General features: G+C 38.4%; 1 protein-coding gene and 2 pseudogenes across 1 annotated transcript; 1 reads left to right on the top strand and 2 right to left on the bottom strand.

Moving 5' to 3' along the window:
- Positions 1 to 23,713: 23,713 nt before the first annotated feature.
- On the top strand, positions 23,714 to 26,043 carry LOC147523315 (4-alpha-glucanotransferase, chloroplastic/amyloplastic-like; annotated as a pseudogene).
- Positions 26,044 to 42,252: 16,209 nt separating this feature from the next.
- On the bottom strand, positions 42,253 to 43,598 carry LOC147523314 (uncharacterized; annotated as a pseudogene).
- Positions 43,599 to 66,642: 23,044 nt separating this feature from the next.
- On the bottom strand, positions 66,643 to 69,255 carry RSZ21 (RS-containing zinc finger protein 21). Its single transcript, XM_086598101.1, has 5 exons — positions 68,779 to 69,255; positions 68,615 to 68,703; positions 68,306 to 68,525; positions 67,522 to 67,647; positions 66,643 to 67,030 (listed from the first exon to the last, which is right to left on the bottom strand). Exons 1-5 carry the CDS (start codon positions 68,865 to 68,867, stop codon positions 67,006 to 67,008), a joined length of 549 nt encoding a protein of 182 aa, XP_086454227.1. The 5' UTR covers positions 68,868 to 69,255; the 3' UTR covers positions 66,643 to 67,005.
- Between the last annotated feature and the right edge of the window lie 2,834 nt (positions 69,256 to 72,089).

Genomic DNA, 72,089 nt, shown 5'->3' with positions numbered 1-72,089 from the left:
AAGGACCTTGGTCGTCCTACTGTACAATACACCTTAGGGGATACTCACACGACCACTGCTTTATTAGACCTCGGGGTGAGTGTTAACTTGCTCCCTTATTATTTATATAAACAAATAGGTCTACAGGAAATGCAACCTACAACAATGATGTTGCAACTAGCTGATAGGTCTATCAAGTATCCTAAGGGTGTAGTGGAAAATGTGCTGGTTAAGGTTCAGGATTTCTACTATCATGTGGATTTTGTTATCCTCTATACAGAAGTCGCTAACGATTCTGTTCCGATCATTTTAGGATGCCCTTTTTTGGCAACTGCCAACGCGCTTATAAACTGCCGCGATAGTTCGATGTCCTTGTATTTTGGCCATCTTTCCGTTGCGGTTAACGTTTTGAAGACGATCAAACAGTTACCTTATACAAATATCGATGGGGAGGTTAGTATGATCGAGAGCTTAGCTCATGATTATTTCAAAACCACGTTTCCGAATGACCAGATGCACAAATTCCTTTCCTTTGGAAGTTCCAACTTCGACAAATACTCCTTGGACGTAGAGGAAATTGAGGAAGATTTCCTTCAACTCTTTTGCAACTCTTCCTTGCCACCTCGCGAATCCCACCCTGCCAACATCCATTTATCCCTTGACGCTATGACGGATGATGAATTTTTCACCCTCTATCCCAATGATTCTTTTGACCCAACTATTGAGGAATGTCTGACATATCTCAAGGCTTCTAATGATCTAGACCTGAGAGCTCTAGCTGACACTCATTCATCTTCCCTCACCAATATTCCCCACCTTCCACCCTTTCAAAGGAACCTGGAGTTTGCGCTTGACCCTTTTGTTTCTTTTGTACTTAATAATTTTCTAAATCCTCTTAATATAGAAATAATTCTCAAGGGAAATGCACTTGACACCTTCATTTTTAGAATTGAGACAGTTACCACCTACACCATGAATGAGTTTTGTGCCAAACCTACATTTTCATTTCTTCCATTCCTTACGTCTAAAATTCATCCATATCCACCATATCTTCCACAAACATCCATTTTCTCACGATCTTTCACTTGGACACCCTCTTGTTCAACGGCGAAAAAGAAGGTGCATGCGCGGTTACATTCTAGATCCATCAGATTTCGCTTTCATTTCAATAAGTCGCGTCGTAGAGAATCTTGGTGCTTGATTCTGTTTAGGGGTGCATTCCATATTATTTATTTATAGAAAGACCCCCAACTCTTTAGACCCCCTATATATATATATATATCCAGTTATTTGTTAAAGTCTCGAGTATCTGACTATAAAAGGCTCATTTTGTTGTTTGGTGTACTTCCTTTCATTTCCATATATTGGTAAGTACACCATTCAGGTAACCGGGCCCTCCTTATGGAGTGTGTGGCTGTAAGTACCGGATCCTAAGTCCACGTTTAACATAATTCACATTTTCCACTATTGCATGTTTTCTCGGATTTTGAGTCATGTTTTTCTATGGTATGAATTATTCATTTATTGTTTTATTGTTTTTCTTATATTAAACATTATTCATAAAAAAATAAAATTGTTAAAATCATACAAAATAGTAATTTAGGAAGTCTCGGGAATCTGACTTTAAAAGACCCGTTTTAAAAACAAATTTTCTAACTTTGTTGCCAAAAATTTGTTTGGGGGTGGAGTGTTCATTTTTATACTAGATTGTTCAACTTTCCATTTGTGCTATTTAGGCCGTTAGAATTCATTCGTTCGCATAACTTACGTCACGCACGCACTTCAAGGCATTTTCCATTTTCGTATATGTCATCTATGGTCAGAATAGAGTGTTTTATGGATCATTAGATTGGAAATTCTCTCCTGATCATTTCCATAGCTCATTCGCAAAAATCAGACCGGTAAGGAAGCGGCAAATTTAGTTTAAAGTTGCCCGAAAAAACGAAAAATTTGAAAAATCAAATTGGGCTTGGGCCCAATCTCTTGCACACGTGCAACGCACGTGCGTCTCCATCCTCAACACAACAGTCGCGTTCCTCTTCCAAAACCGCCATTACCAAATTCAAAACCATAACCTAAAATAAAAAAAAAAATGGAAACCTAAATGCAACCACACCCAAATTCAAAACTTTAACCAAAACAATCCCACCACCATCCCCAACACCGGAAAATATAGAAAAACCGAAAAGTGTTTGAACTGCCGCACCAAAGCTGTCCTACCACCATCGTTCTCTTTTTATTATTAAGTAGGATTGTTTCACATCGTTTCCTACACCACATACAAACCCCCAAATCAGTTCAAAACTTTTAATGGCACTAAGACGAAGAATTCTGCCGGAACAAGCTTTTACGGCATACCGCTTCGCGCCATTTTTTCGTGACGAGATGATTAGGAGGAATTGGAATAGGTTGTGGTACTCGACAAATAATTTCTACCACTTCGATTTGCTCGAACAATTCTATAAGAAGAGAGAGTTGGATGGTCGAAAAGTTTTCATGAAGATTGCTGGGGTTAGGAGAGAATTATCGAGAGAGAAGTTGGCTGAAATTCTAGGCATTATGCCTGAAAGCCACCTCGACGCCACAGTGCAGGAATCCCAGTATACTGGAGTTCCTGCATTGATGAACGACACTCTCATAGAAGGTCAATACAATACGAATTCTCATTGTGCTCGACAGTCATCTCTGCGAACCAACCAACTGCTGTAGCTCAGTGGAATGGTAAGAACGTCATTGGGAAAGAGAAAGTGAGCAACATCGGTTTGACATGTTTGCACGTTATCTGGATATTGCAAGAGAAGAGGTATGGATTATGTATCCTCGAGTTCTTGATAAATATGATTAGAAGAGTTGGGAAGAGTATTGCACCATTCCCTGCTTTAATTACGAAGATAATGTTATCTTGGGGAGGGAAACCAAGAACTGAGAGGACTATGTTGAAATTGCATTCAAACGAAATTATTTATATGGAGTGTATCCAAAAGACTTGGATGTTGCCGGAGGACAGGATGGTTGATTCGGATGAGGAACGGGAGGACATGACATGTTTGGATGAAGATGCCTTGGAGAGGTGTACGTCTGATTCAGAACGCATGTTAGTGTTGCATACTGGCGTGCGTTGCATTTATGCTATTTGTGAAGATATACGAGATAGGCAGATTAAAATTCGAACGAAGCAAAATACCATTCAGACGAATTTTGAAATGCTCGACAAAAGCCAGTCGGATCTCCATTATAACATGGAGACAGTCCTACAATGCCAGGTTGCGCATTATACAGAGATGAAGGCAGAAATGGAAGCACAACGCCTGTTCCGCGTAGAGATTCTACGACGCATGCCACCCCTAGAGGTTTCTATTTCAGATGAGTCTGATAGGCATGAGCGTCGTCGTCAAAGGACGAATGGCTCGGGCCCTTCTTCATCCCAGGCCCAATCTCTATCTCAAGGTCCATCTTCATCACGTGGCTAGGTTTTCTAAAAATATGTGGTTTTGATGTTATTTAGTTGTTTTTATTATTTTTCTTAGTTCGGATATTAAGTTGTTTAAATTCAGTAATTAAATTTAAATTCGACAGTTAATTGTATTTGAATTTCAATTTTAATATAACTTGGTTCTTTTCAAATTGTGCATTATTTTATTGTTAATCCCACCTTCCCGAATTGTTTGGGGGTGGTATTAGTTAGTCTAACATGATTTTTATATGATCCACAAATTTATTATATAATTTTGCGATGATTGTTGGGAATATTGCCTATATGGGCATGGCTATGAATAGATATTGTGATAGGATGAAATTTCGATGAATTAGGCAGTTTCTATCCTAAATTCAACCTAAAAGATATTCGTTTTGTTTTGGAATAGAGAATATGGGTTGTTTCCGTTTTCAGTTTTGGAAAATTTTTTTTTCTGGCAATTGCCTTAAAACTTTTTGGTAACTTCCCGATTAGTTTTAGCAACTTAAAACCTATAAAAACTTCATTCATTCTACACTCACAACCCACACTACACCTCACTTTCATCTCTCACCTTTCACTCCCACGATTCCCATCTTCTTATCCATTTTAGCACTATCGCCACTGAGCGCCTAGCGCTAGGCACTTTTCTCATTGAATTTCATCAAAGCCGAATTCGCCTCTACCAAGCTCCCTCGATCTAAGCGCGACCTGCGCCCACAACACTGGAATCCCAGTTTTCCATCCCGAGCGACCAAGGCGCCCATCCCCCAGCACAAAGTGAGCATGACCTGCGCCCAAGTGCCTGGAACTCAAAAATCACCAAGGCAACCCGCCCCTATCCATCCATAGGGGAGCGCACTTCGCGCCTTAACCCCAGAGGTAAGAAAAACTCCAATTGTTTGTGGGTTGTTCCAGGATCCTTCGCAGGTATTCCAGCGAGTTATTGGGGATGACATTCCCTCGTATCATACCAGAACAGTCTTTCAAAGAGTTGTTCCAAAGTGACACCTATGGTGCGTGGTTTCCCGAAGTGATCATTCTAGCAGGATGGGAGCCACTATTGGTAAGTCCTGATGAACTTTATTCTCCCGCACTTACATCTTATTTTTATGATAATTGTAAGTTCTTTGATAGACCAGATGGAGAACAAGTGTTCTCCATCACCATCGGTAATGAACCAATGGAAATTACCAGGTTCTTGTTAGCCTTTGCTCTCGGACTTGCTATGCCCGTTGAAATACAAGACTCATGGACCTATTTGGTAGATAATATGTACCTCTATAACTATGAGGATTTGCATGAGCATTATGGGGCACGAATCTTTAGGATAGAGGACTAAGGGGAATATAACGTCGCCCTTTGGTAGCCCGGTCCATGAACGTAAGCACACGTTGATGTTTTTATAATGCTAAACATATTAGGGGAGTGACATTTTTCTTCTGTGAATGACGCCACTTGTGACGTTTTCCTTGCTCTAGCTGAGGGACGTCTGCTATATGACCTTCCCAAGACATTAATGTCTAGTTTAGCACGAGCCCTGAACATGAGGCATAAGTATCTTCTTATGCCTATTTTAGTTTGCCGTATTATGCTATGTTTTTTCCCTGTTTTTTATGCCCGTTACACGGATCGGGTAGGGGTCGACATTGTGAGACCCACCAATTCTATTATTCAATCTTTTCGTGCAATGACTTGGCCGGGATGGCAGGTGCAACATCATTTAGTTGCCCCCTACACCCCATCCGACCAAGTGGCGCTTGACAGGTTAGCTATAGTAGACGATAAGTGGCGTGAAGCCTGACAGATTACCATGGCGTGTCAAGATGCGAAGGAACCTCATTTCTTCATTAAGGATGAGGAGGAAAATGTTTAAACGGGAGTTAAGATTAGTTTTTATTTCAGTTAGTGTCTGCTTATGTCCCAAGCAATTTGTTTCTCATTAACCCCTTACGGGTGGAACTTTTATAGAGTTGCGTCAGTTTTTCTTTTCTATATTAGTATGTTTAACCTTATTTTGCAGATATTTCAGAATTTCACGCGTTTCAATGGTATTTCTCTACCCTATTTATTTAAATACTTTGAGGACAAAGCATGCTTCTTGTTTTGGGGGGCATAGAAACACGTGTAATTAAGGCATCTGTTAGGATATAGATATGTATAATATGCACTTGTTTTCTAGTTAAAAAATTCAAAAATTTTAAAAATATAAATTAAAAGTATGCTATACACTTAGGAATATTGGTATTGTTTTCTTTTTCTATGCTTTCAATAATTTAGAAGTCTCACGTAGCTTTTGCATTAGAATAGTTTTTAGAAACTTAGGCTAATATGTAGGTAATAATCCTTTCATCTATCTATAAATATGTTACATGAGTATCTATGATTGTTGGATGTAAGTTTCTGAAATCTAGGCTAGAGTACTTATTCTACAAATCCTGTGAGAATATAGCCTAAAGCCTTATATGAGTGAACATTTGAGAAATGACACAAGGGAGAAGTAAAATCCGGATAGAGAAATCACACGCCCACTTGCTTGATTACTATACCATATCTTAAGCGAGAATTTAGGCCCTCTTTGGATCGATATAGCCAGAAATTCAAACCTATGAATTATTTTCCGCTAGTCACCCCTCTGAGCCTTTCTTGAGCCTTTCACAAACCACAAATCCTTTACCCTATTACAAAATAAAACAAAATCAACCTACCCAATTCTTTGAATAAGTCTGAGAATAGAGATGAATAATAGAAAAGAGAAGAACCTTTGAAATCAAGAATTCGTTAGTCGCTTCAGAAGAGAAAAGTAAGTTTCCATCCAAAAAAAAAAAAAAAAGGAAATAAAGAGTTAGAACTCCAAAAATAGAATCAAGGAGTCAAAAGCCAAAGAAAAAGAAAAAAAATATGGCTAAGGATGGAAACAAAGCGTAGAAGCAAAAGTAAAGAATAAGGTTTTCTCTAGTTACATAATATGAAGACTCTATTATCTCAGACTTGTCCTCTTTGAATATCCATTTTCTTCCTTCTTAAACCATCTCCTAATCCCTGCAACACCTAATAAAGACCTCTAGCTCAATTAGGAATATGTTAGTGTGATAGTAAGTGGCAGATGTGTTTGATCGACTCCGGTTTCCTTGTGTGTCATTGAGATTGTAAGGTAAAGTGTGCAATCGCACCTTTCGGAGTAGCTTAAACTTTAGTGGAAAAATCAGAGTGGTTTTTGTCTTGACATTTATGTGAGGACCTACTTAAGGATGCTATTCTGAGTTTTCAAAAATGGACCCGCTAGTTCATCTCATAGTATTACTCATTGTATATATGTTTATTCGTAGATGATAGATTATTATGCATATATTAACTTAGGTTTCGACTTGATTATTCTGTATTCATTGCTAGTGAGATGTATAGATAATTGAGGCATAGATAAGGAAACAATAGTTTATTTCTGAGTCATTATAGTATAGATGAAGTTTGTGAGTACCTTCACTGGAAAACTCTCACGAGGCTATAACTCGTCCACTAAGGAATTCCTAGTGGTTTAAGGCCTTGTTGCATATAGTCAATGCAATCGCACTCGGCGAAACGAGATTAGTTAGAACTCCATTTTTGGTCACTTATGCTAATTTCTCATATTTGCTTGAGGACAAGCAAAATGTTGTTTGGGGGTGGTTTGATAAAAGCCCAAAACTGTAGTTTTAACCCCTTAATAATAATACTTTTAGACCAATTATGTGAGTAATAAATAAGAGTTAATGTTAATTACGTGCTTTTATGTATTTCAGACATGGAACTCAATTATGTGTAGAAATGTGCCACTTTGGCGATATAAACGAGCAAAGGGTTGGTTGCTAAGAAATTCTGGGATTAAAGGCCAAAACGGGCAGAAATAGTATACAAAAGTCAGCAGAACTTCTGAAGATTGTATCTTTAGACTCAGACCTCGGAATTGGGCGTACATTATGTTAAAACGACCGTCTCGGAAAGAGTTTTCCAATGGTACAAACCTTAACCCAATTGGAGGAGCAGAAGTGGACAAAAAGCCTATTGAAGTCAAAGCCAACTGAAAAGGGGCCTGTGGACTGAAGAAATTGGGCTTTGGGCTCGATTTTCCGGCCCAAAACATGGACCCTCAGCCCATGCACGAAAATGTGGATCCGGTCTCCTCCATTTCCACACACAAGACTTAGCTCTTATGTATGAATTAGTCTAGGTTAGAAGGTAGCCATTAGAGTAGCCATTAAATCTTAGTTCTAGATCTAGTTTTGAGAATTTTAATTAGTTTATGAATTAGTTTTCATTCCTTGTTTTAGATTAAGTATTTGAATCATTGTTTATCATTGATTAGATAAATAAAATAGTTAGTTCTTGTTAAATTCGATTTTGGTATTTAAAATTGTTTAGATCTAAATTCAGTTATTAGTTGTTATTCATTTCTTAGTTGTTTAATTTAGTTTTGAATTATTGATTAGAATCTTTATATTCATAAAGTTAGAATCTTTATATTATGTCGTATTCAATTTCAATTGGAAATGATAGTTTGATGAATCAAGGCTAAACCTTTATTAGAGGGATTTGATGAAGCCTTGATGAAAACTTGATTATGTAGCGTAGAAACGTTGTAAGAGTCTATTCCACTCTAGAAGGGAGTTGATTCGCCATGAGAATGGGTGGACTTCCTCACATGCTAGTTATGAATTGGTAGATATGCCATGTATAATTAAGGATTAGAACGACCAATTCTTACCGTAAGAACGTAAGAATTGGATTACAATAACCTATACTAGTTCTTAAGTTAGATTCAAGGTGGATTCAATTCCCCCCTAATTCTTATTCTAGATTCAAACCTTAGTATTCCGTAGCATTTCGTAGTATAATTCGTAATTCTCTCATTGACTTTGGTAGGATTGATAGTCGTAGGAAACTTGAATGCTAAAGAACTAGGAGTGGAACGAATCTTCTATTCCAACTCTACTTCAATAGATTCGAGAGTAGAAATCTTTGATAAGTTTAGTATAAGTTCAGTTTTAGTTTTACTTGCATTTAGAGTTTTATCGCTTTATTCATTAGTAAAACTATTCATTTTACGATTATCAAGTATCTATGTTGTATTGGCAGTAAGTTTCTGAAATCAAGGCTAGAGTACTTATTCTACAAATCCAATGAGAATATAGCCTAAAACCTTATATGAGTGAAATATTTGAAAAATGACACAAGGGAGAAGTAAATTCCGAATAGAGAAATCACACGTCCACTTGCTTGATCACTATACTATATCCTAAGCGAGAATTTAGGCCTTTTTTGGATCGATATAGCTAAAAATTCAAACCTGTGAATTATTTTCCGCTAGTCGCCCCTCTGAGCCTTTCTTTAGCCTTTCATGAACCGCAAATCCTTTAACCTTTTACAAAACAAAATAAAAATAAAAATCAGCCTACCCATTCTTTGAATGAGTCTGAGAATATAAATGAAGAATAGAAAAGAGAAAGACCTTCGAAATCAAGAATTTGTTAGTCGCTTCAAATAAGAAAAGAAAGTTTACATCCAAATAAATATAAATAAATAAATAAATAAAAGAAAATAAAGAGTTATAACTCCAAAAAAAAAAATAGAATCAAATGAGTCAAAAGCCAAAGAAAAAGAAAAAGAAAAAGAAAAAATGGCTAAGGATGGAAACAAAGTGTAGAAGCAAAAGTAAAAAACAAGGGTTTCTCTAGTTACATAATATGAAGACTCTATTATCTCAGACTTGTCCTTTTTGAATATCCATTTCATTCATTCTTAAACCATCACCTAATCCCCGCAACACCTAAATAAGACATCTAGCTCAATTAGGAATAGGTTAGTGTGATAGTAAATGGCAGATGTGTTTGATCGACTCCGGCTTCCTTGTGTGTCATTAAGATTGTAAGGTAAAGTGTGCCCACTGCACACTAGAGTAGCGAAACTTGAGCGGAAAAATCAGAGTGTTTTTTTCTTGACATTTATGTGAGGACCTACTTAAGGACGTTATTCCAAAGTTTCAGAAACGGACCTGTTAGTGCATTTCATAGTATTACACATTGTATATATGTTTATATGTTTATTTGTAGATGATTGATTATTATATATATATATTAGCTTAGGTTTCGACTTGATTATTCTATATTCATTGCTAGTGAGATGTATAGATAATTGAGACAATAAATAAGGAAACAATAGTTTTATTTCTTAGTCGTTGTAGTATAGATGAAGTTTGTGAGTACCTTTACTGGAAAACTCTCACGAGGCTATAACTCGTCCACTAGGGAATTCCTAGTGGTTTAAGGCCTTGTTGCATATGGTCAATGCAATTGCATTTGGCGAAACGAGATTAGTTAGAACTCCATTTTAGGTCACTTATTCTAATTTCTCATATTTGCTTGAGGACAAGCAAAATGCTGTTTGGGGGTGGTTTGATAAGAGCCCAAAACTGTAGTTTTAACCCCTTTAACAATATCGTTTTTGACCAATTATGTGATTAATAAGTAAGAGTTAGTATTGTTATCGTGTTCTTGTGTATTTCAGGCATTGGAGTCGAATATGTGCAGAAATACGTCCCTTTTGCAAGATAAAGAAGCAAAGGTTGGTTGTTAAGAAGTTCTATGTTAAAAGGCCAAGATTCAAGGAGAAAAAGCCTTTTTAAAGCCCGATCAAAGCTAAAAAGTCAAAGTCAACGCGGGCAGAAATAGCGCACAAAAGTCAGCTGAACTTTCAAAGGCCATATCTTTGGACTCAGACCTCGGAATTGGGCCTACCTTATGTTAAAACGACCGTCTCGGAAAAAGATTTCTAATGGTCCAAGCCTTGAATTAATCAAAGGAGTAGAAGTGGAAGAAAAGACTATTGAAGTCATTTCCAACTGAAAAGCCCCCTGTGGACTGAAGAAATTGGGTTTTGGGCTCGATTTTTCGGCCCAAAACATGGCTCCTCAGCCTATGCATGAAAAGGTGGATCTGGTCTCCTCCATTTAAAGACACAAGACTTAGCTCTTAAGCATCTAGTTTTTTTTTACTTAAAAAATTATCCAATAACTTGTTTTTATATCTAGTTTTTACTATATATAATTAGTTTTCCATTCCAATAGATTAGTTAGAACAAAGAATGAATATTATTTAGAATCAGATTTAGTTTTATCATAAATTATTAGTTTTTCATTTCAATTTAGTTTATTGATTCAATCCTTATTTAGTTTTAGTTGTTTTAAATTCATAATTAGGTTGTCTTAATTTGATAATTAGTTAATCATCATCTTAGTTCTAAATTAGTATAAAATCTTATTTTAATTCGTTTGGAATCATTATTATTATTGTTCAATTAGATTTATAAGTTAATCATTTAATCAATAATGGGTTGTTCTATTTGTTCTTGTTTTAGAAATGATAGTATAATGATTCAAGGCTAAACCTCCATTAAAGGGGTTTGAGGAAGCCTTGATGAAACTTGATTTCGATTAACATAGAAAGATCGTAATATTCTATTCTATTCTAGAAAGTAATTAGTTCACCATGAGAATGAGTTTGACCGCTTCACATGCTAGTTGTTAGTTGGTAGAGATTACCATGAACAATTAGGGATTAAAAAGATCTAATTGTTCTGCGAAAGTATTTCAATTCGAATTACGACAATTCTTCGTTAGTAAATTAAGTCGAGTTAAGGTGGAATCAAATTCCCCTAATTCTTTATGTATATTCGAACCTTAGTAATTTAGTTGCCATCTCATTATTTAAAACATTTCGATTACGTTATTTCCCATCGTTGTTAGCATAATTATATAATCCATACTCTTATTGACTTTGATAGAAGTGATAATCTTAGTTAATGTGAATTCTAAAGAACTAGGAGTGGAACGAACTTTCTATTTCAACTATATTGCAATAGCATCGAGAGTAGAAAACTTTGATATTATAAGCCAGAAAATAGTTTTAGTTTTACTTACGTTGAGTTTCGTTGCTTATTCGTAGGTAAAACTATTGTTTTACTTTTATCAAGCACCATCACCCAATGAGCCAGGGAGTATGATATCTGAAGGAGCAATATGAGGAGGCCTCCTTGATGCCATAGGTTTAACAAATACTTCATTTCCCTTTTCTGAAGCTCCAGCAGTGTCGGGCATCATAGACTTAAGAGGATGAACAATGTATACGGCAGCCCATACAACGATTGTATCAGGGTAACTCAAGTCCCTAATAATCTCTGGGAGAGCAAACAAGGTTTGAAGGTTATGCTGAACCACATTCTCATCAACTTCACTCACCACAGCATCAAAAATCTAGGTATCTGTTAAAGAAAGAACTAAATTGAGCTGCAGAACAAAGAAAACTGTAGACGAAGAAAATAATTTCTTAAGGAGCTCACCTGAGAAATTATTTAGAACATCCATTCCGCGGCCTGCCCAGCCTTGAACTCTGTAGGCTGGTGTATGCCATGTTAAGCAATGAGTAGTGGGATGGATGAACTTCCTATCTGAAGAGACAAAAAGTCGATTGTGAAGAAATCTGGAACTATGGATATATCAACATTGGAATGCTTGTTCAGGAAAAACGTTATCGGATTCTTTTTCTCTTCTCTGCCACATGGCTGCTCCGCATGACAGAGAGGGGGAGATGTGTGGACCCTCATAAATGGTCCACATGGCTTTACCTGATCCTCCTCATTTATGGCCTCGTTGGTTCGACTTGTGTAGTGAGACATCCAACTCGATGGAATGCTCAGCAGCACAATGCCTCTATGGACAAGCTGGGCATGATCTCTGGACATGACACCTAGACTGGACCCTTCATATCTGCAGGCCTAGCCCTGGTTTGTAGCCAAGTCACAACATGGCATGTGGGCCAAGCCTCACTATAAGCCCATAATCAGCTGCAAACTAGGGATAGATTTTGACTCTATCCAATGTAACTGAAAACTAGGGATAGATTTTGGCTCTATCTAATGTAACTGAAAACAAGGGATAAGGATCCATATTTAGATATTCCCTATTTTTTTGGATGGTTACATATTGAAAAGTTTTGACCAACAGAACTATATTGAAAAACTCCACACTCCGGAGATTTTCAAAGAGACTTGATCCCTCTGGGGTATGTAGGCACCCACTGAACTAAAAAGTGGTTCAGTCTCAGCAACTAAGACATTTTTTCTTATCCAACAAGTTCAACAAGGTGCGCAAGTTCTAAAATTATTTTGTAGTAGCGGTGATACTCTCACAAGTGGTGATATTAAGAAGATGGTGATATTCAGAAGGTCAGTTTTTGTTTTAAGAGTGTCTAGGTAGATCTGTTTTGCTTCAGTTTTTTCCCCAACAGATAGTTATTTAGAGAGTTGGGCATGTTAGCTAGGTTGTAGTGGATATCTAGAATTTGTCTAGGGTAGAAGTGTGTTCAAGTACAAGTTATCTGTGCAGTGGGGATCGATTGGTATCGGTATTAACCCCAACAAGGAGGATATGAACATGGAATCGAAGCGTGTAAAAGAAATTGATTTTGAGAAAATAAAAGGTGGTGAGATAGATCTAACTGTATAAGTTGGTATTTATGGGAAAAGTTGTTACACATTTCGACATTTCATTCCAGATGTCTCTGATAATATAATTGTGGAGTAGATCGGTACAAAAATAAGGAAGCAAGAAGGGAATGCTGAAGGTTATAAACTTGATAGTTCTGAGAAGGATGTTTATGGCTTTCTTCTTAACCACAGATAAATTGAAGAATCCTAGATTTCTCATTGACATAGACGAATTTTCCTTCTCCATGCTATAACTTGGTAATGGATATTGATCTTGTTCAACTTCATATACATAGTGGATTCAAATTAGTCAAAGTTTAATTAACATGTATAGATTAAACAATGAGTACAGGTTACCAAGTAGTCGCTTATTATTATTGTTAACTTACGAGTCTTGTTCCCTGTGAGGGAGTGATATTCTCCTTCAGGAATATCAAGCACGTGCTCAGCATGGGGGAAATACCACACCGACCTCTAACTTACTTGTCCGACCTATGTCACTAGATCGCGTCCACGAGCTACGAGATCGCTCTAGAACAGTTTGTATCATTACGTAGATCGTTATATATCATGACTCAGCTTACCTTCTAGAAGAAATCATGACCAAAGCTATGCGTACACAAATCACTGCCGCCAACTACTGACCACTGCCGCAAGCTACTAACACATACTACTAATCCCCATCATTACGGCAGACCTACTAGCACAATTCTTACACGCCTCCACAATCTCCACCCTACATTTGTGCTGATCTTTACACGTGTTGGGTTAAGATTCACTTTCATCACCTATAAATACTTCCCATATGAACTACGCCAGACCTGATTCTTCTCTCCCCCCCCCCCCCAAATCGAGAGTAAGATACGTAGGCAGTTCGCTCATCAATGAACTTGGTCTTTCCCACCTTCAATCCCATTCTCCTACTTACCTTGTATGTAAAGGTGAACTAAAATGCTCCTTTACATTGGCGCCGTCTGTGGTCTCGATTTCTTGAGAAACCACCTCACAAATCTTTAAACCAAACAGAACAGTACTCAAGCCCACGGCATGGCAAGCCTCGAAGCTCAAATCCATAGTTTGGCAGGTCAGCTAGGAACGATGAATGAGCAAATCACCCTACTCATGCAGGAGAACGTCCTACTTCACACGCAAGTAGACACGCAGAATCCACCTCTTACCTTAGCAGAGGACGGCATCAACTTCGTTAATCAACAGATTAACGAACTGTCACAACGGATCGACCAAAGTGCAGTTAAGAAAGACGCCACCCAGATCATCTAAAAAATGCTAAAGACATACCGCACGTCCCCGTTTACTGCTGAGGTACTTAGTAGAGCTTCTCCTCCAGATTTCATCCAACCACATTTTTCGATGTATGATGGCAGCGCGTGTCCTGGTCAGCACGTAGCTCGCTACATTCAAAGTTTGGCACTCTATAGTGCACCGGAGTTTGATCATCTTCATTGTAGTTTGTTTTTTGCCAGTCTCAAAGATGGTGCACTCGATTGGTTCTTTTCACTCGAGCCAGACTCGATAAAGACGTTCGAGCAACTCACCGATTTGTTTGCTAGTCAGTACGTCCACAATAGACGTAAGAAAGCCAATCTTGATTCACTCTTCCAGCTATCATTTGGCGAAGATGAAACCATTCGCCAGTTCCTAGGTCGGTTCAAAGCTGAACTATTGTGCATGGAGAGCGGTCTCAAAGAGTCCTTTGCCACATTGGCATTCTCCAACGCCTGTCGAATGTGCAACACATACCTTTCCAGGTTGCTGATGAAAGAGCATCTAGAAACACTGTTCGAGCTATACGCTCGAGTAGACAAGTACATTAAGCTACAAGAAAGCCTGAGACGTCACGGTCTAACAGAAGACCAGGAAGTAGCAATGATCTCTGACGACACCCCACCAACCAAAAAGCAGTCCAGACCGCAGGAACAGAAGTCAGGGAACAAAACAAACAACAACCGCGAGTTCGCTGTCCTCACACGATCTCCCAGTTACATACTGGACAGGATCAAGCGAGCTGCATACTACCGACCTGAGGTACGGGAACCAGCAGATCGACTCGACAAGCCTTACTGCGCATTCCACCGTGCAAAATGTCACAAGACTGATGCGTGCTGGGGGCTAAAGCATTACCTTCAGGACTTCATCGAAGCAAGACATATCAAACAATACACCAATATCGCTGATGGCGATCTTCGCCATAAGCTTATGGCCCGCAAGGTGATAGCAGAACTCCACCCCACCATGATTGCCACAATGCCCAAGCTCGCTCCCGCAGCAGAGGACGTCCCAGAGACCGTTCTTGCCATGAGCGATGTCAGCACTCGTCTGATCGTGACAATGACAGAACCATTCATATGATCACATTTCCAGATGATTCGGTAACATCATCCAGAGAGAAAAGAAGGCGCGTTGGCGCCCTTCAAGAAGTTTACCATTTCTCTTCCCAGGCCGCACCTGCTCCACGCAGTTCTGGTCACAGTTCAGGTGATATTATTTTTACCAAGGTCGACCTCAACAAGGTTTGCCTCCCGCACAATGACGCACTAGTAGTCCATGTCAAAATCAGCGAATGAACTGTCAAGTATGTTCTGATAGATCCTGGTAGTTCATGTGACATTTTGTTTTACCATACCATTCAAGAAATGAACTTGCCCAAGTCGGTCTTCATATACCCAATTGCTCCTCTCTATGGGTTCAATGGCTCCAGAGCCGACCCAATTGGTGACATCATACTCCCAGTCTCTGTGGGATCTAGAGAGGACAAAGTTAGTTTCAATACGCGTTTCAGCATCTTGGACATCAAGTCATCCTACAACGCCATCTTAGGACGAAGATGGATTCATCAAATGCAAGTCATACCATCAACACTGCATCAAGTCCTCCACTTTTCAGGCCCTAGGGGCATGATGGAGCTTCGAAGCAACCAGCTCAAAGCCTATCATTGTAACCAAATCCTCTCAGCGAACAAGACCGTTGACTCACTTGTCAGCACACGGAACGAGCCCACCAGCTACACAATGGCCAAAGACTTGGTCGCTGAAGTCAGAGTAAAACCACCAAAGCAGAACGTTGGGGGCTCCAACAAGAAGGTCTATTCGTCTGTACAGACCCCAAAGGTCGCTAAAGCAGTTCAGTCAGGACTCCAGAAGTCGCTCCAACAATTGCCGATCCACCTATCAAGACCCCAGAGATCGTCCTACCATGTCTCATACAACCAATACAACTTCAGAAAATCACTCCAGCCTCTGTTGTCATGACCACAGAAGTCTCACCAGACCCTGTTGTCGTAACCACAGAAGAGGCTCCAGTTCTTACGGCCACTCCCATTAGTTATCAGATCGACAAAGCAACTCCAGAACGCAGTCCCCTAGAGGACGCTCAACCACCACAGGCCACGTTACAAGCTGAAAAAAGGCAGCGAGTGAACTTAGGAACCAAAGACGATCCTAAGTTCGTCTATGAAGGGGCTAACCTTGACCTTACACTTAGGGCCCATCTTGTAAACTTTTTATCCATGAATAAAGATGTTTTCCCTTGGTCGTATATTGATGTACCGGGTATAGATCCTAATGTTGCATGTCATAAACTAAATGTCAACCCTTATGCTCGACCAGTTCGACAGCGACCTAAAAGACTATCACTGCGGTTTCAAAAAGCAATCAACTATAAGGTCGACAAACTCAAACAAGTCAATTTCATCCGAAAGGTCGATTACCCCGAATGGATCGCTAACATAGTAGCAGTTCCAAAGAAGAATGACACAGTTCACCTTTGTGTGGACTTCACCAATGTCAACCAAGAAACACCTAAGGACAGCTTTCATTTACCTAGAATCGACCGACTTGTAGACCAAACCTGTGGCCACAAACTCCTATCCTTCATGGATACATACAGTAGATACAACCAGATCCCACTCACTGAAGAAGACCAAGAGAAAACATCATTCATAACCGAACAAGGAATTTACTGCTACAACGTTTTCCCGTTCGGCCTCAAGAACGCTGAAGCGACTTATCAACAACTAGTAACTGACATGTTCCAGGACATGTTAGGGGATACCATGGAAGTATATATTGATGACATGGTCGTCAAGAGCAAGAAAGCAGGTGACCACCTCACTCACCTTGAGCAAGCATTCTCCAGGTTACGACGAACTCGAATGAAGTTAAATCCAGAAAAGTGCCTTTTTGGAGCATCCTCAGGAAAGTTTCTGGGGTACCAGGTATCACGGCGCGGGATCGAGGCTAACCCAGACCAAATCCGAGCTTTCTTGGACATGCCCGACCCACAGACAAAGAAGCAGATACAGAAGATGTCATGAATGGTTGCTGTACTCAACCGATTCATTTCAAGGGCGTCAGACAAGTGCCGACCGTTTCTACAACTTCTTAAAAAAGGTGAGCAATTCTCCTAGAACGAACAGTGCCACCAAGCGTTCTCCACCCTCAAAGAGTACCTGACTACACCTCCCGTCCTAGCAAAACTAACAGATGGCGAAACATTGTGGCTTTATCTAGCAATATCAGACTTTTCCATCAGTTCGGTTCTCTTCAAAGAGGAAAACAACTCAAAGAAACCAATTTACTTTACAATAAGATGCTAACTCCAACTGAAAAGAACTACTCTTACATTGAAAGAGCAGTCCTAACATTGTTATATTCTGCAAGGAAGTTCAGGCCTTACTTTCAAGCACATTCAATCAAAGTACTCACCGACCTCCCATTGAAGAATATCCTTCACAAGGAGAATAAGATAACTCGCATGGCAGTGTGGGCTGAAGAACTCGGGGAACACCACATCAAGTTCGTCCCACGCACCTCTTAGAAGGGTCAGGTCATTGCTGATTTCCTAGCTGACTTCCCTGTCGACGACCTCAATTGGGAACCAGAAACGGTTATCCCATCCACAAAGAAGAATGACTCGCAACTGGTCGTTCGCCAGATTGCTAAAAAGTACACTACCCACGAAGGTAACCTTTCTAAATACCTTCAAGTTGTTTATTAGTTACTTTCTTCCTTCAAGAAAGCCACGATATACCATTTTTTATGTGACAAAAATTGTCACATAGACAGTTTAGCTTACCTGGCTACCCAAACAATGAACTGCGCTCCTAGGCAGTTACTCATTGAAATAATTGACTGACCTGCTTACCAAGCTGAACACATCTTAAAAGTCAGCTACCTGTGCCCCCTCTTTGAGGATCAGATGAGTCAAACACGGATGCAGCCCATCGTTGAGTACATTATTGCCAAAGCCATATTTGCCTGGTCAAAGCTAGACAAATCCCATATCTGGCTCGCCATTATTGCCTGGTCCATAACAAATTATTCCGAAAATTTGCTTGCGGGCCTCTCTTGAGGTGCATAAGCCCAGAACAAGGTCAATTAATTTTTGCAGAAATTCATGAGGGAGAGTGTGGAAACCATGCTGGAGGTCGCTCTTTGGCCCACAAAGCGATCTCCCAAGGATACTTTTGGCCTCGAATGCAGATCGATGCTAAAGCATATGTACTCAAGTGCATCAAATGCCAGACTTTTGGCCACAACATCAACTAGCCAACTCACGAGTTGATCAACATTGCGAGCCCTTAGCCTTTTCACATGTGGGGAATGGACATCATGAGACCATTCATCCCACAGAAAAGTACCGGTTTTCACTTCGTCTTAGCTGCAACTGATTACTTCACTAAGTGGGTCGAAGCAGTTCCTTCAGCTCATGTCAAAGAATCAGACGTCAGAAACTTCATTTGGACGCACATCATCACCAGATTTGGCCTACCACACACATTGGTGATAGACAATGGTTCTCAATTCAAGGGAAAAACAGTCAAGGAATTTCTGGCCAAGTAGAAAATCGTCCATACATTCTCCACTCCTCAATACGCTCAAAGCAATGGCCAAGCTGAGGCTAGCAACAAAGCGATCTTAGAAAATTTGAAGAAAAAGATCAAAAAGAACAAGAGTCAATGGCCAAATCAGTTAGAGAACATTCTGTGGGCTCATCACACCACAGCTCGCTCCAGCACTAGCGAGTCACCATTCTCCTTATGCTATGGCACAGAAGTCGTTATTCCCACCGAGCTGACAGTCATTACGACTCGCTCAGAACTCGTCGAATCTGGACATAATGACGCCGTCCTCGCTCGCGAGGTCGACTTGATGGAGGAACATCACGACCTAGTAGCCATCAGAGTGGCATCTTACCAGCAAATTCTAAAGAAATCCTACAACAAGCGAGTACATCCTCGATATTTTCAACCTGGTAATTTAGTTCTGAAAAAGACTCAAGATAACTCCAAACTAGCACCAACATGGGAAGGACCGTACATAGTGGTACGAGTTGTTGGCAACGGAGCGTACTGGATTAAGACCCAAGAGGGGAAACCATTGCCACACCCTTGGAACACTTATTTGTTAAATAAATTTTATCAATAAAAATGCATTATTGTACATTCCATGGTTTTTATTTTTCAGGTTTTTGTTACTTGTGTTTGTATTGCAACCTACTCCGGTCAATCTCATCATCAAAACACTTAACATTGCACTGAAAGCACCACCAGTATACGCACACTTCTAACACTCTCAGGAGTTTCAACGCTCTCGGTGAGCCATACGCTTTCATCAGCTAACACGCTCCCCACGAGCAACACACTCTCTTGAGCTAACAGGCTCCATAGCCTCTCCAAATCTCACTAGTTGAGGACCTATACTTATAGGATCAACTCAGTGAGAACGCTCTCAGTAAGCCATACACTTTCATAAGCTAACACGCTCTCTTGAGCTAACAGGCTCCATAGCCTCTCCAAATCTCACTATTTGAGGACCTATACTTCTAGGATCAACTCAGTGAGAATGCTCTCAATGAGCCATACGCTTTCATAAGCTAATACGCTCCCCGCGAGCAACACCCTCTCTTGATCTAACATGCTCCATAGCCTCTCCAATTCTCACTAGTTGAGGACCTATACTTCTAGGATCAACTAAGTGAGAACGCTCTCAGCGAGCCATACACTTTCATAAGCTAACAGGCTCTCAGCCAACCCTATGTTATATTAGGCTAGCATGTTCACCTGAGCTACCAACCTGCCTATACTATCCTCACTTGTGGTTAGCCCACAACGGAGAACGTCATCTACGAGCAAAACGCTTCCTTAAGCTAAGTCTCAGGCTCCTTAGCCGCTTTACACCATCAGTATTATAAACGGAATACTAGCTACAAGCAATCAAACATAAGCAAAAACATACATTCCATATACATTCATCAATAGAACTGCCTGCCCACAGCCAGGAAACCAGTTCACGAATGCACCAATCTGTTGGGTCTACCCAGGAAATCCATATCAGTATTTCTTACAAATGTTGCAAAATATCGAACTACCACTTTCGTGGAAACCAGCTCGTTGAGTATCTGTACCAAAAGGCGAACTGCTCAGGCAAACCTAAGAAACCACTTCTACTGTTTAATTCTCTTACCGAGAGAACTAACAGAATATCAAAAGAAGATTATTCAACACTTACAAGTGAACTAATCCAGCATCATAATCAAGCATCACCAACAACATGTTTATCCATCGGAGTGGCGCTGGTAGAAAGGATATTACTTTCGATCTCGCTTACGACAAGTCTGCAGCGTTTTTCAAATTGACCTCACGATCTTGCTTTTCCGGTGAGTTCAACATCTGAGTTCGCAAGATAAAGATGATCTTCACAAGTTCGATCATATTCTTTTTGCACTTTGCGTGCCACCACTTGACACTGCTTGGCGTACTCAGTCACGGATGCCAACCTTTCCCACAGGTCCATCATTGAACTCACCAGCACAGCTTTCTCCTCCAGCGCATCCTGATGTTTTTTTCCTCAAGGCCTTCATCTTTTTCTTATCAGCTTCCCAGGCAGTACGCATCCTAACCAGCTCAACCGCGCCACCATCGCCGTTACCAGGACGCTTCACAGATCCCTTCAATTTATCGTACCCCGCTAAAAACTGCAAAGAGAACGCTAGCGTTAATCGTTATCATTCACACCACAAAACATTAGTGCAAGAAAAAAGCTCACCAAACAACAGGCCAAGTTTGTGGTCTTCAGGGTCGTCTCCAAAATTTCATCACCCAACTCAGCCTTATCACCATCTAGCACCATTCCTTCCAGGAGGCAGGTCGTTATAGAGGCCGAATTAAAGCTGCAGTCAGAACGTTTGACCGTGCGCTTCTTCCCCGTCTTCCCAACATAGAAGAAGTCGCTACCCACATCACTAGAACGCTGGAACGAACTACCAGCCGCAGCATTGTGACCTCGCCCCAGTTTGCCATGTTCTTCTTGGTTCAGGTCGCTGCCCCCTCCATGACTGGGAGACCTGAACACGATACCTCCAAGTTGCCCAGCCCCTCCACCTTGGCACGCTTGCCTTTCTTCGAACCATAATCATCAGCTTTGCACTTACCATGGTTTCCATGAGGATAGGGTCTAAACTCCATCATCTCCATCACAAGGGGAGAGGCTTCCCTCGTCCCTTCATCACCACCAGCAGCATCTCCACGTTGCCTAGCCATACTCAAGTCTACAAACGAAACGAAAAGATCATTGAACTACTACAAGAACAAAGCATTCTTATCCAACAAAAAAAAACTAAGTAAAGAAGAGCACGTACCTCACCTTATCAGTAAAGGTAAGAGCGCAAGAACTTTGGAGTAGAAGAACTTGGAGATGAAGGAGCGCAAATACCCTTGAGCTTCCCCTAATGACTCTACTTATGCCCAAGTAACGTACCTTCCCAAGGCACGTCATAATGGCATCGAGACACCAAACGTCAAGCCACCTGGCAGCCATCATTTCATATCTCTCGACCACCCATATTCCTACACATGCCACGCACGTACTGTAGCCTATGTTGCTCCAAAGCATAGAACGCTTCTGATAGGGTTATATACTAAAAGCATTACTTTTGTATTAATTCTAATTCTTTATATTTTGAATAAGAATCATATGGGCAAATGTTATACATATTATATATATTATTAGTTATATGCATGTGTCTAATACTTTATATTGTAGATGATATGGTGTGTGGTGACACACAGAAGATCATATCATCAGTACCTTATAAAGTATAAGTAAACGTTCACAACCTAAATGGATTTGGACAAACTATTGGTACGATTGTAGTATAATCTGGTATTAGTCTATCTTGACTACAGGATTATACTAGTACACTTTGTGTGTATTGAACAGGACCAAGTGAGGTTGTTTCTCTTTATATTGACTATATAAGAGAACAAATACCTCTGTTATTATAGTTGTTTGTCCTCTTAATTCGGATATAAAAATGGGCACTTACGTGCATTGTACATTGCTTTAAATCATCAATGAGTGAGATTCATTTGTGAATCAACAAACTCGATGGATTGGGTAATGACATTTTATGTAAGGTGTGATGTTGATTATAGAAGGAATCTGTGACCCGCAAGAAGTCGGGTTGATGATGTCCCCTTGAGGAACTCATACGGATTGTCATGTAAACCCTATAGGTGGATTTAATCCGACATGATAATAAGGTTGAGTGGTACTACTTAAGGACATAAGAAGTTGATTAATGTAGTTGTCAGTAACTTGACTTAATCAACGAGCATTGGATATTTTAAACACGGGGAGATCAACAAGCATATAATATGGAGCCCATAAACGTAACACGTAATTTGGGATTAGGGCGGTAGTGCAACAATGGCTTTTAGTGGAATAATAAGCCATTTGTTGACAGACTCGGGCCGTGTGTTCTGGGCAAACATGGGAAGCCCAAGCCCGTCAGGAGGCCCAACCCTAATTTCTCCTCATGGTCCCTGTTGTAGCCTATAAATAGAAACCTCTTTCTCTGGCCATTTTTTACACAAGAAAAAAACTTAAGGTTTTACTCAAGAAAGATAAGATCCAAAATCGGTTCCAATTTTGAGAGTGATAAAGGCCAAGAGAGAAAGAAGAGGGTGGTAGATCGTTGCCCACACAACGTCCATTCCATTGATAAGAATACAATAGAAGATCAAGAGGTTGATTCGGATTTGTAGATCTTGGATTCTCAGAGTTATCTTAGTCGATCTAAAGGTATGATTTCTATCCAAAACTGTGGACACCCTACACAAAAATAGGAAATCAGTAACGCTCACTTTTTTTAATTAGTAACAGTTTTTTACCGTGAGAGAGTTCCTCGCACTTTATTACCGTGAGGAATGATGATAAACTGTTACAATTATTTTTTATTAAAATTGAATTAATTTGTAACGGTCTTTAGTTATTTTCTTATGAAATATATGTGTTGCTAAAGTGTGAACGGTTTAAAAAAAAATAAAAAATAAAAAATAAATTTTTTTTGGGAATTTAGGAAACAGGAGACAGGAAAAATATCGCACTCAAGTGAAGTTTTTCGCTAATTCACAACTCTCCTTAAGGAAAGAAACTCCCTTTCATTGATTCTCTCCATCTATCGCCTCTTAAATCTCTTTCAATCTCTCGCTGTTGTTTTCTGCCGCCGCTGTAAATATGCCTTCCTCTTCCGTTCAATTACCTAGGGTTTTCTAATTGGTCAGTCGCACTCAATTCTCTCTCTCGATTTTACTCTACTATGATGTAGGGTTTGCTTGGTCTGATTCAGTCCAAGTTCGGTTCAAGTTGCTACAAAAGGTACGATTTTTACTTTTTGTTTGTGTGTTATTCGACTGAAGCTACCATCTTATGCACTCTATTGTAATGTGAATTAAACAACCCTTTATATGATTGGAAAGCAATGGAGGCCGATGGGTTTTCTTGGTGGGTACAAAGGATAAAGCGTGCATATAATCTATATGATGAATTCAGGATAGATCATTTTAAAGGATTTCTTTGGATTAAGGCGGTTCCTTACGTGAGAGAGCGTCTTGATGGCTGTAGTTTTATTTATTTATTTTTTTCCTGTCACATTTGTGGTTATTGGTATTTCTACATGCTATTAATTATTGTTGTCGTAATTGCACCAAATTGCAGAATCAAAGGTTGCTATGTTCTGTCATTGGAAGGTCATATCTACATGTGGAAGGTGTAAGTGTTTCTTCTTTGGAGATATCAAAAATCCATACTAGATTCTTTTTTTCTTGATGGTAGGCTGGACCGAGGAAAGCCGTATTTGATGCCATCTTTCAAGCTGTTGGAAGGATCAATATAATTGCAGAAGACTTGGTATGTCTTGTTGTATTTGTGTAACTAGAAAAGGATACTTACAAGGTGTCGGAGGGGATCCAACAATGAGCTATATGACTAGGCATGTATTCAAGAGTTGACAGACTTGGATTTTAAAGAGGGGTTGTAACTGGGATAGGCAGTACTTCTTGTAGGTTATGTAGCTCCTTACTACATGGCCTATTTATTGGATTATTATTACCTTGATCTACTAAAGAATTAGACTTTACCAATAGAAATATGATATAAATTCCACAAGCTGCTTCCACTGAAATTGATCTTATATTTCTCTTTATCATAATATGACAGGGAGTGATAACTGAGGATGTTGTTCAACTTAGGAAGGCCATCGCGGCACTGGGAATGGATGTCCTTCAGTTTGGTAGTTATTATGTGCTTATGACCCATCTCCCTCCCCTTTCTTTTTTTCAGCGTCTTGAAAGAGTTGAATCAATAATAATGACTTGAAGTTACGTGGTTGCAGTCCTCTTGTCGGACTTTTGGAGACGGGCGAGTATAACATTAATTTGCCTCATAATCATGAGCGTAATCAAGTAGTGTGTACACTTTGGAACTCATGATAATGACACGGTGAGGTTTATTCTTATTATGATCTTGTTACCAAATTTCTGTTGATTCCTATCACTAACTAGGGGGGTTGCAGCTAGAGAGGAATAGTCTTTGGTGTAATATTGAACATGCTTAAGATTCTTATGTTATTGGAAAAGTTTAGAAAGGAGGTGAGTGGAATTCCTTTCGAGAACTTGGTAATCTAGTGCTAGTAGGCATTGTTTTCTGCGGTGTTGATTTAATATCCTCCCATTTAAGGTAAGGTGAGCTATTGAGAGTGTTTTATGTGTCTTTGTGTGGTTCCTCTATTCTTTGTTCTATAGGTTGCCTTGCCCTACTTTTGAATGGTTCAATAAACTATCTTCCTTACTAAGAAGAAATGCTTGAACCTATTGGCCAAAATACCCAATGAATTTGAGTTTGGTTATCTACCTCAAACAAGAAGCCACAAATTCTTTATTCACAGAGATAGATGCAACTCGGTAGAGTATGTATAGTTATTCATTCCTCATTAACTTTTGTTACTTTAATTTGGTAGGAAATATTAATATGTTTTATTGTTACCGCCACTGATTTTTCTTCAAGTCTAAACAAGTGCAATATGTTAAGGTGTGGTTGATACAATCTAGACTATTTCTTATGAGAGGCTCATAGAATGTCTGAATGACCTTATCTGTTCTAACCTACCCTAGTAGTGTAATCGAAAATGAATTTCCTCTATTCTTTTGGTGCTTAAGATATAGTCCAAGGCTAAATTACATTGACATGGACACGATGAATTTTCAAAAATCGAGGTATATCACATACATTATGTCCAATATGTGTCCGACACAGACATGTGGATACGTATCCAACACGGATTATTTTCAAAATATGGTGTGTCCATGTAATTTAGGTCTAAGGTTGATTGTCGGTTGTAGTCATCTTTCTTTCTGATTTATTGGTTGGAGATTTGTGTCAACTATGTAGTTCTAACCTTGTTTACACCATTTCAAGTCTCGGGGTTGGTGGGAAAGCTTGCAGTCTGAACATAAATCCATTGTGAGTATAGTTCCCATATAAAATAGCAGTCTTTTCTTATTTAGTTATTACTATTATTTATTTATTTGATTTAATGAAGTTTCCATCATATTGATTTTATCCTTATAAGTAATGAAGTATCTCTCATTACTAGATGGGGATGATATATCTTGGAAATTGATTAAGGAGGCGGTATCTTCAGTGGCTCAAACTGCTATTGTTCCTATGCAAGATATCCTCGGATTAGGGAGTTCTGCAAGGATGAACATTCCAGCAACACAACAACACAGGTAAGACTGTTGATGAAAAAAAAGAGCAAGTTTAGCATCCAAATATCTTTATGAAAGATTTCAAAAGAACATACAATTTTTAGCTATGTATATTGGTGTATATATATTCGAAGTGTGGTATCTCGGGTTGGAGCTAATAGAGGTGTATAATAACACTGATATAAGTGGAAGTGATGTATATGCTGTTTTCATTTTAATTTTGGTATATAATTTATAATGTCTTTTTGATTTGAGGATTGGTTATTTGACTTAACTGGCATTGGTCGAGATGGTTAAGTAGTTGCTTCTACGAATCAATATATATTTGAGTAGCTAGTTCTACAAGTCAATATATTATTTGATTTTCAGGTTATGACAGGATTTATGTATATGAAATGTTGAAAATACAGAGGAGATTCTGCCGAAATTTTTATGTCTTTCGTTAAGGTGTCTGACAAGGTTATAGGGTTTTGGGGCGTTACATAAACTTTCATGTCTATACTATGTTTCTATTGCTACTAGTCTGCTACCATATTCTCTTTTCTGAATTCCGTAGTTTGAGTATAAGGAGCTACTACTTAATAATAGGATATAAGTATATATCTATACATATTTGTTTTCTACTGCCCGACTCCTTTTTATATATTTCTATTGGTGTATAGGATGAAAGGGACTTTTCTGATGATACCATCCCAAAGTCATCCCCTGATGCTTGCAACTATTGAAGGTGCTAGTTCTATACAAATGACGTGAGAGTTTGAGTTTAAGGACAAGTCTCATTGATTTGGAAAACAATGTGTATTTTATTTGTGGCAAGTCCTATTTATGAAAGACGTTTTGGTGATACTATTTTAATAAAAGATTATGTGATTGGATGTACTTGTGAGATTTCTTGTTTATGTTATGGACGATTGTATAATACCCAATAAGTGGGGGCATCTTTACGCAGGTTCAGTAGTCTCCCAAAAAAGGTGGTTTTGGAGGAAATTAATTTTTTTACATATAAAATAGTTTTGTAACGGTGGAAAACCGTAACTAAGCTTTGCAATGAGTAACACTTACGAAATAGCAAAACCGTTACAAAAAGAAAATGAACCGTTACAAATTCTATAAATCAGTAACACAAAAAAACGTTACTAACTTTATAAAACCGTTACCGATGTTAGAAAATAGTAACATAAAAAAACGTTACTAATTTTATAAAAGTGTTATCAATGTTAGAAAAGAGTAACACAAAAAAGCGTTACTAATTTTATAAAACCGTTACTAAAGAGTAATATAATTGAGCAAAGAAAACCGTTAGCAAATATTTTTCGATTCACTGGAAAAACCGTTACAATAAATAATTATGTAACGGTTCTAAACCGCTTCTTAATATTAATAAAGCGAATTAGAAACGCCAAAACTGTGACGCAAAAAAACTGTTACAAATATTTTTAGTAACGATTTCTGACCGTTAGGTATGTACTGTTTTGGTATAGCGCCTTATTCCGCTGTGCGTGGGTTTTCGCGGTTTGTAATCATTCGGTGCAACCATAACAGTTCCTACAGCTTCATGCGTCCTAAAGATATGTGTAGCCTACAATGCTAAAAATGAATAACAAGCATGACATGTCAACAAGCTCACAACTCGGTTAACCTGTCTCACTCTTACCACAGGTCGCAACAAGAGTCACGCGTTTACAAAACACAATCAGACACATCATATGCAAAACATCAAGTAATTGAACAAAATAAAGCGACGTGCATTCCATACAAGCAAAAGAGCGAACTGACGACAACAGTTAAGCCGCAGTTCGCTGGTTAACCGAGCTGTTGAGTCTACTCAGAAAATCCAGCTCAGTTAGCCACCAGTTATCACTACTTGAACTCCCCAGAACATTCAAGGAGGCCAAGTCGTTCATCATTTTCACAAACAAAAAGAAAGACGAGCTGCCCAGGTTACCCTAGGAAACTAGCTCTATTGTTTTAAGCCAAAGGCCACATACAAACACAAACTTAAACCACCATCTTTAAACAACGTTATCAAAGCTTTACGAGATGAGTGCATTCAGCACTGGGGAAGAGCTAGGGTTGCCGGAAGTCGCCACAGCCACATCAGTAAAGGTCACATCCAGGTTGCCCGAAGCCTGAGGCTGATCAGCCAATACACCAGTAGTAGAAGGAAGCACAATCTCAGGAATATTACTAGCATCTTCGAGTGTTTCGTTCCTACGACCACCCAAAGCCCCACATTCATGTTCCTCCTGCAAATCCTCGTATTTTTTCTCCAGCTCTTCTACCTTAGCACGAATGGCAAAATAGGCCTCCTTCGCTTGCACCGTGGAAGTTTTGCATCTTTTAGCAAAGGCATTCGCTGCAGCTAACTTTTTCTTCAGGTTGTCCACCCCATGCCTCAGCTTGGCCGACTTGTTGACAGCTGACGTCTTCTCCAAAGTCAATGAATTGAGCTGCGTCTTCAAAGTATCAAGTTATTTCTTCTCAGACTGTTCCACTTCTCGAAGAGTCGAAAGTTTGTCCCTCAGAGACTCGACCTCAGTCTTTTCTATCTTAGCGAACTGAGCAGCCGTTTTCAATTTCTGATACCCAACAATAAGCTGCAGCAGTAGGCACAATGCACCGCGTCAGTATCAAGTCATAACACGAGGCAGAACAAGACAGACAAATCGTAATACAGGAGGTACTTACCATGCACCATGCCTTATCCATTCCCCTTATGTTCGACTCCAGCTCCTTGGAATCCAAGTCCTTCCTATCACCATCCAGCGTCATCCCCTCCAGTAAACAAGTAGCTATAGGTGCGGATTTGTAGCTACAATCCGACCTCTTCACAAAGAGTTTTTTTCTAGACACTTCATCTACGTACATTAGGTTGCACTCCAGCTCATCTTTCCCACCACTGGAGTGACCTTTGCCAGTCTCTTCCATAGCAGCCTTCCCTTTATCTCCAGTGACCTTCGTCGGCGCGACCTCCGTGGTCTCTTCACCTAGCACGCTGAAGTCAGGCAGTAGCCTAGACCTCAAACTGTGAGCTGCCCTCCCCCCGGTTTGCCCTTCACCACTAGCTCTATAACTACCCCCAAGTGTGGCTTCAACTACCCTTGCGACCTTGGCAGGTCGGGCCTCAAGATCGTCGCCCCTCCTCTTGGGCAAGTGACTTCACTCTGGGATTTCAAAGGTGATTTCATCTAGGTTGAAGGGTGTGTTCTCTTGATCCCTCTCCACCCCAGCCCCAGAGGCAACAGCACCTCCAGAGGGTCGCTTCGGCCCAGCATGGCTTCGATTCTTATCTTCCCTCGTCACCAAGTCGCTCTTACACTTTTCCATCACAGGACCACGTGATGTTTCACCAATCACCTCACCCCGAGCCCTGCTCTTCTCCCTAATCGCAGGCCCTCCCCGTTCCCTAAAGAAATACGCAACCTCAGGAAGTTTTGCCCGTTTCTACTCTTGCGTCAGGCTCGCGAACTTCTCAATCACCAGCCGATCAGTTTCCCTCTTTATAGCGAGCTCTGCACAGACAACAAAATAGTAATGTCAATACAAAATCAACAGATGCAATATCATAACACTCAAATAACGTACTGGTACCCACCAGTAAGGTCACATATCCTATGTTCCACACTGTACCCTCTGGCACAAAAGTTCCCAACAAACAGCAACGGCCTTCTGTCCCAAGACTCATACTCACACCGTCCATAACGCTCGACCTTATAGCTCGTGTTTGTAGACTAAAGTTAAGAGCCCGAGATCGCTTTACTGATAAATGCTCAATAATATCAGCGACCCCTATCTGGTACTCACCGCTGGCGTTCAACAGCTCAAACACCTTAAACAACCGCCATGTGTTACCTACAAACTGATAGGGCACTTTGCCACAAAAGTTCAAGAACGCACAGACCAGTTTAGAGAATGGTATCGTCATATGCGCCCTCAGCTGCCCCTCACAGATTATAACCCCATAGTTCGGGGGATTGTACCTATCGCTAAAGAGCCGTGTGTCTTGTTCGGGCTCGTGGATCTCCAGACCACTTATGGTTATCCCATAAGTCTTTCTCAGGTAGGGGAATGCCCTCAAAGCGTGTTTGTCTACAGCCCTAGGTGGCAGCCCACTAGACGATGACCTCTCGTCCGGACTGAAGTGCTAGTTACAGCAACCACAGATGGAGATCGGGCATCATCTTCTCCACCTTTCGCCTCATCAACATCATCATCCTCATTGGCACCCCCACTCACACCACAAACGGACTCTTCTTTCTCTTCATCCGCATCATCCCAACCAAGAGAAACTTCGCGAATCTCATTAGATCGCGTATCGTCTGAGTCAGACATCTTTCTTGTCGCTCACAACTCTAACAACAGACAACAAAATGAACGACCTAACAACTCAATAACAAAAAGCAAGAACAAAGCAAAGAGCAGAAGATCAACAATGGCAGAAAACTAACCTGAAGACTCTTGGTGTAGTGAGTTTTTCTGCAAAGGGAAGCAAAATATGGCGATCCAGATAGCCAACGTTGTTTTGTATAACCGCCCCTTCAATTTCCAAAGCATTATTATTACACCCTAGCCCTAGCTGCACACGTCTTCCAACAAGCTGTCTTGTCTTTTCAAATCCTGAAAAAAAAATGGGGCGGCACGTTTTCTCTGCAACTGCTCAGATTTGCTCACATGTCGTACACGTGCTAACTGTTATCGCACATCAGATCACCAAATAGCACGAATTGATCTCAATAGTCCGTTAAGTATTTCCACTTCCATTAGTTTGTCTCTTCATGCATGCTCAAACACGACTTCTTGTGTTCTCGGCAGACGATCGCTTGAATGAAGCGGTGAGGGAGTGATATTCTCGCCGGGAATATCAAGCACGTGCTCAGCATGGGGGAAATACCACACCGACCTCTGACTTACTTCTCCGACCTATGTCACTAGATCGCGTCCACGAGCTACGAGATCGCTCTAGAACAGTTCGTATCATTACGCAGATCGTTCTATATCATGACTCAACTTACCTTCTAGAAACAATCATAACTAAAGCTGCGCGTACATAAATCATTGCCGCCAACTACTGACCACTGCCACAAGCTACTAACACATGCTACTAATCCTCATCATTACGAAAGACCTACTAGCACAGTTCTTACACGCCTCCACAATCTCCACCCTACATTTGTGTTGATATTTACACGTATTGGGTTAAGTTTCACTTTCATCACCTATAAATACTTTCCATATAAACTACGCCAGACCTGATTCTTCTCTCCCCCTAGAATCGAGAGTAAGATACGTAGGCAATTTGCTCATCAACGAACTCGGTCTTTCCCACCTTCAATCCCATTCTCCTACTTACATTGTATGTAAAGGTGAACTAAAACGCTCCTTTACATTCCCCAAGGTGAAAAAGTTATACATTGTTAGACAAAATAAAAGTTCCAGGGCCTTCTTCCCACTAGCCATGGGGGAAGCTACAAAATAGCCTTGCAAGTTCTGCAAATGTTCGCCAATTGTATCATACATCACACGGTCTACTGTGTACAAATATACGTACATCGGCGTCTTTGTATATCAAAGAGAATATAAATGCATTCTTATGGAAGTTGAGATTTTCATTCATTGATTAATGGAGATGGGTTACTTGAACTTCGATTAAAGTAAGAAACTTCGGTTATTTTGGATTGATTCAAATCATATATATCATTTCCCCTTTTCAAATCGGCCTTTTGAAATGAGCGGTGAGCAAAATTTTGATATCAGCTCATATAGATCCTTTTTAGTTTAAATCTAAAGTGACACACGGAGAGATCGGATGAAGTGAATTCTAATGAGCCATGAAGAAGTATTTTTTGTAAAGCCATGAGTATAAATAAGTTAGAGTACGTGACACACAAAATTCACATTTTCATTTTTCTAGTCACAAACTCACAACAATTTACATCACAAAAAGACCCATGTATGAAACGAGAACAGTCCGATCATCACTTGTCGAACAAAGTTTGTGGCAAAACGCCAAGCAATGTTGTTAATCGGGTCAGCTAGGTGGTCACCAAGTTCTCCAAAGCTCCCTTGCCAGTCACAATTGCTTGAACAAAAATCCAAACATGGAGAACATTGCCAATCTCCCATTCTTAAGTTCTTTAACCTTCAACTCAAAGAAAAGCCTCGGGATCATCGGCAAGTCCAAGAGGGTCGAAGCTGCCACCGGGATACAACGGGTCGACTACCTCACCAAGTGGTCCACCAAAGAATGCGGTAGCCCTCAACTGCTCCCATAAAGATTACTTGTGTGGCCCAGATGGCTAGAATACTTTGGGCATGCACCCAGTGGGGTTACCCAAGTAGTCCAATCCACCCTCATCGAAAATTTGTGCACCACTTTGAACCATACCGCTTCTCCAAACTTCACCCCATTGCGGGGAAAGTAGTTCGGGGAAGACGAACCGAGGGGCTCCAAGCATTGCCCATCTTGAGTGAATAACCTCAAGTTCACGGTTCTTGGAGAATGTCTCGGTCAACAGAGACCAGCCAAAGATCCCAACCATAGTCACGTGGAATTCACCGGTTAGATAGGATGGTGATTTCGGAGAGAAGGGTCCCAAGTACTTGACTCTATCTGGACCATTCCATGGGCTAGATGAGACTGTCTTTGGCTTGCCCCGTCTTTCTCATGGTGATTCTTCCTTCACCTAGAAGCTCGGTCGATGGGGCTAGCTTTTGCCTTTCCAAAGAAAAGAGGGAGATAGTGCCATTGTTGAAGTAGCCATTATCTTTGGGCGGATTGAATAATAGGATTCAGATAAGTGAATTGATTAGCATTAGCTGCTAGCACTCTTTCAGATTGGTGTTAAGCTTAGAGATGCTTGTAACTCTTGTTCAAGTTTGCATTAATAGTAGTAGTGAGAGTGTATGGGGTCCTTATCTTCAAGAGATCTCTCTCTTTTCCCATTAGTTTGTGTTATTATGAGATTGATTTTGTTGTCCACCTCACGGTCTCTATACACCACGAGAAGCACACCGGGATTTTTCTTGTGGCTCTTCCACTTCGTGATCATTTCCCTTTCCTCTCGTCCACATATATTACGATTTCATGAAAAAACAGGCCACATAAATCTTCTTGTGAGTGTTCTTTGTTAGCCAATCAAAGACCGCCAAGTATCCGGTAAGATGAATTTATATCCTAGTCGGATATATCATATCCTCCGGGGGCACTTCCTTCGTTTTGATTTTATATTAAACATGCATGCTTGTTGAGTTGTTGTCACAACTCACAAGTTCACCATTGTATCAATGCAGCTTCTTTGGAGGCCTATACTGCTATACAATAATGGAATCTGTTTGATTCGTATTTCTCTTTCAAGGATTAATGCCCAGTACATTAATTGTAGTCATATAAGGAGTATAAGCCCAGTAAATTATACTGCAAACTTACTAAATGATTATCCACCAAACAACTCCTAACACAAATGATTATCTTTTTGACTTGGAGAATCTTAAACTTCTTTTTTCTAGTGATTGCCAATTTGCCACTATTGTGCGTGTTAACTATGTGATTACCACCTACAAGAATACTTTAAGTTTTAAAGGCCTTAAAGCTTGGGTCTCTTTATAAATTCATGTAGGTAGATACAGACCAAGTTGAGCCATAACTTTTAGGTGGAGGCAAGATTTCAACTAACTTGATTTACAGGCATATGGACAAGATTAGCTTACTATAACTTACAGGGAAATTAGTTATAATCATTTACCTATTTCAGCAGCGAGTAAATTCTTGTCAGAGATGCTGGACTTTTGCAACTCCTTTTCGATGCCAGCTCTCTTTGAGGAATAAAATATTTTGGCCAGAGGTAGACACTTTTACTGAGCGTCTGTCAATAATCTATATGCTCTTAATTGAGAGTGTGTTACAATGTCCTCTTCATCCATAGAGCTGAGGGAAAATGGTAATGATAGAGTTCTACTTTACAAATAACCTAGAGAATGTTAACCTGCAACAACTTCACTCTCCAAAGTGCGCAAGCTGGGCTCTTTCAACTTACTCCCGTATCTTATTCTACTTAAATAATTGATAGGACAGAGAGTAGAATATTTTCAAATGAGAAAGGAAGATAATTAATAAGAAATGTATTGAATATACAACCTACCTTCTGAGACAGAGAATTACAGAGATTTATCTTCAACTAAAACAAAATCACCTAACTCTCAAGAGGCGAGTACAAAACTAATGGTTAGTCTGAACTTTTAAAATCAATCCACACACAGTATGGACAATAAGTGATAAGTTCATAACAGTACCAGTATGGAAATGTCTAGGGAAGTGCCAGTGAAAACAGTAATGGGTTAATGTCGATGAAATCAAGCCACCCAAACTCAAGGGGGTTTGTAGTGTGGATACATCCCTGCTTCTGGCTATCAGGACTCCATATTCAATTTTACACACTTTGAAATGTAGTTTTACACTATTAAACAAGAGAGCCATTTCCTCCAACACCTCCCGAGCCAAATCAATCAAGACACAGAACTATCGAAGCAAAGAAAAAGGACCCTTGGACTCGATCATGAAGTTCTACAACTCAGAGGTAGTAGTTCCAAAACATGAGATTGTGGCTTTGCTTAAAATGCTTTTGACATGTAACATGTTTATCGTTTCTATGGGTCGTTGCTTGTTTTGCTTGTTTGTCCGTAATTCTTAATTTAAAACCTTACATTAGATCCTGGGACGGTCTTATTACCAATTGGTTTTGAGTTGAATGCTCCAACTCCAAGTGTAATACAACAATTGTTTGTATAGAGAGTATAGGGATTACTTTGCGAAGGTAGACAAATTTAACTTGAAAAGCAACTCAAGAATGTCCTTTTACTTATGTAGAAACTTATTACATAACTTAATGTAAGGATTCACTACTACAGAATGACACTTATACCACTGTTTTTAAGTGTGGTATAAATATATTTACCACTGTTATACAACCGTGACAATAGGTGGTGTGGTATATAATAATAGCAAAACTGTGGTATATATGTTTAACGGATACCACGGTTTTTCAAAGAATCGTGGTTTGTATGCCATTATTATATACCACGGTTGTCAATGTAACCGCGGGTGGCATATAAGCTATTGAAACCGTGGTTTATATTAGTGTGTGTTATAATACCGTGGTATATAGTTATACTAAACACTACGGTTTATGCCAAACTGTGGTATATATTTTAATAATAATGCTAGTAACAGTCTTCCACTTAAAAACCGAACCTACATAACAAAATTTACACAGCCTGCCTACATACAACATTTTCATCTTCCCAACAAATTCCAAAATGTACAATAAACTATCAAACATTGCAAAAAAAGATAATAATAATAAAAAAAAAAAACTTCCATTAATTTTTTGGGTGCACTAAGAAAACAAACTTCAAATTCCTTTTCATAAATTAAAAGGTAAGACTCATAAATTAAATTGGAGGGGTCCGAACATAGCTAAAACTCATCCTCATTCGCTTCCGACTAAAACACCCCATTTTCCTGGATGAACTGAATAATATCGAGTCGAACACCGTCAAATTCATCTTGCGTGTATGTCTCCTTCAGTTCTAAATTTGTTATCTGGATGAGTCAAAGCACAACATGTGGAGTTACTATATAAGAATAAGGCGAAGTCGTTGAGCCAAATAAAGTGTTTGTCGAAACTTTCGAATACCTTATTTTCAAATGATCCAAATTTTGAACAAGCTTCTACTATTTCCCTCATAAACTTCATTGTATAATACCCCACTCGTATTGCCACGGGTTGATATGGGCCTTAACATATAGACTCACAACATATGTAAACATATACTTTTCAAAGAAAAAGACAATAATGTGTAGGATTTGTTTACCTTGATCTTGTCCCACTTCAAATGAACTCATTTCCCATCAACCCTTTGCAATGTGAGGACCGACTTCACAATAAGATAAATGCAAAACATTTAATTCACATATATGGTATCAATGTTGGCATGAGGATAAACTCCAAACCTACATGAAACAAATCACATGCTCCAAGGATGGTGCTTAGATGACATACAAAGAACCGTAACTTAGGTACATGCATAAACAAGCTAGGCCAACCCATCCACAAAAATGCCATGTATGTTATAAAAAGTGCATTAAAGAGCCTCTCTACTGCCTCAAACAAATCTTTTGATGGATTGGAGCTATTTACATCACCTTGGGCAAGACGATGCCAAAATGCAAATTTCAAGAAATTAATCCTTTTTTCCGAATCCTAGAGCACAATTCAAGTGTATATGAACATTTTTTTTCGCACCATCTACACGACAATATAGTCTTGAAAATACAATTTCCTCATAGCATAAATCAAATGGCCAATATTATCGGACACACCCATTTTCAAATATGTATGCTCAAGAGCCTACTAAAAATCACTACAATAGATGCAAATAAATAAAACCACGTAACATAATTTCACTCTGAATCATTAGTGGAAGTTGAAACATATAAATCAGCAGACTTTACCTAAAATGGAAAAAGGATTAAAAAATCACACGTAATTGTCCCATCAACATCGAAACAACTATACGAAAGTGTCCCATTTCCATAAATAAATTCTAGCATCCACTGAAAAGAAATAAATAAATAAACATAAACATATATTTTATTTTGAGTAATCATTAATAAGTCAAGTCTACAAAAGAACTGAAAAGTCCAAGCTAAGATGCAGTAGGGACCATGATGATAATAAAAACAAGAACTACAAACCCGCGCTTGCCCAACATAGCAGTTGAAAATGTGAAGGTTATAACATTCCGACCTTCCTTGATTCAAGGTTGCCGGTTGCTTTCGGATGTTGGAACAAGTGATTTCACCTTCTTTTTAGCAACTTTCACTATCTCGCACACTTTTATTGCCTCTGTAGCATCACTAGTTCTAACCGGAAGCATTCATACAATCGAGTTAGTGGTGCCGATGCGGGAGGTGGTAGAATAGGACTCACAGATCTTGATCTTCCTCGAGTTGAAAGGCCGAGACTCCGGCTTCCACCGGATGGGACATTGGTTCTTGTTAGTTGCCCTTCAACAGTCTTCTCAATTTGGTCCACATCTATCATTCCTTCCGCACAATGCTTTGGTCATGGCCTAGTGAGAGCATCTTTGATATAATAGATGCGGCTGACATCCCATGGGAAATAAGCGCCCCCAATTCTAACAATAATATCATTATTCTTCATGAGTTGGGGATCCGAGAAGTAAAATTTTCCAAATCTACTTTCCCAAAGATCAAATACTTGAGAAGCATGCATCAGCTCCCATACCTTCATAAAGCAAGCGTTTGCATAGAGATATCTCACGAACAAAAGCAGACAAAATAAATAAGATTCCCATTCTTATCTTTTCAGTTCTTTTAGTGATTAAAGGAGTATAAAGAAGTGCGAGAACCAAAGCCCTCTTACCAACTAAACTGGCTTTGTTTGACATGTTTTTATTTCCTCCCAAATCCGTGTGTCCTCGGCTCTACGATGTTTGCCCGCAAGCTTACACTCGGTGTCTAAATTAGATAATGAAGAGCACGAAACATCTTTCCTCGTAAACTCCTGCCTCAAACTTTCAGAATGTAAATCTAGAGACTGGCTCGGTGGATGAATTACATGGACATCTCCAAATTGTCTATGTGAGACCGAAAATTGGGTAAAGATTCTATCATCCACTCAACCTCTTCTTTCGCACATTTTCGATTTCTAGGATTTTCATCGGCTGGATTTCTTCATTAAGTCTTCAAGTAGAGGTTCAATATCATCCGGGGAACACTCCTCGATGAGCTTAATTGAAGACAATTGTGACCGATGTTCCCTATTTGTTTTATCATTCCAGTCTTCAACGCGTCATTCCTCATCAAGGGATTTTCATCTATTTCCTCGAATCGGGAAAACTGAATCCTTGCATTGAATCCCACTTGGTTTTCGTGATTATCGATGTCACCGAAAATAAATTGAGCTTCCCCTAAATTCTCTAACAAGTAGATTGCTTTCGAGTCGCGTTGCCCTTATATATTCAGTGTTTGATCCCTGAGGGTCACCAACAAAGTCTAATGTGTCATATAAGCTACTCACCTCATCTTCTTCCCCCAAATGTACCTCTTCTTTGACTAGACTAACTGAGTTGCTACCACAAGAAGAAATGCACACCCCTTGTGACTCTGCTTCTACATCAAAATGAGCTACATTATTAGCACCCAATATTAGATCAGAGGATCCAGATAACGTAGAAGGCTCTCCAAGGCTGTATGTGGCTCACAATTAACACTCTTTACTAATTATCTTCAACACAATTAACACTCTTCACCAATTACCTTCAGCATCTGTCATAGGTGTTTTAGATTTGAGTGCTACTGAAAATTTATGTTCTCAGATAGAAATTAACTAAGTATACAAAAGATTGTAGAAATATAAAATGAAACAAACCTGATTGAGGATCCCTTGATTGGCCTTTTAACCTGAAACAAAAAGAATATAACGAGAAACAACAAATAATAGATTCAATTTTAGCACTTTTTTAATAAGCAACCTAAACTCTTGTTCCATCTCTATCACTTACAATCTCTATTGAACAATGCAATGCAATCAAATGAAGACATCTATACAACAACAATTCTCAAAGAACAACACATTAATTGAGTTAAGCAAATTAGGAGTCGGGGGAACAAGACACGCTACCTATAGAGAGTGCAATCCAAGTTTCAGACTAGAACAACTAGAAAATATTTTCCCAAACCAACAAGGAAGAAAAGAATGAGGGTCATTCAAAGTGTCTGACCCTCTCAAATTTAACACAAATAGTTTACAAGCATCAAACCCTTAGTATTTCAATACTCTTCCTTATGTGCCCTATAAAGGTTATAATGCCAACAAAGAGGAAACACAAAGAAAATGAAAATATATTGCATAATCAATGTGACATCTACGTGTACAACATAATTCACCATCAATTGAAGTAAAAAGATATTGAGTACAAAATTAGGTTTGAATAGCCCACTTTCGTAGAGCATAACTTCGTGACTCGATATCCAAACGCAACAAAACAAGATTCATTAGAAAATAGGCGTAGGGCACTGACTATTTTGTAAAGGTCATTGAAGCTAAATGTGACTCTAACCTTGTCAAAACACAGCTGGAAAGCAGTCCGATCTTTGCTTCCCTAGAAAAGTGCTGCAGACCCAATGTTCTCAAATTCTCACTAATAGAATTTATGAGGCTCTCTCCATGTGTTTAGCCTACTCAAGAATTGTGCTTGCATTGCTCACTCCTTTTGCCGGGTTCTATTACCCTAAAACAGAAAAAGTGCTAATTTCAATGCTTACAAAGGCAAACCATAAACTAAAAGGAAAACTAAAAAAAGTTTAAAAAAAAGAAAAGAAAAGAAAGACAACTTAAAATGCTACATCAAAGAGGGGACATAACAAAAAATGGATAAGAAAACCATTAGTTTGTTCCACATTAGTGTGAGTTGTTGTAAAACACTCTATCGATGTAAGCATTTTATAAATAAGTCTGAAACGAGTTGGCCTATTCTTTCCTTTGTTGAAAAACCCTTTATTATATTAAAGGGCTCATGATCAGCCCGGTGGTTTCAAAGAGTACCACCGATTAAAATGGGGGTAAAAATGAACAAAATCCAAGATTTGATCGATGTCGGTTGAAGAATCTGTTGATCTACCGCATCGGGCGAGGAGGCTTAAGTCGGGGAGCAGGAGGTTTTTTCACTTTTGGATGGACAGGAAAGACGGGAGCAAGAAATGCTATAACCAAGTCAGACTTTAACCGCAAATTGACCCTTTCTAAGAAGAAACCAAAACATTAGAAGAGCCCAGTCGTTCTAGCAGTGGCAAGAGATCAATAAAAACCACTGACAGGAATGACCCAGAGAAACAAGATTAGCTTCAGCCTGACTATTCAAGATTCAATTTACTTAGTGAGACAATTGAGGAGCTCAATGATATCTATTATCGACCGACTTTAGTTTCTTTCTTTTGGAGAGCTAATGCTTGAAAGGAGAGTTCATTCTATCACTCAAAAGTGAAAGACTGCTTTGAAATCACGCTAGTGGAATTTGAGAAAGGAAGGAAACTCGTACTTGTGGGGAGAAGGTCCTGCCGCCGGTGTCCCTCGTTTCATTTCATTTGAGGCACGCGTCTCGGTTCGGCTTGCGGTTATCCTCCAGGTCCCTATTTGTTCGTATGGCAGCGTGAACTCCTCTCGTAAAGGGAGGGACGAGAGGGACACCATGCAAGAGAAACAGAGGGCTGGATCCATTCCAAAGATAAGTGAAACCAATTCACACCGTCTCTCACTGCCACCATTCTATTCCAAATCTGGGGAGCTTGAAGCCCGTGTAATTCCAAAGTAAGAGGCATTTGTGTTGTACTTATAGTTAAACCAAGCCACGTCCGGTGGTAAATGGTTAATGAGAGAGACTAGAAAGCTTCCGAAGCTTAGGAAGAAGAATGGTTCTCTTCCGGTGGACAGATTAGATCCGGTATCACCGACCACTTCTTCGGACGTAGTTCTTCTTGATACTTCCAAGAACGGCGTAGAGATGTCTGTATCCAAGAACCTCCAAGTCCCGAACCTAGAGGGTGCTACTTGGTCATTGTTTCCTACTTCAAGACCACACCGCCCAACCCATACATTCATTCCATCGAAAAGCATTAAGAGCAAGACAAGCGCTATTTAGAGAATAACCAACCAACTACTGTTGAATCATCACAAAGAAACAATACGCGAGAGAACCTAAATTGCCAAATATCCAACCCTCTAAAAAAAAAAAACCCTCTTGAATTTAATTAAGTAAAAAGTTTTTTAATGCCAAGTAAGACTACTAATTGTTAGTATCGTGCTCGGCTACATGAAATTTACCACAAAAACTTAAAAGAAAAGTTTGGCTTACCTCTTCCTTGAAAATGGTTAGTGGGTAATTAGGGCGACATGGATATCTAGTCGAATTCGGGTTGTGACAAACCGGACCATTGATATCCACGACCTCGTTAAGTGAATCCCCCACAAACATCAGACTCTTGCCTCTCAATTTCTCCTAACATCTCAGTTGCATTCCACCTAAATGACACAAGAAATACTGAACTTCAATCTCATTTTATAGCACCTATTAGGTATCCAGGTAGGCAATATTACATGCGGCCAAAGAACACAAGCTAAAAGCGAGAAAGCAATTTTCTGGTATTTAGCATAAGACCGCTAAACAAATGTAACTAATACCTCTTGAGATTGTAGTCATGAGGTTCCCATCTCAATTCCGATTACTCTAATTTTGTCCTCCCATGCTTCCAAAGATGCTAACCGAACAAAAATATCACGGGCAATCCGATTCATTGTAGAGTGGATATGAAGCATTGTCAAATATCCATTTCACACTTCTCTGAAATAAGAAAACCAAACTTCCCAAAATCAAATAAAACACCATTGTCAAATATCCATTCTTTGGAAAAGTTTGAAGAAAACCGATTAAATTGACGACAAAACGAGCTTAAATCTGGAAATTTTAAAGTGGAAATTATAAATTCTAACTAATAGATTTTACATACGTAATTAAAGGAAACACACTTTCAATTTCAAGTCTAATCGAGAAATTCTTACCAAATGAGAATGAAAAAAAAAAAAAAAAAAAAAGAAGAGAAAGACGATCTTGTGAAGTTCGGGTTTGAGAATTATGCCCTAGAGTTAACGAAAGCTACGAAGTTAATCGCAGGAAGAGAATTGCAGCTTGAGCACCCGGCGGTTTTAGAGCAAGTGGAACTTTTTTTTTTTGGTTTGTTTGATATAACTTCTATCCCCGTAATTATAATTTGCGAAATATAAACCCACGTTGCCGAAAACGATTGGGATACTCCTTAACGATTAGTGGAAAATGAATGTGCCGTGGTATAAACTATCAATATGCCACGATTTTTGTAAATTAGTGGTATAAACTAAGATCTCAAAAATCGGATCAATTTCTACCGTGGTATACAAATATTAACCACTGTTATTACAAAAACAGTGGTATATAAATTCATACATACCGTGGTATATGTGTCTTATCCCACGGTTTTCATGTAACTGTGGCATATACTAGTAAACCAATGACCAAAGAAATTTCCGCCGTGGTATATAAGTATTTCTCACGGTTTTTGGAAGAACCGTGGTATAAACGTTCTTATTGACCGTGGTATATGTGTTATTCTGTAGTAGTGATTCAATGTGTTTTAGCACCAGATGAACCTGCAAACAGATTTTAGTATTCTTATTGCTTGTAAGTATGCAGATTATCTAGTGTGTTAATTTGAAGTGTCCACCATAACATTCTCTAAGAACTACAAGTCTACAATGCTCACTTCATTACATCATTAGATTCAGTTGGCCCTGTAGAAGCATGCTTACTCTGCCTTCCTCCACATCAACCTTCTTTTCCAAGACGCGCTTCTTGCAATCGTAGAAGTAGACCACACAAACCACCCATTTCATCACATTGCCAACGCAACTCAAGAATGACGTTGCTACTAGTCCAATCCATTTCTCGTGTCCACCTACATAGACACATGACAACCTCAACACAATTCTCCAAACGAAGAAAATTAGCATCAACTGAAATCCGCGTTTCTTGTTCCCTCTACTAAAGTATCCGGAGGCCTCAAATGCCTCAACTCCATGTTTATCATCCAAAACTGAGAATAAAATGCTCATGTTCCATACAACACTCCAGTCCATCCACTTCAGTATGAGTAGTATGGAACCCGCTCCATATAGGATCATGAAGAAGGTACCTAATGTTGGAAGTATTGAGTTTATAACTGCCCAAATCAATCCAAGCAAAATAAAAGAGTTCAGGAACAAAACATAGATAGACGTGATTAGAGGACCCGTGAAACTTGTGTTGTTGAACGGTATTACTAACATCTCCTTGAGTCTCAGGTGGTTTCCTGCATAGATCGTCGATGCTGAATGGATGGTTACAATCGTGTTGAGGAGGTCTAGGAGATGGAGAGGACCAAGTAAAGGAAACCAAGAAGGAAAAATCTTCTATACATGTCGTTGAACAACATTATTATGGTCCCGAAATCCGTATTAAAAGCAGTGAAGTAGTAGTAGTTGTAGTAATTGTAGTAATTGTAGTAGTAGTACGGGGGTGAAGATCTTACAATAGATTTTGTTTCAATCATTGATTTCTGGAGGATCATTTCATGGAATACCATGGTAAAAATAAGAGGGAGGGAGGTGAGGAAGGACAAGAAGATGAATTTAGGACACTTGTAAGGGATTTTGACGGCTTCTTTGAGTATCTGAAGGACTCCATGTTTCTCTAGGAGCAAAATTTGGTTGTTCTCCATTCCTTTCTGTATCTCAAACATCCCAAGTTTCTCCTTGAGTATATTCTGGTTGTTCTCCATTTCTATCTATGTTGACTATGCTCTGTATTTTTCTTCTCAGAATAAGATGAATAGCATAACAAAGTCTTGATGAAGATATAGGAGCACTAACAAGTTATAGAACTAAAACCTCACCATACCTCTTACACACTGTTCCTGACTTCTTGATTCATTAAGCCGTTGATGCCCAATGGGAAAGTTAGAATGATTGGAGATGTAAGAAAAGTCTAAAAGCTTGTTATTGTGATTTCTGAGGACTTAATAGTCAACACACACAAGTAAGTAGACTTTGGAGTCAAGAATACTGGCTTTCCTTGCTATTTCCTGCTTTCTACACCGACGACCAACACTTAATTTATATCAAGTAGTTGGAGGATTTGGTCTAGTGCAACTTCAACCTTGGATTCACTTGATACCATCTTATCCGAAATTGACTTCCTCTAGGTTTGGTGTTTTGGTATGTTGAATGGACCAATTTGGTGAAGTTGAACTGTTAGAGGCAATGCCCAAGCTCAATGCAGAACATTTATTTAAAAGAGTATGAGCGCATTCCTTGCTCAAACGCTTTCCAGAACAGTTTCCTGAAAACCTTGGAAAATTAAGTTACTTATTTTCACATTTGCGCAGCTACAGTCCGCTGTAAATGTCCATTTTCAGGTTTTCAGTAGTTTACTCGTTATTAAGGTCAATATGAAACAATGGACGCAACCAAGCCCCCTGACCCCCCTCCAACACTACTCACCTCCCCTCCCCCTTCTCCTCTACCTCCCACTGTCCAATCCCCACTCCAACCCACTTCAACTACCAACCCATCTCTTGTTGTTTCCACCAACTCCTCCTTGGTTGTGGCAATTCCATCTCTTGAGAAGGAAGCTTCCTATTTTGAGAATATCTCTAGAGATTCTAATCCAAATCCTTCATAGCCGAACAATGAGGGAAGAAGATGGAGCTCGTTGCTCAAGGAAATCCCACCTTCTGTTGGTTGTGAGGAATTATTTTATTTTGAACCCAAATTTTCAGGTGATGCATTGGTTATTGAAGACCAGGTGGTTGGTTGAAGAAGGTGCGAAGGAGTGGGAGGACCGTGTAGTGGGTTTTTTTCTCGACAAAAAACTCTCGTATACTATGGTAAAGACCAATGTATCAAAAAGATGGAACTTGAAAGGCGATTTCGACTTAGCTCTTGATGGAGATATATACTACTTCAAGTTTTACAACAATGAAGACAGTGTCCTAGATAACGGGTCATCCTATATTGCAGGAAAAGTGTTTGTTATCCGACCTTGGACAATAGAGGTTGAAGAGAACAGAGGTTTAATTAGTAGAGTCTCTATTTGGGTGAAGCTTTATAATGTACCAAAACATTTGTAGACTGCTAAGGGATTTAGTTACATAGCTAGTTCTCTGGATAAGCCTCTATTCATGGATAAAACAACTGAAGGAAAACAAATGCTTACTTTTGAAGGAAAACAAATGCTTACTTTTGTTATTTTTGTATTGATATCAATGCTGATAAAGAATTGCCTGCATCTATTAAATTGAAGAGAAGAAGTGGGAATATCTACAAAATTCTATTAGAATTCCCATGGAAGCCCCTGATTTGCACCAAATGCAAGATTTTTGGTCACAATTTAACAAGATGTGAAAAACAAATACCAAAAGCCGCTCATAGTGCAAGAATTGACCAAATGATGCGTAAGAACGATGGGAATGTAAAGAGCACTTAAGGGGCATGGAGAAAAAAGGAACATAGACACGAGAAGGTCGCAGATGAGCCAATTATCGAAGCCACCCTAGACAATCCATCAGTGAGAAATTTGAATGTAGGTAACAAATTTGCTGCCTTTGCAAATAACACAACACTAGTTGCTATCTCTGATATTGTTCAAACTACTACAATGAGAGAATGTGTCATTGGCATAGAAACTCAGCAAGATAGTCTACGTTTTCTCCAAGACAAACACCACCAAATATATGAAGCTCTTGTGAATACAAGTGAGGATGAATGCTCGAATACTATCGATGGTGAGGTCGGTAGAGAGAAAGAGAATGAGTTCTTCAATGAACACATTATTCTTGCTATAAACCAAGTTGAATGCACTCATTCTCAAGATTCTGTTGAGGTTACTTCTGAAATTTTGGCAATAACACCTCTGATTAATGGAGATGAATAGAGAACTATTGAGAAGAAAAAGAAAACTAAGAAGCACGTTCAACGATCTCCTGGTGAAATTGATGATCCCACTCTCGCCATGATGAGGAAAGTTTCTACTTTGGCTAGGAAAAAAGTTAAGCATGTTGATGGTTATATTAAAGAGATTTGGGATGAGCGAATGGGTAAGACATTTGCTTGCATCCATTGTGGAACCTTCTTCCGAGAGTTTGATAAGGCCCAAAAGCATGTTTCTAAAGATCATCTAGTCTTGGCAAAACAATTCTCGAAAGGGAAAGTAGGTGGAATGAGATACTTCTAATAATGGTGTACTTTGAGTAAATTTGGTGTTAGGCTTGAGGCCTTAGAACTTGTGTTTTTGTCGAATCTCCTTCTAATGATTGTACTCTTAGGGAAGGTATGTATGAGAATGATGTCTTAGAATTCCATATGTAACAAGTTAATTATCAATAAAACAGGTGGGTCAGCATTAACCCCAGCTTAACTTTTCAAAAAAAAAAAAAAAAAAAAAAGGGTCAATATACGATGTTGAACCGCCCATGTTTGTATCAGGTGATGCAGGTCCTGAAGACCTGAACTACTCTGACTGAGACATATAGGGTTCGATAATATCAAAAAATAAATAAAAATACATATAGTATGTGATTGAGTTTGATGGACATTAGGTACACTACTCTCGTATCGATGCCTTCGTATTGCTCTATCCAACGTTAATATAATCGAGCATCTCTATCTTATATTCTGTAAATAAAAAACATATGATCTTATTGTAGGTGCAAGTTGCTTACTGACTAGCATTATTCTCCCAATAATACAGTTTATCTCCTGAAGTCCAAGGTTCTAAATAATAATTTACATAATCAGGCACGTTCAGGGAGTTTAAGATTGAATATGTCTTTATATTTTATTAATGTAGGTCAATACCATTTTCGACGCTGTAAGCCTGTAACTTGTGTTTTGTAGGCTGTGGTCAACAATATAATTCTAAATGATAATCATGTGTGCTCGGAGTAGAATCAGATTATATTAGATTGGTGCAGATTACAAGCTTAAGTAGAGGGTCTTTCCAAGCGCAAGTTGTTGCTTCTCTGTAATTTGAGTATACTACTACTACTACTACGGTACTAGTGTACTACCACCACTTCAAGAACATCAAATACACTGCTGGTAAACGTGCAAAACAATCTTAGAATGTACCGAATGATATGAACTGAGCGATTTACAGCTTGATATGCCTATTGAAAAAAATAGACTTCCTAGAAGGATAACTGGAAACAAGAATGCTACTAATAATACTAACAAATGATTTTACAGCAATTTGCCCAAAACCATCACTTTCATAAAAGAAATTATATCACCTTCCCCCAAATTAAGCTTGCATACAACACTGCACCTGTAATAATACTATATACAACTTGTTCATTAATTCCTTCCAAGGGAAGCCATGAGATGCTTGCACTAAAACACCAATTGAAATGAAGCAAGAGAAGAACAGAGGCCTGTACTTTTCTCGCTTTATAGTACGCTGAGAACTTGGATGATTCTTCAAATCCATTTGTTACCTTTGATATTGCAGCTCCCACATTCCATATAGCATTAAATTCCATCCATTTTATTAAGGCTGCAACAAAACTTAGTGTGTATAACACTGTATTAAACACTCTATTTGATGTAACAAAGTAGCCTCCAAAAACAAGACATGTTATAATAATCACATAACTAACAAACGATGTGAAGGATAGAACGATGAATCGAAGCAAGGGGCCTTTCCATTTTGCTATGGAGACGAGTCTTAGCAATGTTTCCCTCAGCTTCAATAACCTCCGTCCTTCATCTTCCATCACTGAACATAAATAGCCAGTTAGGACTGCAGTTAGGAGGATGGGAAGATGGAATTGAACCATGTAAAAGAGATTGGTTTTGAGAAAATATAAAGTGCTGATGTAGAACCAACTGAATAAGTTGGTATCAATAGGAAATGTTCTCAAGCGTTTTGACATTTCGGACAAGAGGTCTTTGATGATGATAGGATGAAGTAGATCAGTATAATACATAGGAAGCACGGTTTGGATGCCTACGGCTATAAATTTGGGAATTCTCCAAAGGATGTTTGTGGCTTTTTTGAGAATCGCAGAAACGTCAAGGAAGCCTAGCTTATTCTTCATTGACACAGTTGAGGAGTCTTCCTTCTCCATGCCTTACGACGTCCTAAATGCTATGGATGATGGATCTCCAAATTCATATACATTATGGTAATCTTGCTTAATTTTATTTATATGTCAAGCTTAATTAAGTACAATAAATCAATTTAACTAGACTAGTAAACGGGCACGTGCGTTGCACGTGCTAGGAATGAAAAATGGGGCGGAAAAAATGAAAGGAAAGAATTATGTATAATGTAAAATAGTATATATTAAATTTGTCTTAATGAAACTTTAATTAAGGGAAAAAAAAAACATTTGAATACGTTAGTTTTATTTTTTGTTTGATACGATTTTTGCTGCTCTGCCATGCTGCGAATAAATATATTTGAAGATGTATTTAACTGCCTGTAATTTAGCTAGTATGTAATTAGTATTGTATATACCACAAACTTATTTACCTAAAAAATAGATATTATGTTGAGGAAATTCACCTTTGTGCTGCTAGTTGTGTAATTCTCTTGTCGAGCATTTATATGTGATGGAGGAACATTGTTGGATTCATATGAGTGTACTACCTGTAAGATATAAGAATACTACATCATGTTGTGCAACATAATATGTATTCTTAACTGAAGATTAAAATATCTAAAGAAAAATGCAAGAAGAATAACATTTTTCTTATTATTGTCTTCAAAATGATCTAGCGAATTCATTAGCAATTGTTTTTTTGTTGTTGAATATTTTGGTCCGATTAAATAAGTAAGTAGGTTGGATGAGAGAAAGAAAAATGTTGCTAAAAAAAAAAGCCATTTTTTTTTTTAATTTAGAAACGTTTACATTTAAGTCCGGATATAATATGTGGACTGAATTGAATGTATGAATAATAGCTTTTCGATAAGATGGCTATGTGGCAAGATTGAATGATTCAAATGATGGAGGGTTGAATTTTTTCAATCCATTTGTATGGAGGTGCACCGAAGTAAGAAATTATGGATTCTAGGCTGCATCGTTGAATTACATCTAGAGTAAGCAAACATATCACTGGGGGTGATTCCAAATATTTCAAGTTAGTTTTCGATGTCAGAAAGCCCGGTGATGGTTTCAAAATAAACTTTAGCAATCTTGCCTTATTTGGAACCTTGTTGTCGATCGGTCATTTGGTGGTGGCGTTGTGACTTGGTTGGCGACATGGATTTGTACTTGGTAGTGGTGGTTAGGTTTTCCAAGGAGCATTGTGTATTGATTGCATTGGATGAATGGTCATTTTATGAAAGCATTGATTTCAGATATTGAGTACTAACTAACCTACGAACAATCTCTTGACATGGGTCGACGGTAGCATGGACAATGGCAATGATGCAGAAAAATTATATAAATATTGAGCCAAATGGTAGTCTCGTTGAACAGTTTTGTCAAGAGAATGGAGGCAAAATATTAACTTTTCCATTAACAATACCATTATGGTGTTCCCTATTTGGTAATCGTTTGGTTTCATGCCATTTATGAGTATCTAATCCTTCATTCACGAAACTTTTTAATTTTTCTTAGCCATTTTGCTTTGAGCTACCAAGGCATGACACACCCAACAAAAGCTTGGCGCAAGTTGATTGTGAATCGAGGTTAAACTATATGATTCCTCACATACGGAAAAACTGCAATATGCATTATTTTTTGTTTGTTTTATGTAATATATGTTTCCCTAGGGAAATGGGAAAAAGTTATTCATAACCGCCAATATTTCATTGACGTCCGGGATAAAAATTCATAGTGCTCCTCACGGTGGTGAACCTTCATTATTTCGTTCGGACAAAGCGGGAGCATCCAATCCACACGCGTGGTATAGTCCATATATGCACCTTTGGAGGAAAAGTTGGAATCTTTGTGATAGTGGGTGCACATTTGATATTGGCCTTTGTGTTGCTCTCCTCATTACTACATGGGATGATGGGAAATGGAGTTTGAATCTTGATGGCATGATGATGATTACGTTTATAACGACGAGGAGGCGCCAATGATTGGACACTAACTACGCGAATTCGATAGTCACTTCCCAAGTTCTAATTAAAAGGTCGAGAACATGCTATAAGGGCATAAGTTAAAACAGATTTAAGGCTGATTATATGCTTGACGGCTATTCAGAGAGGAAACACTCATACTAGAGAGATTAAATGAGAAAATAGTAAAAAAATCAAAGTAAAATTACTTAATTGCATGTGATTGTTGATTGTTAGGAGTGTTTGTGTATCTAGCCTTTGTCGGACGAATGTTGGTAAGATGTACACGCGAGGGTGTGTTTGTGGATGAGATCTTGAAATTGGAAAAACAGTGAAGTACACAAATGATGGGCAATAAACAAAGCACCCCAACCACAAAAAAAAAAAAAAAAAAAAAAAAAAAAAAAAAAAAGAGAATTTGATTAAAAATAAAGTTGTGCGAATACCTTCTGCAGAAGTAGGCGAATGTGGTGTTTGAAACCGCCTTTGATATCTATTTCTATCCCTAAAACTACGTGAGATGTCTTCTTCGAAAGTATCGGATATTTGGATGTGCTCCTACCACGTAAATAAAAATAAAAACAAAATGAATAATCACATAGTTGGATGTGCTCCTACAAAAAAAAATGACTAATCACGAAGTTACTATTTGAGTAAATGCATAAAAGCAACGAAAGGAGATGGTCTATTATTGAGGCCAAGCATTCAAAGGACAACACCCTAAATTCATTGATACTTGATGAAATATAATGCAAATATCCTTACGATTGGCCCAAGCACATTCCATAGCAACCATTGCACATAATCACTGTATTTGGTAGCAGGGATAATCCAAAGACCAACCAATAAAACACTCCATTAATATTTACGTGTGATGAAAGAGCAATACCGCCATGTGTTTGTTTTGAAAAGGCATACTATCCATGGAAAAAGCGAAATGAGAGAAAACTAACCTCATCCATTGCCGGTCGTATATGCAAATTCTCAAAAAGAAAGATGGAGATAAAATATCGGAGTTCGTGAGAGAGTATAAAAATCATACAAAGGAGAAAAAAAATGGAGTTTGTAAACAGAGATGGAGAAGGCATAGATGGTAGAAGGAAAAAGAGATGGGAAATGGTTTGAAACGGTGTCTTTTGGCTCTATTATTTTGAAAGGAGAAGTCACCGGTTTTTTTTTTTTTTCGTTGGTTGTTGAAGGACAAACATACCCTTCAATTTAAAACTGTCAATATTTTATTGGGTGAAACTTTTAGGTACCCTTGTGATTTAAAAGTTTGGGGTAAAAACCAAGGATACGTGAACTAAAATAAGCGGTGGCTAAAGTTCTGTATTCCTACCATGCTACCACAAAGCACCTATATAAATGAAAAATAATTTTATGCGTGATTTGCTTCTATGAGTAATTCTAATGTAACAACAAATATTCCATTATTCCAACCAAAGACACATTGCATTCAAAAGCAAAGAGAAAAATTCCATAATAATAGAAGTTGAGCATCTCACTTTTGATATGTTAAATCTCGTTTTTGATAGGTAACAAAACTCATAAATGCATTCATCCTGTCAAATGCTCGGTTGAGCGAGAATTCATAACGTAGTTCTTTACATCACAAAATATCCTCTTTTGGACTTGATTTTTTCTGCTTCATAAGTCGGCTGACCTTGGACATAATAATAAGCCTACTTTCGGTATGAATTGAAGCGTTTCTCTTCTTCTTGTTGGTGGCTTGTTTAAAGTGATGGGATGACTTTAAGGTTCTATTTACCAACACCTTTTCCGTAGATAAAATTTGAGTACTTGTTCCATCCGAAGAAGAGATGGTATTTGATTCTGCTGCCTATCTCTTCTTGAATTTTTTTTTCTTTGGAATATTCTTGTGAAGCCTACATCTTTAATGCGCCAGTCCATCAGTCTACTTCTTATGTAGGTTCAGCAACGTTTTCTCCTCGAGTCATTCTTCCTGTTTTGGATTGTGATTGGGTAGTAATCCAGAGCGGTTGTTTCTTGGACCCTTTGCAAATGAGAAATGTGATGTTGTTAAATACGTTTGTACCCCGACTTTTGCGAATAACATCTTTTGATAACATTAGTTTATGGCAAACGATCATCCAGTTCATCCCGGATTTTCTGAGCGGCTTCTTTATGATGGAGTGTGTTAATCTCTTGAGAGAGTACATGTGTTGCTTCAGTTTTTGCTGTTTCAATCTGGATTGTCTTATGCGGTTCGCATTTTTGTTTTATTTGTACCAGGAATTTTTTTTCTTCGGTGGTTCCTCTGAGAGATCACCGAGGGCATGTCGAGAAATCAATAAATAAACTTCAATATAGTCGATTAGCATAATAAAATGTACAACTCTTTTGTTTCGAGGCCTGTATTGTAGATCCTTGCAGTGATTAATAGGAGTCGATGTAAGATCCCATCTAAAATGAAACCGAATCAGAACCAGGCTAAACATCTGCTGAAATCAGTGGACTTCAAGAATGAGAAAGCTCCCACTGTCGCCTTGATCTGGCTGTCCTGCGACAAACCATTTGGCGCGACCATCTGACCAGACATGAACAGAACACTTCGGGTACTAAGAAGCTCAGATAGAGCAGCACAAAGATATTGCAACATGTCTTGTCTAAGAATTGATAGCGGTGGGTTGCCTCCATAATATCTCCTACCACCTTTTTCTTGCAAGTGGGGAAGTGTCCACATTACGTACATGAGGCATGACATAGTGGAAGCATTTGTGTCCCTTCTAGCATGTAAGAAATTGGAACACTTGTCCGCCAAGTATCTTGGTTTTTATCACTTAAATCTAGAGTTGGAATTGAGGGTGAAGCTGCAGTTATTTTTAATCACATCATACCGCGTGAACTTGTAGTTCCCGCCATCGCCATGGTGTCCGTGAACTTCGGATAGTTGAGATGGTGTTAGAATATTGGAACTGCCATGGATCCACAGAGATATGTATGAAAGCGGCCAATGGTAGATTGTTCCTTGCATTTTGTTGATCCGAAAGCACAATCCATATCCCATACTCTGCGACACCAATGATTCTATTGGACTTGGCGAGTCGCAATCCATTGTTAAGGAAAAAAAGTCAGCGGATTGACACTTTTATTTTGAACAAATTAGCATAAAGTTGAAAAGGAAGAGGCTAAGGCGTGGAGAATATCGGGGAATTTGGTCAAATGATGTGCCAATAGAACTATACTAATTCCAATAGCCGTCATATGATTGTATTACAATGGACCAAATCATTGACGGCTATTGGAATGCATTTTACACAACATAAACAATAACCTATTAAGTGGATACATAAGGAGGGCTCGGGGCGTTGTAATAAGCAAAGTCAATGATTTGGTCTAGAATGCGTCTTATGCAAACTACGACATATTATGGATTTGGAGACCCAACATATTAATTTATCTTTCCTCTTACGTGAACCAAAAACTGGTTAAATTGACTAAAGAAGATTCTATATTTTATTATGCATTTACGTGCTAAAACATTTCAAGAAAACCTAGGATTCCACGGTGATGCTTGCATTTATATCTGTTGGCAATGCTTGCACAAAGCACCTGAGTGGCGAATAATATGTTCCAATTGAGATTGTTGCATGGATTCATATAAGATATAACCAAGGCGAAATAATATTGTGAGAATTTATTCATTGAAAGAAGAGGGGAGAATAATAAGTGCATCAAGCTCTACATAAACTTGTGTGGCTTCTTCACGAATAGTATTGATTATGATGACTTTGAAGCTAGTGTACATCCATCACCAAACTAATTTTAAGTGGTTCATTATTTGGCAAAGATATTTAACCATTTTTGTTTAGGTTCTCCCCTGGCGAAAAGAAATATGATGCATTTAATTGACGATAATAACTAAAAAGAAATTGTAAAGTGGTTTAAGAAGCCACTAAACCCAGCTAATACAAACTTAGGGGCAGTTGGTACAAAACTGGGCGTATCCAGAACCGGGTACCATTGTACCAATCTCTAAATGGTTATGCTATAGCTACTCGATGACGAGCTAAATAGTCTGGGCAAGTGAATCTGGTTAGACTTTAAATGTTAATGCCTGTAGTAAAGACCGAAAGAGCGCAATCTGACAACTTAATATTGTTCTTTTCCCCCCTAATTAATAATTTTCTTTGTAGTATACTATTATGTTGTCTCGATACAATAACCTTATTTAAAGGCGCCTCCTAATGCTCTTCAATTTCTTGATGTGAATAGTTCATGTACTCAAAATATATTAATGGGGCCTATGTTATGTCTTTCAAAAGTCTTGAGCAATTATTTAGCAATCAACCTAAAATATTGTCTGATATTTTCCAATTATCACTTTCGGCAGCCAAAGAATGATCAAAGTGAATTACCCGAGTAAAAACAGCCATTAAAAAGGTGAAGCGGGGAATAGTATTTGCAGTCACTGCGGCCAACGTTTTGGATGTGTAAAGCAGTGCAATGCCATACACGTTCAAGCAAATGGTAATCCTAAATTTAGAAGCACCGAAGTTCGATAGAGTTAAAAGTTTTTCTACTTCATATTGGCTGAATACATTAAAGTTAGGAGAAAAGTATAAACTGACCCAAATAAAGAAAGCATGAACATATTGCTGAAGGCTATAAAAGACAGTGGTGGAGCTTTATCTGTACTCGACATTTAAAAAGAGAAAATACAATTGAAACAGTTTTACGTTTACACTAATCAAAGAGAAGTTAGAATATCAATTAAGGAGTTGCCAAGTAGCTTAATTACATACCTTTAGAACATGGTCGAGAAGCCAAGTAGGCAAAAAGAAGATGTAGGTGGTAGAGTGAACGAACATATTTCTGCACATACATAAAAATACAAATATAAGTAAGATATAAGTCTATCTATAAATACATGGATGCAGAAACGTAAGCGGCAAACTTTGATTGTATTTTTTTGAAATGTAGTCAGGCGGCTCACGTTATCTGTTTCGAGGAGAACAAATTCTTAAACCTTAATTTTTATTTAATGTAGTTACTGAATCCATACAGATAATGTGCCAGCCAGTATCCACATAGCATCAGCTAGATCGGTTGTACATAGAATAATTTTTCCAGTGTAAAATATGACATGTACAGTCCTGCGAAAAAACAGAAAGATACGTTCTCAAAGCAAAATTCGAAGCTATTAGTCTGGGATTGGGACCAGCAATGCAAGAACGGATTTTGCATTGGCGGAGCCAAAAACTTGTTTATATTAGTTATGGTGATAGGCATGGGTTAAATGTTTTAAAAATTAGACGTATAGGAATAAATACACACAATCTGCCACTGAGCGCACTACGTAAAGATAGCACATTAATAGTATGTAGTCATGGGTTAAATCTAAATGTTAAGAAGACACACAGGAATCATTGTATACAATCAAATATTGAAGCTAGCAGAGGAATAAACGCTATTCGGGGGAAGTAAGAGCATCATCAATGCATTCCTCTAAGTGACTCTAACAGAAACGAACTCAACCAAATAATGAATCAAAAAGATTTCGATTACAACCAAGAGATTTGTATTAAGAAGGACAAAATTGGAGTTTTCGAGATTCTTTATACTGGAATGATTGTAAAATTGGTTGCACGTGAAGAATTTTATGAGAATAACTAAGAAACAGAAATTAGGAACCTGAGAGACCTTAAGATGAGAGTTTCATATGGCGGTGTTCCCCAAGTAGCAAGAAATTGTTGACTCTTTGGTCCATAATCATAATTGAGTAATAAATACAAAAATATGAATTGACGATATGTCTAAAAAATTCAATTGTGATTAAACATGTTTTCTGAAACAATAAATAATCATGTGATGAAGAAGAGAGAAAAGAAGAGGAACACACCCGTTTTTGAAGAAAAAAAAATCTGCCAAAGGCATGCTGAAGAGTTCACTCACCAATTTGGAAAGTTAAAATGGCAACCGAAATGGTGCATGTGTTTCTCGGGTAGTTCTTATTTGCCAATTTGTCCTTTTATAGAAAGGGTTCAAAAGAGCGAGAATGCGGAAACAAAAAAAAAGATAGAAGATGGCATACATGTTCGTGAGTGCGTCTGAACTTTAAAACGGGAATGAGAGTATTGAACGACGCGGCATTATTCTGAAACTGGAACAATTGCAAAATTAAAAGCAAAATTGAAATAGAAATAAACCATTGAAATGTTTAGAAAACAACAGTAAATAAAAAAAAAATAACGGAAATCTTCACTTGTGCACATATTAGTTTTAAAATGGGAAATTGCAAGTCTTCGTTGAAATTGGAACTTGATGGGAAGAGGGGATAACAATTGTTCGGTAAGAAGAAGAAGAACTTACCTATTATCTAACACCGAACAAATTTTTTTTCCTTATTCATACTTTAATACTTTGTTTTGGGAGAATAAGCAAAACGGTGCGAATGTTCTGAAACAAACTTTAATACGTTTATTTCGTGAAGAGGGTGTCCTTTAAAAAACCGGGAATAAACAAAAGTATGTATTTACCCTCGGAAATAGTACTGGCGGAAAAAATTTTGGGTGAAACTTTTGGGTACCCTTTTGATTTAAAAGTTTGGGTAAAACCAAAAATACGAGGACTAATAAACGGGGCTAGTTTTCCCATTATATATAAGATACAGGCCAAGTGGTTGCAGATTATATATTTTGTTCCATTACCTCAGCAGTCTTGTTCCCCAAGGATAATATTTTATGACATTCATGATTAAAAAATAGCCTTCTTGATGCACATTTGAGTATTAAACATTAGTAATTTAGTGGTCTAGTGACTATTGTTTGCCTTGTTATACAAATTTTAAGGCGCGCTACGCCTTGCAGAAGCAGAATTCTAATGAAAATGAACATTCTTACTAAGCGTCAATGATGCTGATCCTTGAATCTCTGACACAAGCGTATATGCTAGCACTATCTACTACGAAAAGTTAATAGTCATCGGCATACTGTTGAACCAACAGTACTACAAAAGTACAAAGTACAAAGTGCTGTATGCCGGTTCTTAACATATCAGCAGATTTCACGATATATCACAGTATTGGTGAAATGTGTCTAAAAGCTTCTAATTGAGAACTTGTGAAAATTAATTATGGATGACAATGTGAGTTGACTGTGGAGTGTTTCCTTGCTACTTCCTACTTCCTACTTCATCTACCAGCTATGAGTAAACTTTGAAGTATTTTCTATATTTTCTACTTCCTCGGACAGCCAATAAAAAGTGAAACAATGAGGAATGTGCACTATGATCTATACCCGACTCTTCTGGTCATGAGCTTGAAAAAAAATAATAAATAAATAAATAAATAAATAATAATAATAATAATAATAATAATAAATAAATAAATAAATAAAAAATCAGTGTCACACCAATGAATAGGAGGAAGTCTTCTACTCGATACTAGCCACTGTGCACGTGGTATCCATGGGCTCTATTGAGTTTAAAAAAAAAATTATAAACATTAAATTACTATTTTATCTCTCTAATAGAAAAAAAAACTAAAAATTACCAAATTGCTCCTAAAACGTACACCAAAACACTGTTACTCAACCTCCAAATTTTTTTATATATTAAAAATATATAAAAATAGCTTAGACCAGTAAACCCCCATCCCAGTTGGGCTTGTGGATGCTCCTAAAATATATGTTTTTCCAGTACCGAAGTACCAGAAATGTGCCAGCAACCACATGGTATTATTATTAAAATAAGAAGATATTACAGAGAAGAAAAAAAATTCTCCTCAAGTCACACTTATTACAAGTGGACTTCTTCTTTTAGCTGCAGTTTTTTTGAATAAGTTCAACCTGTTTCCCGTCCTCTACATCAACTTTCTTTTCCAGAACTCTTTTCTTGCAATCATAGAAATATATCACACAAACGACCCACTTCATCACATTCTCCAAGCAAATCATGCTAACAACCACTCCTATCACCACAATTACATTCCATTCTCTAGCCTCCATAGGCTTAATGAATAGGTAAAATATTCTCAACCCAAGTCTCCAAACAGAGAAAAGTAGCATCAAAATAAGTCCACGTTGCCTGCTTGTTCTGCCAAAATAATTTGAAGCGCCTAAGGCTGCAAGACCATGTTTTTCCTCCAAGATTGAAATGACCATACCCATATTCCATATAGCACTCCAATCACACCATTTGACGAGGAGTACAATGGCCCCAAGTGCATAGGGTACTTTGATGAAGGCACTCTCTGATGGAGCTAAGAATGCTATAACAAGTACCCACATCAACCCAAACACGGTAAGCAAGTTAATGGGGAGAATACACAAAGATGTGATTAGAGAACCTTTATACCTATTTATGTTCACCAGTCTTTGGAACATCTCACTGTAAGTCATTGGACTCTCTTCAACATAGATAGCCGATGTGAAATCAACAGTTGTGATCGTGTTAAGAAGGTCAAGGAGATGAACTGGAACTATATAAAGAAGAGTCAACTGAAGAATTCTACGAGATAGGCCTAGAAAAGAGTCCACCACGTACTGGATGTGTTGTATAAGCTTCCAGGGGCTTTTCACCAATATTACTAGTAATGGATACAAAACTTTCAAACGGTTCTCGTCTTAGTAAAGTAATTGCTTCGGTTAAGGTTTCTTGGAGAACAATTTCATGGAATACCATGCAGCAGTACAATGCAATAGAGGTAAGGAGAGTGAAAATGATGAATTTGAGACTCTTGAAAGGAATTTTCAAGGCTTGTTTGAGCATATCAAAGACTTCAAGTTTCTCTATGGTTAGTGTTGTTGGTATACGACTCAGATTTGGATAAACCACACAGTTAAGGTTTTGGTTTCCTATTCTAACTAGGATTCTAATTTGATACCCACCTCTATAAATACGAGACCAGTTGGTGGGATTTGTAAGGTTCAATTTGTGAGAGAGAGTTTGTGAATTCTTCGGGATTCGTTTGTGAGTGATTGTACTCTATTTGTTTATCTCTTGATTAGTAAAATTCTCCTCTTTTGCTTGGTGGATTAGGCTAACGCCAAACCACGTAAATCTCGTCTCCACTTCTATTGGTTATTCATTTTGTATTGGTAAGTGTTTTAATTGATTTGTTTTTTGTCGATTTCTATCACCACTTTATTCTGCTTACCTAGAATTTGATGCTCACAAAAAAATCCATCTTTACAGGTCTTCTTAGCTTTCCATGACAATCCGCTTTATTAGCGTTTGCATGGACTTCTCATTAACTGCATGTGCAATAAGCACGCGCATATGCCATATGTGGCCTCCTCAGCTGCCTACGAATGCCTCACATCAGATACTTCTCCATTCTAATTAAACTTTTAAAAATACCATAGTTAATTTTGACGTATGCCTTTCATGATAACCAGTAACCAAAGAGAAACTATCTTTAGAACACCATATCGATGATGACTACCTTTTATTTACCAAAAGAATAAGATTCTTTCGGGAACATATCGAGACATCTTTTATTTCCTTAATTGTTTCATAATACATCTTGGGGAGCGAATATTACCCATCCCGTACAATATCATCATGATCGCCCACTTTCAATTCCTTGAAACTTGTAAACCACTCCCTTATGGGGACAAACATGAAATTAGCACATCCAAAATCAAATGATCGAATCAATGAAACAAAACCGATGTAACGGGAAAGAAATTTGAACTATCAATCATTACCTCCTTGAGCAATGTTGACATTAGATTGTTTTCGCCGCTTTTCGTTGCAGTTTCAACTTTGAAACAAATGTCCACCTCATGACAAAGCACTCATCACGGGCAGATTTTTGAACGGGAATGAGATTACTTCATCCACCACGAGGAGTTTGGACGCGGTCATTAGACCTCCTTCTTCTGCGGGCGCCTTTGACGATCGACTGTTTGGACTCCTTTTTCCCATCATATCCCAGACGCACTCAGACGAATAGTTCTTTTCTTCGAACATAATGGTGGTTTTAGATTCATCCCTCAGAAGATCTCAACAAATGGAAAGCTTTTGTTCATCTTTCTTTCAATAGCGACAAATCGTAGGCAACAGTTAAACTTCGTTAACCAGTGCCGACAATGAAATACCTTTCTTTTCATTCATATCATATTTTTTGATATGAATACCACCTTCTATCGTCTTTATTCAAAGCTTTCTTCTTCAGATTCTCCGGGTTTTTGGTCGTGGTTCATTGAGAACAGCAGTCTTTCACATCTTTTGCCAAACACGATCTTATTACACCTTTCTTTTTCTCTTCTATATCCGATGGTGGTTTTATATGCCTAACATCATCTTTGGAACAAGGAAATGCATCTATAACTCTTCATAACGCTAACTTTTGATTTCAGTTAGATCCATCGGTCCATCATCCATGCATAAGTTTCTTTTAAAGGTGATTTTCCTTGTGATTTCCGTTGACGCATATCGATGGAGGACAATGCCGCTACTCAAACTTTCCATTAAAAAATCAATAAACCAACTTTGATTTGTAGAACATCCTGGGCATCGGAGCCAAGGTTCTACCTGGGTTTCTTTTGTTGGGTTTATCGATTGTTTTATGGTATATGAAAGTTTGAGAAAGTATCTATAACGGATCCTCCATCGGGTACTATTTTATGACGCCTAAGGAGAAATCACCTCCTACGACTTTGAATATTAACCATGCAAGGATTGATGTGGAGAAATTCGATGGATCTAACAATTTTAGTATGTGGCATCGCGGAAGTTATAGATGCACTATGCCAACAAGACTTGGATGACGTGGTTAGACCTAAAACCATCGGATATAGAGGAGAGTGTTTGGGTTAAGAAAACCAGGCGAAGTTGGGTATTATAAGATCATGTTTGGCTAGTGGATGTGAAGTACCTTTGTTCTCAATGAGACTTCGCCAAGAAAATCTGGAGAATCCTTTGAAGAGAATTACTTAGATAAGATAATAGAAGGCGGTCTTTATGAAATCAAAGTTGTATGATATGAGAAAAAAAAAGGTATTTCATTGTCCCAAAGATATGAACGAAGTTTAACAAGTTACTTACCGAATTTGTTGAACATTGAAGAAAAACGAAGGATGAAGACAAAGCTTTCCATTTGTTGAGATCTCTTCCCAAGGAGGAGTATGGGCATATAAAACCACCATTATGTTCGAAAGAAAGCTTTTGAACTATTCCGAGGTGCGTACCAAGGCTGACAAGTTGGGATATGATGAACAACAATGAAAAGGAGTCAAGAGAGTCGACGAAAGCACCGCTTTTGGTGGTAAAAGAGGGAGGTCTAATGACCGCCCAAACTCTGTGGTGGTGGAAGAAGTAAATCTCGCTCCAAGTCGAGATGGCTTAAATCTAGCCCGTGGATGAGTGTACTTTTGTCATGAGGTTCGACATCGAAGAAGGATTACAAGAAGTTGAAACACAAATAGAAAGATACCGAAAGTAAAACAGCCTAATGTCAACATTGCTCAAGAAGGTAATGATTCCGATAATTCAAATTTCTTTTCCCCGTTACATCGAAAGTATTTGTTTCATTGATTCTACCATCGATTTTGGATACGGGTGCTACCTATCATGTTTGTCCCATAAGTGGAGTGGTTTACAAGTTTCAAGGAGCTTGAAAGTGGTGATGCGGTTGATGGGGAATGATCAACCCCCCCCACGATTATGAGGATGGGTAATATTCGCCTCAAGATGTATGATGAAACATTTAAGGAAATAAAAGATGTTCGATATGTTCCTTTGAAGAAGAATCTTATCTCCGCTGGTACTTTAGAAGCTAAGCGGCTACAAGGTAGTCATCGATGAGTGGTGTTCTAAAGATAGTTTCGGAGCAATGGTTATCATGAAAGGCATACGCCGTAATAACTTGTACCATTTTGAAGCGGTGGTACGCTTAGTGAGAAGTGGCAGCCATCGAAGCATTCGTGAGGAGCTTGCCAAAGCGAGGCCACCAGATTATGGCATATCGCCTTGCACATGCAGGTGAGAAGTCCATGCAAACGTTAATAAAGCAAGGATTGTTGAAAGGTGCTAAGACCTGTAAGTTGGATTTTTGTGAGCATTGTGTTATGGGCAAGCTTGCATTGGTAAAGTTTGGCACCGCTATCCACCGTACGCATGGAACCCTTGATTATGTTCATTCGGATGTTTGGGGTCCTTCTAGGAATGCATCTCTTGGAGGGAACAAACATTATTATGTGACATTTGTTGATGATTACTCTAGGTGTTTGTGGGTATATACCATGAGAAACAAGGATGAAGTCCTAGATATCTTTGTGAAATGGAAGAAGTTGATTGAAACTCAGACTGGCAGAAAGATCAAAAGACTCCGAACTGATAATGGTGGTGAATATACGAGTGATCCGTTCTTGCAAGTATGTCGAGGAATGAGGGAATAGAGAGGCACTTCACATTGAAAGGCGCCAATGACGAATGGGATGGGCCGAAATGCATGAACCGCACTCTAATGGAGAAAGTCGCGGTGAATGTTGTCCAATCTTTGGATTGGGCAAAGCGTTTTGAAACCGGGCGTGAGTTATGCATGCTACCTTGTTAACAAGTTGCCTTTCGTTTGCAATTGGAGGTAAAACTCCTATGGAGGTTTGGTCCGTAAACCCGCGGGGATTATGATTCCCTTCGGTGTTTGGGTGTCCCGCTTTACTTTCATGTCAAAGATGGTAAGTTGGATCCTAGAGCAAAGAAAGCTATCTTTGTGGGTCTGAAAAGTGGAGTTAAAGGTTATAAGTTATGGGATCCGAAAGATAAGAAATTCATTTTGAGCAGAGATGTGACATTTGATGAGGCTTCTATGTTGAAACTGCTGTCTCTCAGCAGGTGGAGAGTATGGCCAAAGAGGTATTGCACAGGTGGAGATTGATGCGTCTTCACCTAGTCCAGATGGTTTTGTATCTAGTAGATTGGCAACCATGGATAGTCAGTCAATTAATGTTCCAATTGAAGACACAGAAATAGTGATTACAGGTGATGGAACAAATAATGATGCAGAGGATATGACTCCATTAGAGGAGCAGATGAATGTTGGTCATTTGGCTCCGGTTCATGAGCCTATTGCAACTGGTAAATCTAAGAGAAATGTTCTCCTATTGTATTGGCTAAACGATCACGTTACCTATGCACTTCCTGTTATTGAAAGTCTTGATGAAGATGTTCCTTCCTCATATTATGGAGCAATCCAAAGGCTCCAAGTCGAGAAAAGGTGGAAGACAGCTATGGATGAGGAGATGCAATCTCTTCATAAGAATGATATTCGGTGCTTGTAAAGTTACCTACGGGTAAGAAGGCGATTAAGGTGAAATGGGTGTTTGCATTGAAAGAAGGATCTCTAAGTAATGAAGTTACGTTCTACAAGGCAAGATGGGTAGCTAAAGGCTGCATTTCGAGGGGAGGGATTGACTATAATGAGGTGTTTTCTCGGTTGAAGCACTCCTCCATACGCATCCTTTTGGCCTTGGTAGCTCAAGATGATTTGGAGCTAGCCCATTTCGATGTAAAAACGCTTTTACATGGTGATTTAGAAGAGGAGATCTATATGACGGCCAAGTGGGTTTAAAGTTGCAAGCAAAGAGGATTTGGTGTGTAAACTGAAAAAATCGCTATATGGTTTGAAACAGTCTCCCAAATGGTACAAGCGGTTTGATCGGTTTATGCTAGGGCTCAAGTACACAATAAGTCACTACGATCATTGTGTCTATTTTTCCAAACTACATGATGGTTCTTTCATCTACTTGCTCTTGTATGTTGATGATATGCTTATAGCCTCAAGAAGCAAGAACTGAGATTGATAAGCTTAAAAAACTTTGTCCTCAGAATTTGAGATGAAGGACTTGGGTGAAGCTAAGAAGATTCTTGGCATGGAGATTCAGAGAGATAGAGCAAAAGGCATAGTTTGTTTGTCTCAAAAGACATATTTGAAGAAGGTACTACGAAGTTTGGTATTGATGGGAACACTAAGTCGTGAGTACACCTCTTGCCCTTCATTTTAAACTTAGTGCTACTATGTCTCCGAAGTTCAATGAGGAGCGTGAGTACATGACTCATGTTCCATATGCAAGTGTTGTTGGTAGTTTGATGTATGCGATAGTGTGTACTAGGCCAGACATTTCAAAAGCTGTTAGTGTTGTTAGTAGATATATGCATAACCCTAGGAAGAAACACTTGCAAGCTGTGAAATGGATTCTCCGATACATTCTTGGTCTTTGTAGATGTTGGTTTGATGTTTTGAGAGGGATACTAGTAAGCTTTGTGTGGGTTATGTGGACTCGACTATCGCAGTGATTTGGATAAAGCCGGTCCACTACTTGAGTATGTATTTACTTTAGCTAGTGCTCCGGTAAGTTGGAGGTCTATTTTGCGGTCTGAGTTGCATTGTCTACAACTACAGAGGGCGTAATATATGGCAAATGGCCGAGGCTATGAAAGAGGCTATTTGGTTGCAGGGTTTGTTAGATGACTTGGGTATTGTCAGGAGGTCATTTCGAGATTCAACCGTGATAGCATGAGTGCTATATATTTGGCCAAGAACCAAGTTCATCATGCCCGTACGAAGCACATTAATGTGCGTTTTCACTTTGTCAGATAAATTTTAGAGGAGGGTGATATCTTACTCACTAAAATAGACACCAAGGAGAACCTAGCTGATATGTTAACCAAAGTGGTTTCTAGAATCAAGTTTCAACATTGTTTGAATTTGATTCATATCCTTCATTTGAGATGATTTGACTCTTAAGGGCATTGGTGAACAACGGTCGGCTTGATCTTTTAATAAGGGTACGTAGGCAGCCACTATGTGGTACAGTCGTGTTTGGTCCTTCGGGACATTTTGTTATTTGTTTGGTCATTCGGACATTTGTGCTTTGAAGAGGGGATTTGCTATTCGGTTGATCAACTCAGATTTGGATAAATCTTCACCGAGGTGGAGAATTGTTGGTATCTGACGACTCAGATTTGGATAAACCACACGATTAAGGTTTTGATTTCCTATTCTAAATAGGATTCTAATTTGATACCCACCTCTATAAATCTGAGACCCGTTGGTGAAATTTGTAAAGTTCAATTTTGAGAGAGAGTTTGTGAATTCGATTCGTTTGTGAGTGATTGTACTCTATTTGTTTATCTCTTGATCAGTAAAATTCTCCTCTTTTGCTTGGTGGATTAGGCTAACGCCAAACCACGTAAATCTCGTCTCCACTTCTATTGGTTATTCGCTTTGCATTGGTAAGTGTTTTAATTGATTTGTTTTTTGTCGATTTCTATCACCACATTCAATCTTCTTTATCCAATTCTCACGCTTCCCCATTCGTTTACGTAACAAGTGATTGGTCGTTTTCCATCTCAACTCGGTGTTTGTTCTCACATTCTCACTGTATGAACTATGAACTATAAATATTAATAGATGAAAAGTCTTCGTTGATTCCCAAGTCTTCCATCCATATTATAACGTGTTCTCGTTAAATATTGGTAATAATAATTTCACGCGAGGGGTTACAAAACAGATGATAAAGTATTACTTATGTTTGGCTATGTGCTTTTCTCTATGCCTTTTTATTAGCCTATCAAAATTTCTGATGTAACTTGACTGCTGTTAGGTATTTCCACCACTAGATTATCGATACAGAGAAGATATTTCCACCACTAAAAGAAACAGTTTAGACAAATCAATTCGGATGTGCAAACAAGTACTTCAAAACATCCCTCGTCTACTTCAGAAACATATACAATCAGACAAGCAGTCATTTGTATGTATAAGTAAGCCTAATAGATCGACAGTAACTTCATTAACGGTCGGTTTCTTCATAAACCTGGTTAATTAGGAAATATGAAGGATAAAGAGACTAAAATGAATTGACTGAAGGGCGGGGGGTTAAGATCACAAAAGATTCCACGTACCAAGGCTTTCTAGGGAGAGAACAAAAAAACGCACGCGAAATGGTCAAAAGTCACAAAGTTTGAGAACAATTTGAACATCTTGCTTCATTTAGACACGGAGAACTACCATTAAGCTACTAAAGCAAATATTGATGAAACTTCAAAGAGATTTATTGGTGTTTGTAGTGCAAGCGAAGGATTGTAGATGGCATCAACTTTGACCATATAATAGAACCCAAATTTTGCTCATTTCAGAACCGACCACAATTTGCTCGTTTTAGGTGTGAAAAAACACAATTTGCTCAATATTTACAAAAGAAAATAAAAATCGTAAAAAGCTTTAAACATGTAAATCCCAGAAGTGAAACCACTCCCCGAGGTTCTGTAACCCACACAGAACTAACCAAAATATGCCTTCAGACAGAGACAAATAATCCCATAACCACGGAAAAATACAAGAGATACCTACCTGCAGGAAGGCAGATGTGCTCCTCAAGGCTAAATGCATAAGGCATATTCACATAAATAGGCCAACTGTAGGAGATCACACCAACAAAATCACTGGTTACCATTCATTGCGTGTTTGTCGGAGCAATACCCACCAGCCGTGTTTGTCTATCCTAGAACGTGTAGTCAACATATAAGCCATTAAGTCCCTAGGAGCAGGCACTTCAGAAAACCACAACAGGAACACAAGCCCAGTAGCACTGAGAGCCTAAACAAGCTTATCAAACACGTTTGCATGCAATTCACGGAAACTAAAGTATTGGAAGGTTATGTCGCAGACTGATGAACAGATGATGATTAAGTAGCGCACACAACCAAGCTTTTGCAGTTTTAAAATTTGACTAGAGCCACAAAAGCACGATGAACAACACTTAGGTGACATGAATCAGGGGTGCAGATAGACCCGTTTTGCAGTTTCGGCATACAAAAGAAGCAACAAGTAGATGGAGTAAACCAGAGATGCAGGTAAACCCATGTTCTGTATGAGAAGCAGAAAGGCCCCAATGGTGCCGTTTTAGCAGAACCGCACCTCACAACAAACAAAGGGTACAAGTTTAAGTAAGATCTTCAAATACAAAAATTATTCCAAATGAGTTAATAATGTCAGAGTTATATATGCTCCATATGTATATAGTAGGGTAATAACAATATAAAGAAAGAAGGTAACCTCTCCAAGTTTGTAGTTGAGGAGAGCATATAACGATATAAAGAAAATGAGGAGTCCAACGTACCCTTGTTGACAGTACGCGCCTTGTAAAAAGCCACTTACCAGTATCAAAGCCAAATGGTGTCTAACTATCAGAAGTTTCCACCGGCAACAAAAAAAAACAAGTCTTGTCCGTTGAATAAATCCTATTAGAGTAGTAGTACTAATATATTGTGGTGATCTAAATGCAGGAATCAGTCCGCTTCAGCTCCGGCCCCGATAATGACCTCTGTCAACAGGAATTAGAAAGTCAGGATATATGTCCAGGTAAGGAAGAGTCAAGTTTGATATAAGAATGTTACAAAATAAAAACAAAATGCTAGTAACTTTTTATTTCTTTACCATGTAGTATTCTAGTGCAATCAACCCTGAAGCCTGACTTGCAATAGAAAAAATACTTAGGTTTTAGCCCATCGTTATATTAGTATTACGTCCCTCCTAACTGTTCAACGAATGTGGTCTGTCGAGAACTATTGTCCATCACTCTAACTCAAAATATGCAATTAATTGACAGTTTGAAGCCACCATGTAAGAAAAACAAGCTGTTTATGAGGGTGAAACAGTGACATGTAGAATTTACAAAGTCTTCAACAAGTACAGCTAATGCTCAATAATGATTCTAACATGCACTCCTCATGCAACACTTGCAAAATAGAATATGAATAGATGAGCATGCATGTAAAACGAGTTCACTAAACATAAGACAAGCCATGCCCATACCCATTTGCGTAAGGTGAATCACGACGAGCATGACGATAGGGCGGCGACCTGCTATAGCTGCGTCCACAACGAGGTGATATGCTGCGGTGCCGAGGAGACCTTCTCCGATCAATGGGGCTGTAACTCCTGATAAACAGTGTATGAGCATAAATCAGTATACTGCATTAAGTAAAATTTCAGCACTCAGGGACATGATGCAAAGACATGAACAGAAATATGTCGAGCAAATATTTCCATGATAAAGACGCAGTATGGACTTCAGTAAAGTAAGAAAATATCACCAGTACAGTTCCATCACAAGACAAGTAACGGAAAATTAAAAATCAGGCCATAGCCACTCAATCCATAGAATCCTATCGATAAAAACTAAATTAAAACTTGTATTCTTCCAAGAGGATGCCAAAATTTGTATATCACAGAAAAGTCTCAAAATAATTGTTTCTTCAATGGACAACGATAGACATGGAAAAAACATAAGACCTTGGTGGATTGTGGCCAATCATGCATGACTTGTCATGCTAATTAGGGGAATTACACTCATGCAACATAATTATAGAAAAAAAGTCTCAAACTTTTAAGGGAAGGCAAGCAATGTTGCATGACTTGTCATACTAAGGGTTGTGTACATCTAAAAGTGCATGGCATGGATCAAGACAAAGATACTATTAGATGGCATTTTAGTCATCAGCCATACATAACATAAATTATCAAGATGAGTCCCTCATTACTCATTCATTTTTATAAAATTTCACTTTATTGATATATGAAGTACTAAAAAACAGACCTGCGCCCATAACTTGGACTCCTACAGCGTCGAGGACTGGGACTTCTACGACGTCCACTTCCCAAACCTCTTGGACCAACTCGTAAGCGGCATTCACGAGCAAAATGACCAGGTTCCCCACATTCATAGCACTTCAAGTCCTCACCTCCACCACGTCCACCGCGGCCTCCACCACCACTCTTAGAATTATGAGAAAGTTCAACACGCCATCCATTCTTCCCTGTAATAATAATAAGGCAAACAACATCAAATAAAATGAATGATAAAAAATATAGCTTCCCTTCCCCTCCAATGTCAACAACTACTTACCATCCAATGCACGAATTGCATCTAATGCATCTCTACGATCATCAAACTCCACAAAAGCATAACCCGGTGGCTTACGTGCAACCCAGACACTGCCAATTGTTTATTCTCAAAATTGTAAAATACAACAAATATCAAAATTTCGACAAATTTCAGATACTAAATACCTTCTCAAAACACCGTAAGCTCGAAATTCATCTTCAAGTTCTCTTTCTGAAACTCGAGGATCCAAATTTCCAACGTAAACACGAGACATTGATTTTAATTTTCTTCGAGGGTTTCGGGATGCCCCTTATAATTTTATTTAAGTTGTTAATATGAGCCGTGGGCTTTCTAATGGGCCTTTGATATCGTTGACGAAATTTTATTATCAAGTCTGGGCAGAAGGGGTATATAGACAAAAAGTCATTTAGTTGGTTTCTGACTGCCTGTTTGTCTCCATTCCATTTTTTTTTTTTTTATTCCCTCTCAATCTCTCCACTCCTCCCTCTCCGCTCACGCCCTACTGCATACTCTACTGCATACTTTGCATAAAAAAGTTGTCTATAATTTGATATATCTATAAAATAGTGGGCCACTAGTGGGACATAGAAGTCAATAATTGAAAGAGTAGTAAAAAATGTTTGAGATTGGATTTTGTCAGAAAAGTTCATGTGATGGAGTGGTCCCTCAAGTACTAATGAAATCAAATTTGTACAAAACAGCCTCAAATAATTGAATGTTTAATGAATAATAAGGTGTTTTATATGTAGTCACCCAACAACACATGCAGAAGTCCACATTTCTGAATTCTCTTCGACAAAATGTCCGGAATATCCTTGGAATTTATGTTTAGAAAGTTGTGTGGCTATATCCTAATTTAAGGTAGTTGTTGGCACTTGGGACTATGAAAAAGGAGCTCCAATCACAACCTTTGTTCATTTTCCACGCACACTTTCCATTGGGCCTTGCATGATGCATGCAACTCAATAAAGGACCCTTTTGCAACTAGTTTTCGCAGAGAGAATAAAGAAACAAAAATTGATAAGATATGATGATAGTATTATTGAAAATAAACCGATAATTATCACGTGGTGATACTTTCATATGTTCATATATATATTATCTATCTAAACTATTTTAAAATCCGTGACCCTTACAGTCCACAATAGTGATAAATTATATTTTTTTGTATTTCTAAATCTTTAGTCATTTTTTTATTTTATATAGTTTTGTTTTTGTATCTTTCCATATTTTTTTAGTATATTAACAATATTACTCTTCTATATTTTAAGCAAAACCCACATCAATCTAGTATATTTTAAACAATTGACCATAAAATTAATTTGGTGGATTTTTTTATTATAATTTTTATTCATTATCTAAAACTTCGAGTAAAACAAATTGGCGACCATGGATGAAAACTACCCCATAAGATCATTAGGTCTGATTTGATTATTAATTTCTTTTATGAAAATATTATAGAATTTGGATCAAATATTCAAATGCCATGTCGTGGTCTTACAAGGAAGGATGATAGGATGTATATGCCTATAATATATCCAAAAATCACAATCAAAATAAAAGCAAATCTATCTAATAAACTTAACTACTTGGTAGGCATTGGGGGCCTCCATAAAAATGATTTTACTATCTTTTATTGAAAAGTTTTTAATGAAAATATTTCAAATTCATCTGGTGTTTAGTACATTTCTAAGTTAATCTACCATATCTTCTTTTCTCATTTTACAATAAAAAAACATAAAGAATTGTTTCCTTCCAACATCATTTCTAAGATGCCATCATCGTTTCTTCCATCATTCGCCCTAACATTCCTGGAGTTCGGGGTGATGTTAGCTACTTCTCAACGTTGTTTGCTAATGCAAGTCGGCAACTTTGATGCTAAAACGGGTTTGTGTCTAGATAAATGATATAGCTACTTTCCATGTGATCTATGTGAATCTAACTCCTTTGGATCGGTTGTGATTGGTAACATTGATTTGAGCCTTATTCAAAATTTCTAGAGTGGTAATCTCATATGTAATATGTAGTTTTGTTTGACTAATAGATTCAATCTCTCAATCTCTAATGTCTTTGAAATGCATAATTACCTACTTAATTTTATTTGTCATATGCATCAAAATGTTTCTCTATATATATATTTTTTTGCGCGATTAGTTGGCTTATACAAAGGAAAAGATAAAATTTAGTTGTGATAGAAAGGGGTGTGTGCTTGGTGATAAGAAGGCTCTAGGCTCTCCCCCGGAACCTGGCCATGAAGCACACGTGTACTGATACCTTCCAAATTCTTATTTGTAGTTTGATTAAGCTTAATCTGTTGAGATTTTACTTATCTCAATCTTTACATATAGTAATGATGGGGTTGTTGGTCTTGAACATATTCCACCTCTGTTTATCCTCCTTGCGACCATAGGCATTATTAGAGCCATCGCTATTCTTTGCTTCCGGTTTGAATCTTTGTGCAATTTCAGCTATCCTTTTGCTAAACCCCATTCCACCATTCAATGGAACTATAAATCGGCTTGGCTCCAATCCTTTTCAAAGGTGGTAGAAAATTTGAGAAAGTTTGAAGTGTAAATGCTTTTGTAGAGTCTAATGTTTGTGGAGATTCCAATATTTTTGGAGCTTTAAGTAACTAAATTTGTAGATTTAAGGGACAGCAAGAAAAGATGCAACATATATATAGCTAAGTAGCTTCATAAATCTTTCTTGTTAACAAAATGGCACAATATGAAGTATATGGATAATTATGTTAACATAAAGGCGTAATCCTAGGTCAAAATGTGAGGGAAGTGATTTTTCCCTTGTGTATATGGTTTTGTAGTGTTCATTTGAGTTAATTTGCAAGTCTTGATAAAAGTTCGATCATTGTGCTTGAGGGGATCTCCTCAAAAACACACACGGAACTTTCGAACACAATTATGTCTTTGTTGGTTTGTTCAAGATGCGACTCTGGAAGTTCTAGATGTCTATAAATATTTGTATTGATATTTTTTTTTCAACAAGGTGAGGTCAAACGAATTTTACTATGTCAAAATCATGCACACACAAATCCTATCTTTTACTTTGCTTGAAAAGATTGCGAGGCTTTGCTCGGGGTATGATATTTACTTTATTAGTTCGAACCCGACTCTCTTGCATCTATTGTGGAAAATTTTAGGTGCGGATGTCAATTATTGACATGATTCATTGAAGTTGCCTTCTTGGTCAAGCCTTGGGAGGTTGGAGGTTGGGCCCAAGGTCTTGGGATTGATCCCCACCTTAAAGGATTCACTATTTTCAGTGAATTTTATGTAGTGCACTTACGGTAATTAACTAATATAATAGGCCAAATCTGTTGTAGGTTTTGGTTGAGCCGTGAACACCACAAGGATATAAACTCATAGCTCAAATGATCTCATATTTTGTGGATGGAGAAAAAGAGTAAAAGTTGTATTCTTTCCACAAACCTGGTTTAGCACAATGCCTAATTTGTCCG

Source organism: Coptis chinensis, chromosome 1 (assembly GCF_015680905.1).
Source record: "Coptis chinensis isolate HL-2020 chromosome 1, ASM1568090v1, whole genome shotgun sequence".
NCBI classification, from domain to species: domain Eukaryota; kingdom Viridiplantae; phylum Streptophyta; class Magnoliopsida; order Ranunculales; family Ranunculaceae; genus Coptis; species Coptis chinensis.
This window is presented reverse-complemented; position numbering and strand designations above follow the sequence as displayed.

Coding starts and splice junctions, on each gene's coding strand:
- RSZ21 (XM_086598101.1), bottom strand. CDS start 68,867: ATGTCTCGTGTTTACGTTGGAAATTTGGATCCTCGAGTTTCAGAAAGA. Junction 67,648..68,305: donor AGTCCAAGTTATGGGCGCAG/GTCTGTTTTTTA, acceptor ACTGTTTATCAG/GAGTTACAGCCCCATTGATC. Junction 67,031..67,521: donor GATTCACCTTACGCAAATGG/GTATGGGCATGG, acceptor TCCTGTTGACAG/AGGTCATTATCGGGGCCGGA.